This window comes from Mirounga leonina, unplaced genomic scaffold (assembly GCF_011800145.1).
Source record: "Mirounga leonina isolate KUSES-001 unplaced genomic scaffold, KU_Mleo_1.0 Mir_109, whole genome shotgun sequence".
Lineage (NCBI taxonomy): Eukaryota > Metazoa > Chordata > Mammalia > Carnivora > Phocidae > Mirounga > Mirounga leonina.
Genome location: NW_023270244.1, coordinates 5,354,289 through 5,426,377, shown reverse-complemented (window position 1 = coordinate 5,426,377; position 72,089 = coordinate 5,354,289). Strand labels below are relative to the sequence as shown.

Here is a 72,089-nt window from a genome sequence, read left to right as displayed (position 1 = left end):
TGTAATTCTTATCTTGGAGTTAATCCTAAATTTACTTCAAGGAAATAAACATGGGCATTTTCAAGATTTTAGTTATAAAATATTCATGACATCTTAGAAGTAGAATTAAACATGAATTTTTCTCCTCTTTTGCTTATCTACATGTTCTATAAAAATATGCATTACTTTGAAATTTTATTTTTTTTAAGATTTTATTTATTTATTTGACAGAGAAAGAGCACAAGCAGGGGCATCAGGAGAGGGAGAAACAGCTCTCTGCTGAGGACACAGGGCTTGATCCCAGAACCCTGTGATCATGACCCGAGCCCAAGGCAGACACAACCTACTAGCCACCCAGATGCCCCTATTCTGGGATTTTAAAAAGAGGTCTTTAATATTGTGTTATTATCTTTTAAGTATTTTTCTATTTTTTATTTAAACTCAATTAATTAACATATAGTGTATTATAAGTTTCAGAAGCAGAGTTTAGTGATTCATCAGTTGCATATAACACCCAGTTCTCACTCCGTCATGTGCCCTCCTTAATGCCCATCACCCAGTTACCCCATCCCTCCACCCCCACCCCTCCAGCAACCTTCAGTTCGTTTGCTATAGTTAAGAGTCTCTTATGGTTTGCCTCCCTCTCTGTTTTCACCTTATTTTATTTTTTCTTCACTTCCCCTGTGTTCATCTGTTTTGTTTCTTAAATTCCACATAAGAGTGAAATCATATGATAATTGTCTTTTTCTGAGTGAGTTATTTCACTTAACATAATACCCTCTAGTTCCATCCATGTCATTGCAAATGGTAAGATTTCAATTTTTTTGATGGCTGAGTAGTATTCCATTGTATATATATATCACATCTTCTTTATCCATTCATCAGTCGTTGGACATCTGGACTCCTTCCATATTTTGACTATTGTGGACATTGCTGTATAAACATTGGGGTTCAGGTGTCCCCTCTGATCACTATGTTTGTATCCTTTGGGTAAATACCTAATAATATAATTGCTGGGCCATAGGGTAGCTCTATTTTTTATTTTTTGAGGAACCTCCATACTGTTTTCCAGAGTGGCTGCACCAGCTTGCATTCCTACCAACAGTGTAAGGGGGTTCCCCTTTCAAAAATGGACTTAAGTATTATTAACCATCCTTTCATGTTCTACCATTCTATGACTCTGCAGAAAGCAAATATTAGATTTTAGATTATATTAAATCTCAAGCTAATACAAGCCTATTGAAAATATTAGAGATTGACATTTTGAAAGCTATTGGATGTTATAGTCATTATCTTATTGTCCTGTGTTGCTTACAATAAAGACAAGTCACTGATGATGTCCCACCCTACCCTGACTGCTTTTTGACCCTCATCTCTCAAGTTCCACCCCCTTCAAGAAATGTTCCCTGGCCCATGAGTCTGGTTTTTATGGCTGTCTTCTGGACCTCCATAGAATCCAACATACACCTGTATCTTAGCCCTTAACCACACTGGATGTGTTGTCTTACCTGCTTCCTAATTAGACTAAAAGATCTCTGAGGGTTAGAGGCTAATTCCTAATAGACTTTTTATTCTCAGGTCCTAACACAGTATGTTTGTGAATGAAACACTCCTTAAAAATCAGCAGAAGGTGGGCGCCTGGGTGGCTCAGTTGGTTAACTGACTGCCTTCAGCTCAAGTCATGATCCCAGAGTCCCAGGATGGAGTCCCGCATCAGGCTCCTTACTAGATTACCAATTTATTATAAAAGGGTATAATTTAGCAACAGCCAGATGGAAGAGACGCATAGGGCGAGGTACGGGAAAAGAACGAATTTTCCATGCTCTCTCCAAAAACGCCACTGTCTACAAATCTACACGTTCATCAACCTGAAAGCTCTCCAAACACCATCCTTTCGGGTTTTTATGGAGGCTTCATTGTGTAGGCACGATTGATTAAATCATTGGCTATTGGTGATTGAACTTAATCTCCAGCCCCACCCTCTGGTCGGGAGAGACTGGGGCTGAAGGTTCTACCCTCTTTTTTTTTTTTAATTTTTTTCTTTTTCTTTTTTTTTTTTATTCTTATGTTAATCCCCATACATTATATCATTAGTTTTAGATATAGGGTTCCATGATTCATTGTTTGTGCATAACACCCAGTGCTCCATGCAGAACGTGCCCTCCTCAATACCCATCACCAGGATACCCATCACCTCCAACCCCCCTCCCCTCTAGAACCCTCAGTTTGTTTTTCAGAGTCCATTGTCTCTCATGGTTCTCCTACCCCTCCGATTTCCCCTGCTTCATTCCTCCCCTCCTGCTACCTTCTTCTTTTTTTTTTCTTAACATATATTGCATTATTTGTTTCAGAGGTAGAGATCTGAGATTCAACAGTCTTGCACAATTCACAGCTCTTACCAGAGCACATACCCTCCCCAGTGTCTATCACCCAGTCACCCCATCCCTCCCACCCCACCCCCCACTCCAGCAACCCTCAATTTGTTTCCTGCGATTAAGAATTCCTCATATCAGTGAGATCATATGATACATGTTTTTCTCTTTTTGACTTATTTCGCTCAACATAATACCCTCCAGTTCCATCCACGTCATTGCAAATGGTAAGATCTCATTCCTTTTGATGGCTGCATAATATTCCATTGTGTATATATACCACATCTTCTTTATCCATTCATCTGTCGATGGACATCTTGGCTCTTTCCACAGTTTGGCTATTGTGGACATCGCTGCTATAAACATCGGGGTGCACGTACCCTTTCGGATCCCTACTTTTGTATCTTTGGGGTAAATACCCAGTAGTGCAATTGCTGGATCATATGGTAGCTCTATTTTCAACTTTTTGAGGAACCTCCATACTGTTTTCCAGAGTGGCTGCACCAGCTTGCATTCCCACCAACAGTGTAGGAGGGTTCCCCTTTCTCCGCATCCCCGCCAACATCTGTCATTTCCTGACTTGTTAATTTTAGCCATTCTGACTGGTGTGAGGTGGTATCTCATTGAGGTTTTGATTTGGATTTCCCTGATGCCGAGCGATATTGAGCACTTTTTCATGTGTCTGTTGGCCATTTGGATGTCTTCTTTGGAAAAATGTCTGTTCATGTCTTCTGCCCATTTCTTAATTGGATTCTTTGTTCTTTGGGTGTTGAGTTTGATGAGTTCTTTATAGATTTTGGATACTAGCCCTTTATCTGATATGTCATTTGCAAATACCTTCTCCCATTCTGTCGGTTGTCTTTTGGTTTTGTTGACTATTTCCTTTGCTTTGCAAAAGCTTTTTATCTTGATGAAGTCCCAATAGTTCATTCTTGCCCTTGCTTCCCTTGCCTTTGGCGATGTTTCTAGGAAGAAGTTGCTTCGGCTGAGGTCAAAGAGGTTGTTGCCTGTGTTCTCCTTTAGGATTTTGATGGACTCCTGTCTCACATTAAGGTCTTTCAACCATTTGGAGTCTATTTTTGTGTGTGGTGTAAGGAAATGGTCCAGTTTCATTCTTCTGCATGTGGCTATCCAATTTTCCCAACACCATTTGTTGAAGAGACTGTCTTTTTTCCATTGGACATTCTTTCCTGCTTTGTCAAAGATCAGTTGACCATAGAGTTGAGGGTCCATTTCTGGGCTCTCTATTCTGTTCCATTGATCTATGTGTCTGTTTTTGTGCCAGTACCATGCTGTCTTGATGATGACAGCTTTGTAATAGAGCTGGAAGTCCGGAATTGTGATGCCTCCAGCTTTGCCCTTCTTTTTCAACATTCCTCTGGCTATGCGGGGTCTTTTCTGGTTCCATATAAATTTTAGGATTATTTGTTCCATTTCTTTGAAAAAAGTGGAAGGTATTTTGATGGGGATTGCATTGAATGTGTAGATTGCTCTAGGTAGCATTGATATCTTCACAATATTTGTTCTTCCATTCTATGAGCATGGAACGTTTTTCCATTTATTTGTGTCTTCCTTAATTTCTTTCATGAGTATTTTATAGTTTTCTGAGTACAGATCCTTTGTCTCTTTGGTTAGATTGATTCCTAGGTATCTTATGGTTTTGGGTGCAATTGTAAATGGGATCAACTCCTTAATTTCTCTTTCTTCTGTCTTGTTGGTGTATAGGAATGCCACTGACTTCTGTGCATTGATTTTATATCCTGCCACTTTACTGAATTCCTGTATGAGTTCTAGCAGTTTTGGGGTGGAGTCTTTGGGGTTTTCCACATAAAGTATCATATCATCTGCAAAGAGTGAGAGTTTGACTTCTTCTTTGCCAATTTGGATGCCTTTGATTTCTTTTTGTTGTCTGATTGCTGTGGCTAGGACTTCCAATACTATGTTGAATAGCAGTGGTGATAGTGGACATTCCTGCCGCATTCCTGACCTTAGGGGACTAGGGCTCTCAGTTTTTCCCCATTGAGAATGATATTCGCTGTAGGTTTTTCATAGATGGCTTTTATGATATTGAGGTATGTACCCTCTATACCTATACTCTGAAGAGTTTTGATCAAGCAAGGATGCTGTACTTTGTCAAATGCTTTTTCTGCATCTATTGAGAGGATCATATGGTTCTTGTTCTTTCTTTTGTTAATGTATTGTATCACATGGATTGATTTGCGGATGTTGAACCAACCTTGCAGCCCAGGGATAAATCCCACTTGGTCGTGGTGAATAATCCTTTTCATGTACTGTTGGATCCTATTGGCTAATATTTTGGTGAGAATTTTTGCATCCATGTTCATCAGGGATATTGGTCTGTAATTCTCCTTTTTGATGGGGTCTTTGTCTGGTTTTGGGATCAAGGTAATGCTGGCCTCATAAAATGAGTTGGGAAGTTTTTCTTCCATTTCTATTTTTTGAAACAGTTTCAGAAGAATAGGTATTAATTGTTCTTGAAATGTTTGGTAGAATTCCCCTGGGAAGCCATCTGGCCCTGGGCTTTTGTTTTTTGGGAGATTTTTGATGACTGCTTCAATTTCCTTAGTGGTTATAGGTCTGTTCAGGTTTTCTATTTCTTCCTGGTTCAGTTTTGGTAGTTGATACATCTCTAGGAATGCCTCCATTTCTTCCAGGTTATCGAATTTGCTGGCATAGAGTTGCTCATAATATGTTCTTATAATTGTTTGTATTTCTTTGGTGTTGATTGTGATCTCTCCTCTTTCATTCATGATTTTGTTGATTTGGGTCATTTCTCTTTTCTTTTTGATAAGTCTGGCCAGGGCTTTATCAATCTTGTTAATTCTTTCAAAGAACCAGCTCCTAGTTTCATTGATCTGTTCTACTGTTCTTTTAGTTTCTATTTCATTGATTTCTGCTCTGATCTTTATTATTTCTCTTCTCCTGCTGGGTTTAGGCTTTATTTGCTGTTCTTTCTCCAGCTCCTTTAGGTGGAGGGTTAGGTTGTGTACTTGAGACCTTTCTTGTTTCTTGAGAAACGCTTGTATTGCTATATACTTTCCTCTTAGGACTGCCTTGGCTGCATCCCAAAGATTTTGAATGGTTGTGTTTTCATTTTCATTGGTTTCCATGTATTTTTTTAATTCTTTTTTAATTTCCTGGTTGACCCATTCATTCTTCAGTAGGATGCTCTTTAGCCTCCATGTATTTGAGTTCTTTCTGACTTTCCTCTTGTGATTGAGTTCTAGTTTCAAAGCATTGTGGTCTGAAAATAGGCAGGGAATGATCGCAATCTTTTGGTACTGGTTGAGACCTGATTTATGACCTAGGATGTGATCTATTCTGGAGAATGTTCCATGGGGACTAGAGAAGAATGTGTATTCCGTTGCTTTGGGATGGAATGTTCTGAATATGTCTGTGAAGTCCATTTGGTCCAGTGTGTCATTTAAAGTCTTTATTTCCTTGTTGATCTTTTGCTTAGATGATCTGTCCATTTCAGTGAGGGGGGGTGTTAAAGTCCCCCACTATTATTGTATTGTTGTCGATGTGTTTCTTTGCTTTTGTTATTAATTGCCTTATATAATTGGCTGCTCCCATGTTAGGGGCATAGATATTTACAATTGTTAGATCTTCTTGTTGGATAGACCCTTTAAGTAGGATATAATGTCCTTCCTCATCTCTTATTATAGTCTTTGGTTTAAAATCTAATTTGTCTGATATAAGGATTGCCACCCCAGCTTTCTTTTGGTGTCCTTTAGCATAGTAAATGGTTTTCCACCCCCTCACTTTCAATCTGGGGGTGTCTTTGGTTCTAAAATGAGTCTCTTGCAGACAGCATATCGATGGGTCTTGTTTTTTAATCCAGTCTGATAACCTGTGTCTTTTGATTGGGGCATTTAGCCCATTTACATTCAGGGTAACTATTGAAAGATAGGAATTTAGTGCCATTGTATTGCCTGTAAGGTGACTGTTACTGTATATTGTCTGTGTTCCTTTCTGGTCTATGTTGCTTTTAGGGTCTCTCTTTGCTTAGAGGACCCCTTTCAAGATTTCTTGTAGGGCTGGTTTTGTTTTTGCAAATTCCTTTAGTTTTTGTTTGTCCTGGAAGCTTTTTATCTCTCCTTCAATTTTCAATGACAGCCTAGCTGGATATAGCATTCTTGGCTGCATATTTTTCTCATTTAGTGCTCTGAATATATCCTGCCAGTCCTTTCTGGCCTGCCAGGTCTCTGTGGATAGGTCTGTTGCCAATCTAATGTTTCTACCATTGTAGGTTACATATCTCTTCTCCCGAGCTGCTTTCAGGATTTTCTCTTTGTCTATGAGACTCGTAAGTTTTACTATTAGATGTCGGGGTGTTGACCTATTTTTATTGATTTTGAGAGGGGTTCTCTGTGCTTCCTGGATTTTGATGCCTGTTTCCTTCCCCAAATTAGGGAAGTTCTCTGCTATAATTTGCTCCATTATACCTTCTGCCCCTCTCTCTCTTTCTTCTTTTTCTGGGATCCCAATTATTCTAATGTTGTTTCGTCTTATGGTATCGCTTATCTCTCGAATTCTACCCTCGTGATCCAGTAGTTGTTTATCTCTCTTTTTCTCAGCTTCCATCATTTGGTCTTCTATATTACTGATTCTCTCTTCTGCCTCATTTATCCTAGCAGTTAGCACCCCCATTTTTTATTGCACCTCATTTATAGCCTTTTTGATTTCTACTTGGTTAGATTTTAGCTCTTTTACTTCTCCAGAAAGGGTTTCTCTAATAACTTCCATATTTTTTTCAAGCCCAGCTAGTATCTTTAAAGTGATGATTCTGAACTCTAGATCTGACATCGTACTAATGTCCGTATTGAGTAGGTCCCTGGCAGTCGGTACTACCTCTTGTTCTTTTTGTTGAGGTGATTTTTTCCATCTTGTCATTTTGTGCAGAGAAGAATAGATTAATGGGAGAACAAAATGCTAGCAGAGTAACCACGTCTCCAGAAAATATACTCTAAACAAATCAGAAAAGACCTTCCAGAAAGTGGTCGCTTTTCTGCTGAGAGAGTTGTTGCTATTCTTTTCTTCGATCTCCTGTTGAGTTTGTAGGTGTTCAGAATGGTTTGATCCCTATCCAGCTGAATTCCTGAGAGGAGACGAAATCCAGGTCTCCTACTCCTCCGCCATTTTGCTCCGCCCCCCGAAGTTTCTACCCTCTTATCATAGGGTTGGCTCCTTCCGCAGCCGACTCTATCCTTAGAAGCTTTCCAAAAGTCGCCTCATTAACATAACAAAAGACACCTTTCTTCCTCCCATCACAGGAAATTCCAAGGGTTTTAGGAGGTCTCTGCAGGAACAGAGGAAGATCAAATATATTTCATATTATAATTACCATTACCATGAACAACATTGACTGTTTTTAAGTCTTCATGGTCAAGTTTTTAAAGCTCTTCTGAATTTCAGATCGTTTCTAAATGAATTTCGCCTAAATTAAGAGAGAGTTTATTGACATTTCCTGAGCACTCTGCAAATTCTAAAAATGTGTGCAGTCACCATGGTTTTTTACCTGACCATAATATGGCTTAATATTGTTTTGAAAAATTTATCCATATCTGCCCTAGTTGCATTCATTGTGCTAAGAGAAATACCCTGCATGAATTCTCTGTTACCCAAGTTAATTTGGCAAACATCTGTTACAAGAAAATGGTCCAGATGGTTTTTGACATGTAGTGATAATAAATAAGTGGTCCTTTTTACATATTGCATGGTGTTTGCTGTAGCTTTCTATTAAAGGGATGTGGTTTCTTAAAGGGGGGAAAAAATCCAGCTCATGGCCACCCAAGGCACATGGAAACACATGTGACCCATGTGTCTGAATGCCAGACCACTCTCTATAGATTCAAATCGGGTCACATTGCCAGGAATATCTCATATGTTGCTGACCCATGACTTCTTTCTGGTTTCATGACTCTTTATATCAGTATCGCTTACCCCGTGCTTTACTCATATTATCTTAATCTTGTCAACAATCCTGTGGTCAGTATTATCCTATTTCTAAATGAATAGTCCAAAGTTATGAGTAAGTGGTCGAGCATCTGACACCAAGCCCGTGTTCCTAACAGCCACACGCTCTACACACGGGCAGTTTCTGGGCATCGCCTACCAAGCTGCATCCCAGGGGACACACTCCTGGGTGATGTTTATTGTCCAGACCTTCTTCACCTTCAGAGTAGCACAAGGGCACCTTGCCTCCCCTCTGATGCCCAGTGGCAGTCCCCTCCCGTCAGGCGGAGTGGCGCATTTACACCCGCTTGCCAAGCTCTCTGGCCCAGGACAGCTGTACCCGAGTGCTGAGAATGCATCTCTCACCCAGGCCAATGGCCCTCTTTCCCATCCAGATGGCAGCTTACCCCAATATCTCCCAGAGCATCTTCGGAAACCCCATCTCTGCCTAAGATCCCTCTCTCTCAGCACTGGACCGGAGGACTAAGTGTAAGACAGAGAGTCTGCATTCCCCTCCCCAGGGAGGTTTTCATCCTCCTTTTGCCAGAACCCACTAATAACCTGATTACTGCACACCAAGCTGGGGTAAGAGGCAGATAGGCACCAGGATATCACCAGAAATGTAACCAGATAGAGAATTCTGTATTTACCGAAACTCCTGTGAAGCACGGTGTGTGGATGGAGGAAATACGGTATTATGTAACTTAGAGACAGTGAGATCCCACAGGGGTGTGTGAAACTGGTCGCTAAGCTGCCTGTTAGGGAGACGAATCTAGTTAGCCTCTGAGGGTGACCTGTGGAAGGTGACCAAGTTTCGGGCCAGCGTGGAAGTGCTCTTGATACCAGTGAAGAGGCTGAGGGGGCTGTCTCCGTCCCACAGAGTGTCTAACCATTTCCCAAACGAAGAGATCTTGAACAAATACTTAAAGAACACAAGTTTGAAAAGGCACCAACTTGAGAGCCTGGGAATACCATGCAAGCCTGCCCTATAGTTTCCAGCAGTAGGTATGGCCTGGGCTGTGGCCCTAATTCCTACCTTCCATAGAACTCTTTCTAGAAATTGACTCAGCAAGGAGTCTTCTTCTCCCTCTCCCTCTGCCCCTGCCCCCTGCTCATGCCCTCTCTCTCTCAAATAAATAAAATCTTTAAAAAAAAAAAAAAAAAAAAAGGTGATGGAGGGCCAGGAGGGCAAGGCATGCCGCAGAAACAGCTTGCATAAAGGTGTTGCATAAATGGAGATGTCAGGCTAAAGCCCCAGAGGCCAGCTTTGGCCGGCGGGACAATCTAGCCTACCGGCCTGTTTTAGTACAGCTTAGTTTTGCAAACTAAGAATGGCCTTTGCCTTTTTTAACGGTTGAGGTGGAGGGAGAAGATCACAAGAATCCTGTTTTGTGTCCAAGAAGTCTTACGAAATTCGAATTTTAGTGTCCAAAACTCGCAGTGTCCAAAAGCTTTCTGGCACACAGACACACCCATTCATTTCCACATCGTCCGAGGTACAATGGCAGGGTGGAGTGCAGGCAAGAGAGCGTGGCCCCCAAAACCTAAGATATTTATTATCTCATCCTTTATGGAAAAAATTGGTGAACCCCAGGGTCAGAGCAGAAGTTCCTCTCGAGCAGGAGACAGAGAGGAAATTTTACCAGTTCACTGGAGAATAATATAACAAAGAAGTATAAAAAAGTAGATACTTCATAAAGTTAAACTTATTCAATTTAAAGAAGAGCCCTTTATCCTAAGATGACATCTTTCCTGCTTTTTGTTGGACCAAAAAGATGTCCTTTCTGTTATGCAGTGAGAGTGAGTGACAGTTTGGTTCTGTTTAATCTCTTCATTGACACTGGTTGATGCGGATGGAAGAGCAATGTCTTCTCTCCTCTCTCTTGCCTTTTCCTCAGCTTCTTTTTTTGGCATCCGTCTATTCCACCCACCCTTTCTCCTTCTTCCTGGCTCCAACATGGCCCCTCTTCTGCAAAGTTAGTGACCTCAAAAAGAATTCACACTCCACAGAAATAGCAAAGGAGAGATATGACCGGTGATCTGCCACCTGTGTTTAAAGGTAAATGTCTAGTTTCGTGTGATTAAGTCCCAAGCAGTTCCATTGCTTTATAAGCCAGGTTTTCTTCTCAGCAAAAGAAGCGGCTTCCGTATCTCCTCATCCGAGCACGGGCTCAGTACCTCTCCCATGTGGCAGGCACTGAATGAACATCTGTGCTGAGTTTTTAGGAGTTGATTCTGAAAATATCAGTTTTAGGCTGTTGAGTGATCCTAATGAAAGTTTCTGTCAAAGCAGACAGAAAGATTGCCTCCCCAAAATCAAGCCAGATACACATTCCTAGGCAAAATGATAATTCTTAATTACATGTAATTAAAAAAATATATATGTCATAGCTTTCTTAAAAAACTTTCTGGGGCACCTGGGTGGCTCAGTCGTTTAGCATCTGCCTCCAGCTCGGGTCGTGGTCCCAGGGTCCTGGGATCGCGCCCTGCATTGGGCTCCCTGCTCCGCGGGAAGCCTGCTTCTCCCTCTCCCACTCCCCCTGCTTGTGTTCCCTCTCTCACTGTCTCTCTCTCTCTGTCAAATAAATAAATAAAATCTTTAAAACAAACAAACAAACAAACTTTCTATCGGAGTAATATATGGAGAAGTGCCCAGACCTTAGGAGTACAACTCAGTGAACTCTCACAAATTGAACACACCCTGTAACCAACATCCAGGACATTTCCAGCGCCTAGAATCTCTTTGTGCTCCACGCCAGTCACTACCCCCAAAGGGTTAAAAAAACATCCTGACTGCCAACAGCATAGATTAGTTTTGCCTGTTTTTGTGCTTTATGTAAAAGGAATCATGTAGCTTATCCTCTTTGGTGGGAAGCTTCTTTCACGCCCGTGCTGGGGGAGGGGGTGTGGGAAGAGATGGAATGCCCTCACAGGCAACAGTATTTTATCACCCATGCTGCTCCGAACGATAGCACAGGGTGACAGTGAAAAAGCAAAACTGACGGGCACTGGGTGGCTCAGTCGGTTAAGCACCCGACTCTTGGTTTCAGCTCAGGTCGTGATCTCAGGGTCGTGATCACAGGGTCGTGAGACGGAGCCCCACACCGGGCTCTGCACTCAGCTGGGGGTCTGCTGGAGATTCTCTCCCCCTCTCCCTCTGCCCCTCTCCGCCGCCCCCCCACCCCCGGTTCTCTTTCTCTCTAAAAATAAATAAATCTTTAAAAAAAAAACAACACTGATTTTTTGTCAGTTTTAATATTGTTTTTAAATTCTCTACAGACAGTGCACATCCTTATTGTCTACACCTGGGGTGAACCTTCCACCACCCCCTCATATAAGTACACCACTGTTTCACCTACCGTTTCTTCTAGAAGATGTATTTATACAGTTGTGGGGAGATGTAGATGATTCTTTTTCATTGCTGCATACAATCTCATTGAGTGAGATTTCCAATTTACCAATTTCTTTATTTATCTTTTTTTTTTTTTTCCTGAGGAACCCACGCATGCAGGTGTTGCTCCAGAAGCACTTCCTGCCCTCAGGCCTCTTGGACTTCTAGGCCTGTGCGTCTGGGGCACACTCCAGCCCCACAGGCCATCTTCCTGGAGTTAGGGTTGTTAGCCCTGCATTACTCATGCCTAGAGAGAAAGGTCAGTTAAGATAGAGCGCTTGCTGCCCTGTGCTCACGGGATACACAGGGCCTCTGGGAGAGTCATGTCTCCCAGGTGTGTTTCCAGACTCATTTATTTTTGATGGGCATTTAGGTAACTATTATGAACAGTGTGGCTCTGAACACTTTTGTGTGTCTTTTGATGAACATATGGGTGTATTTCTGCTGCATAATAGACCTCCTGGGTCATAGGGTGTACAGATGGTTAGCTTTGATATGCTGCCAAAGAGCTTGCCAAATGGTTGTACCAATTTACCCTCCCACCAGCAGGGCATGAACACCCCTGCTGCACCACATCCTTGCCACCACTTGGCATTTCTGTCTTTTCATTTAGGCGATCCCGGAAAGTGTGTTGTATATATCCAAAATTATGAAATATCGGGGAATACTTAGAATACTGGGGATACCCCTTTCTTCAGAAGGGATCCAAAGGGAAAGGAAAATATCAAATTCATACAGATACAAGAAAACCTAAAAGAGCAACTCTATGTTAAGGGAAAATGACCATCAGAAATAGAGAGACCTATGGAAATCAGTGATGTTAATTTAACAAATATTTATTGAAGACATGTTGTTATATACTGAATTGTTCTCCACCTCCTCCAGCCCCCATATTTCATATGTTTAACATCCAGGCCCAAATATGGTTACACATCACTTCCATGGGCATCAATAAGTTTGAGCCACCAAAACAAAACTAATGATAAAAGGGTAACAAAAGGGGGCGCCTGACTGGCTCAGTCAGTTAAGTGTCTGCCTTTGGCTCCAATCATGATCCCAGGGTCCTGGGACTGAGCCCCACATCGGGCTCCCTGCTCAGCGGGGAGGCCTGCTTCTCCATCTCCCTCTGCCACTCCCCCTGCTTGTGCTCTCTTGCTCTCTGGAAAATAAATAAATAAAATCTTTAAAAATAAATTAATTAAAATTTAAATTTAAAAAAGCTTATAATAAAACTCATTATCATAAAAATTAATAATTGGCTTATAAAATAAGCCTTCCTCTCTGTAAATTGTAGACCCCCATCCCATCTTCATGAAAGTAGAGGGAAAGTAGACATTTTATTTTATTTTTTTAAGATTTATTTATTTAGGGCCGCCTGGGTGGCTCAGTCGTTAAGCGTCTGCATCAGCTCAGGTCATGATCTCAGGGTCCTGGGATCGAGGCCCACATCGGGCTCCCTGCTCAGCCAGGAGCCTGCTTCTCCCTCTCCCACTCCCCCTGCTTGTGTTCCCTCTCTTGCTGTGTCTCTCTCTGTCAAACAAATAAATAAAATCTTTTTTAAAAAATTTTATTTATTTATTTATTTATTTATTTATTTATTTATTTGAGAGAAAGAGAGTGCACACAGAGAAAGAGGGAGAAACAGACTCCCCACTGAGCAGGGAGCCCAGTTGGGGATAGGGCAGGCGCTCCATCCCAGGACCCTGGGATCATGACCTGAGCCGAAGGCAGATCCTTCACCAACTGAGTCACCCAGGCGTCTCTGGAAAGTGGATGTTTTATTCAGAAATATACATACGCCTCAAAATGTAAATACAAACAAAATTCCAGAACCATGAAAAGTAACATCTAATGCTAAGAAAGTTACCCCAAAATTCTACATTCCAAATGTAAATGGATTCCAAAACAAATTAATTTTTTGAAAGAATCTGACAAAACTTGAAAATAAGTATATTAAGCTCAGTAAAGAATGTTTCATCTTTGTAAAGCACGAATTCATGAAACAGGGGCACCTGGGTGGCTCAGTCGGTTAGGCGGCTGCCTTCGGCTCAGGTCGTGATCCCAGGGTCCTGGGATCGAGCTCCACATCGGGCTCCCTGCTCAGTGGGGAGGCCTGCTTCTCCATCTCCCTCTGCCTGCCTCTCTGCCTACTTGTGCTCTCTCTCTATCTCTCTGTCAAATAAATAAATAAAATCTTAAAAAAAAAAAAAAAAGAATTTGTGAAGCAAAAACAAAAAATAAGGAAAAACTTACATGAGAAAGAATGCATTTTAAATCTTCGAAGCAAAAATAGAGTGACTGAAATTAAAAATTCAATAATCAGGAAAACTCTAGCCCAGATACACTAAACAAATTAATGAAATTGGAGATAACGGTAAAAAACTTACCCAGAACACAGCGCAGAGAGACAGGCATAAAAACATGAATGATGAAGGGCACCTGAGTGGCTCAGTTTGTTAAGCATCTGCCTTTGGCTCAGGTCATGATCTCAGGGTCCAGGTATCGAGGCCCATGTTGGTGTCTCTCCTCAGCAAGGAGTCTGCTTCTCCCTCTCACTCTCCCTCTGTGCTCTCTCAGTCAAATTAATAAAGTCTAAAAAAAGGAGACAAGTACCAGGATGGTGATTGCTATCTCATCTGCAATAGTAAAAAAGAGAAAGAAAAGAAAATTTTAAAAATCATGTAAATGACCAATAGAAGAAAGTTTTATTTTATTTTAAAGATTTTTTATTTTTTATTTATTTATTTGAGAGAGAGAGAACACAAAAGGGGGTAGGGTCAGAGGGAGAAGCAGACTCCCTGCTGAGCAGGGAGCCCAACACGGGACTCGATCCCAAGTCCCTGGGATCATGACCTGAGCAGAAGGCAGACACTTAAAGACTGAGCCACCCAGGTGCCCCCAATAGAATAAATTTTTAAAATAAAGTATATCTCATATTAACAAATGAAATACTGTAAAATTATTAAAAGGAAGAATTAGAATTTCAAGTATCCACATAGATCCATCTTAAAAACATGTGGAACAATGTAAGCAATTTGCAGGATGAAATGCATGCTAAAATACCATTTCTATAAGCTTGAAAAATACCTACAATATATTCTTCATAGAGATGTACACATATGGTAGCAGGTATTGCCGCGGTCCAAATGTTTGTGTATCCCCCCAACACCACCACCCCCCCCAGGCCCAGATTCAAATGTTGAAATCCCACTGCCCTATGTGATGGTATTAGAAGGCGGAAGGTAATTAGTTCATGAGGGCAGAGGCTTCATGAATGAGATTAATGCCTTTATACAAGAGGCTCAAGAGAGCTCCTTTGTCCCCTTCCCCCATGTGTGGATACAATGAGAAGTCTGTGACCTGGAACAGGGCCCTCCCTTGACCATGCTGGCACTCTGATCTCAGATTTTCAGCCTCCAGAACCGTAAATAATAAATTTCTGTTGTTTATAAGCCACGCAGTCTGTGGTATTCTGTCATAGCTGCCCAAATGGACCAGGACAAGTATTAAATATATATGGCGTTGAAAAACACCCTCTAGGTAGGCAAGGAGGGGAGTGGAATTCAGGACAAATACACAGGGGATTTCAATTAAATCTGTAAATTTCTACATGTTTTAATCTGAGCAGAATTTAAGATGTTAAAAGGGGTTTTCTCACTGTCTTTGAAATTCAGCTAAGGCCCTGCAGTCAAAGAGACTTCCTAGACACATTTCTGCAGAATTTTATAAAAAATGACCAAGCTGGTCCTTCAAGTATCAGTCCCTGTCAGGTTTTTCCAGCCATTTTAGGAGAAGGCCATACATTCACTTGAATGGGATTTTGGGGGGTTTCGCCACCTTCCATAATCGAATGTTTCTTACCCACTGCCAAGCCGAGAGAGAGCCTCCAAGCAAATCAGTCACAGGGACCAAGAGTGCCTACAAGAGAGTAAACTGCCATCTCGCCTTCTGGCTGGATGTTTACAGAGCCCTCACACTGTGGGCCCTGGTACTACTCGGACACCAAAGACAAGAGCAGAAAGAGGTCTAAGGAAAGCCAATGAGCATCCACAAGGTATTTGTTGGCATCTATACCTGGGGAGCCCGTCTGGAGAATTCCAAACACAGAAGACTGGCTGGAGCAGCACCGTTACGGGGCAGGAGGGCTAACTGGATGGGTAGGCATTTGGCAGGAAAAAGACACATGATGTTTTCCTGTTGACCAAAAGGGCTTGCAGGGAGTAGCTTGGCATAAGCCATCCTGAAGAGACCCTACTACCTCCCAAGAACACTGCTTCCTGAGGTCAGGGGTCCCCAGCAGGAAGAGGCTGTGTAGGGTGAGAGTGGGTCTCAAGAAGCCAATGGAGAACGACTTAAACAGAATGAAGCCCATTCATGGGTTCTCCCAATAACCTACATCTTCACCTGAAGAACCTGTACTTGGATGCTCAGGTTAATGGAGGGAATGAGCTAGATTTAGCCAAGAGAGGACTATACACAATATCAGCTAAATACAAAGATTTTTTTGCTCCTCTTTAATCCACATACTGAACCCCATGCTAGAGCAATTAGAGAGCAAGAAAGAAGCAAAGGAAGCCAAAAAAATTCTTGAAGGGACCCTGATCTCCTTCCTCACAGAGTCAGCAGTAAGAAGAGGTAAAGACATAAGATTGAAGCTGCATTTGAGATTGCACTAGGCTTTTTCATCTCTCGAACAGCCCAATGTGAGCCACGGGATCTATCAGAGATGTCAGTCACCGAGGGAGGAGGAGAGATTGAGCAGTGTGGTTGAAAGCCCTTGGGAAGAACAAGTTCTTTCCCATTTATGTCTCTCAGAGTTTAGCCCTGGGCTAAACTCACTTATAAGGTAGTAACACAAACGGGGCAAAATGTTTCTATTTAGTAAAGCTTGAAGGTGGGTGTTGCAGCCAGGCTTCAAGATGGTCCCCATGATGGCTGCCTCCTGCCTTCACGCCCTGCATAGTCCCCCTCCACATGGTACCAGGCCCAGGGACACCAGTTTGAGTGACCAGTAACATACGGTAGAAGTAAAACATTACTTCTGAAACTAGGTTCTAAAAAAAGACTATGGCATCCCCCTCTCTCCCTCCCTGCCTCCCTCCCACCTTCCCTCCCACCCCCCCTCTCTCCCTCAGGCTTCCTTCTCTCTTGCTCTGGGGGAAGCAAGTCCTACAAAGAGGCCCACATGTCAGGAAACAGTCAGCAAGAAACCAAAACCTGCCAACAAACAAGAGTAAGCTTGGAAGCTGTCCCTCCAGCCCCGGTTAGGCTTTGAGATGACCTGCCACAGCCTGGAGGGAGACACTGGCCCAGAACCACCCAGCGAAGCCACTCTGATTCCTGACCCGCAAAAACGGTGTGAGATAATCAGTGTTTTGCTTTGTAGGTTGCAGCGCTGAGGCAATTTGTTATACAGCCGTGGATAACCAATACAGTGAGCACACCGAAATTTGATCTATTATCTTGACGTTCTTCAGAATGTCTAAACTATCTCATAATAATGTAAATATATATCATGAAGGTTTTCCCCATGTTCAGCATTTTGAAGCTAAAGTAAAGGGCCCTTTTAGGGGTGAGCACGTGGTCTCTAACTTGGATGAAAATCCCTATGGTCCCCTGAGAGCACGCTCATAAAATAAACTGTGCTTTGGAAGTGAGAAATGACGTGAAATGAGTTACTCTGAAATTCAGTTATTAAAATAGTCTACAGAACCCATGGTCTCTGGTAAAGGAATCAAGCAGTACCACCTGGGAGTGCTAGATACTACTAACAGAAGCAAGAGGGACAAGCAACATTACTGTAGTGTTCCTTACTGACACTAGATGGTGATAAAGTTTTATCGTGCAATTAAATTTCAATTACACAGTTTGGCTGGGGTAGAAGTCCTTTAAAGAAAGCCAAGCCAACATTTACTTCATTATTACTTGGTTAGTGCTATTTTTGAATTATAATTTGTGAGTGGAAATTAAAACTGAGTTGCTTGCATTGATTCCTGAACTAAATCCATCTTTGAAAGGAGGTAGTTTGAATAAAGTAAATGTACTTATAAAAATGCACTTTATAAAAATTAATAGCAATTTTAGGGGTGCTTGGGTGGCTCAGTCGTTAAGCATCTGCCTTCGGCTCAGGTCATGGTCTCAGGGTCCTGGGATTGAGCCCCGCATCGGGCTCCCTGCTCAGCGGGAAGCCTGCTTCTCCCTCTCCCACTCCCCCTGCTTGTGTTCCCTCTCTGGCTGTCTCTCTCCATCAAATAAATAAATAAAATCTTTAAAAAATAATAATAATAAAATAAAATAAAAAATAATAGCAATTTTAATAACTGTACTCTTAGCATGCATTCAGTTATTCCTGAGCATACCTGAACTTTGGGATAATTTAGGCAGAGCTGAGTCATGGTTTGCTTTTGAAAGAACAGTACCTCTAAATCAAAGGAGAAAAAAAAAACAAAAAACCAGGAAAGCACTCCAGTAATTACAATACATTTTCATTCCTTTCCTTCAAAATATTTCCTGTTACAGAGGTTGTCTAGCTTAATAATTAAGAGCACAGACCCTGGAACCAGATTGTATAGACTTAAATTCTAGTTCTCCTTTGGATTGTATCTCAGTATCCATCTCATAAATGAGTCACAAAAGAAACAGTATATGTGAAGCACTAAGAGTAATACTTAAAATTTAGAAATTCTGTTTAAATATGAACTATTATTATTTTTCCACATACATTCCCTGTGTCCGAGGTACAAAGTGCTAAGGAAGGCAGCTGGGTGGCTCAGTTGTTAAGCGTCTGCATTCGACTCAGGTCATGATCCCAGGGTCCTGGGCCCCACATCAGGCTCCCTGCTCAGCAGGAGGTCTGCTTCTCCCTCTGCCCCTCCCCACACTAGTGCTCTTTCTCTCTATCTCTCACTCTCTCTCTCACAAAAATAAATAAATAAAATCTTTTTTAAAAAGTGCTATGGAAATGTATAGCAAAAACTGAAGCTTGAAATCTAGGTCAGTTTCCCAACATTACACAATCAGCAGAGTCAAAAAGTCCACGGTTAAAGGAGACAAACATTTGGAATTGCCCTTTACTATTAACAGAGAAGGTATGCTTCCAAAGAAGAGGCGTAAACCAGGACTGGAACACAAACCTTGTAAATCTTGAGCCAATGAACCTTCCACTGCACCACAACAAATAATCCTTATTTATTGACAGGAACTCCTAAAAGACAGGTCTTGGCAATATTGGCTGCTAGTTCACTGACAGATGAAATTTTGAAATATTAACAAACACTTCCATCCAACTGCATTATTTTAGTTATCACCACCCTCTGCCTCATGGGATGTTCTGCCTTACTTGCCTCAGAGAAGGAATGATACAGCAGAATCCAGAAAAAGAAAACATTTATTTTTTAAGTTTTTACCTTAACTCCAGCTAGCTCACATACAGTGTTTGGGTGTACAACATAGTGATTCAGTCCTTCTGTAAGACACCATGTGCTCATCACGACAAGCACGCCCCTTCGTCCCCATCACCTATTTCACCCATCCCCCACCCCTTTCCACTCTGGTAACCAACAGTTAAAACAAAATATTTTTAAAGCTTAGGCCCTGGGGCGCCTGGGTGGCTCAGTTGGTTAAGCGACTGCCTTTGGCTCAGGTCATGATCCTGGAGTCCCGGGATCAAGTCCCGCATGGGGCTCCTTGCTCGGCAGGGAGCCTGCTTCTGCCTCTGACCCTCCCCCCTCTCATGTGCTCTCTCTCTCTCATTCTCTCTGTCTCAAATAAATAAATAAAATCTTTAAAAATAATAATAATAATTTTTCCCTTAACTATTTGAATATCCTGAGGTAAGGTTTCATATAACACAGATAGGGTAAAAACTTGACTTTTCCTCCAGTAATTACTATTTTTCAGGAAAGTAACAAATGAGGTTATTTTGCCCTGCGATTATAAATAGTTTATATATAGTTAAATATAAATTTAAATGTATTTGATATGATTTAATCTAAGAATATTATTTTCATTGTTTCCCAAATAGTCCTATTTTTGGCCAGTAGTAGTCTCTTTGCATTTCTTGTGGGTCGTTTTGAAATAGCCTCACTACGGGGCGCCTGGGTGGCTCAGTCGTTAAGCGTCTGCCTTCGGCTCAGGTCATGATCCTGGGGTCCTGGGATCGAGCCCCACATCAGGCTCCTGGCTCGGCAGGAAGCCTGCTTCTCCCTCTCCCTCTGCCTTTCTCCCTGCTCATGCTCTCTCTCTCTCTGTATCTCTGTGTCTCAAATGAATAAATAAAATCTTTAAAGCTTAGGCCCAGGTATTAAGGCAAAAAGACTTAGAAGGAAACCTGACATGTTAGAACAGAGCTTCCCATATCGTTACTACTCAGAAAGATTCGTCTGATAAGGAGATTTGAAAGAAAGGCAAAGACACCGATGGGCTCCAAAGAAAGGGCTCTAGTCTCAGCCCACTGCTGTCCTAAGCTGAGCCCTCTGATTGGGGCTGGGGGAGGAAAACGCCAGACATATCTAGGGATTCTAGACCAACATATTCTGCTCCCTCTCTAGGTGGAATCTGGAAGCCAAGGGACTCGATATTCCTGGGTCCTGCATGCACAGTAGATGGAAAATCTGTATGCTGTATTTAGGCAGATGGTCCTGCGAGTCCCACAGAGCTCTCAAAGCCACAGACTCGTGTGGTGGCGGCAGAATGATGCCAGAAATGCAAGACAAGCACAGAGGCAGAGTTTCTCATGGTGCAGCCGGTAAGGAAGCATTAGAACATTACTGACATGGAGAGAGCTACAGCCCTGAGAACCGACAGGAAGAGGCTTGCCCATCAGAAGCAAGGGAGAACACAGCAGGAACCACCCCGGAAAGTGGGTGTATCCTTTAAGATATTGGCTCAGCTGCTTTCACAGAGACCAAAAGGACAGAGTCCTAGCAAGACAGAACACTCACTTCTGTCCCATACCAGTTCAGGGTGGTAGTGGTCCAGGACGCTGAAGCTGCCCTGCTCCACCGGGCCAACCAGGAGCCACCCCCCAGGATATTGCCCTCGTGCCCTCCCAGAAACAAAGCCGGCTCATCATCACCCTATCTTCATTCCAGCCTTGGAGAGAGAGAGAAAAAGGAACATGGAAAGCTGAGGGTCAGCAGATGCATGACCCAGAAGTTGACACATCATTTCCATTCACCACCCATCAGCCAGCCCTTAGACACATGTCCATACCCAGCTTTAGGAGACTCGGGAAATGTAGTCACTAGCTGGGCAGCCAGGTACCCAGATAAAAATAAGGTGGTTTTTGACTAAAGAAAGAGAAACGGATATCTGTAGATAAGTGGTGATTTCTGCCACTGTCCATGTCTCATATCCCAGGGGGGATATGTACAGAGGACAAAACTGAACACTGTCAAATGCCTCGATTCTACGTAAATCCATGAATACTTTGAATCTTAGATGCAACCCTGGGTAAGTAGGGGGGGCCTGAAATTTAACAAAATTAAGTTTCTTGCACTCCACAGAATGAAAACATAAAATAGAAATTAAATTCAACTATTGAAAAAATGAAAGATACATTTTAGTACACCTTAGTTTGTAGACTGACATTTATAGCAGCTACTCTTAACTCAGACTACTTAAATAGGCTTGAAAAAATAAAGCTGTAGTTCTCTACAAAACCTTGACAGATTTTGATTTTGCAATTACTGTGATATAGTAACAATTTAATAACAACGAAGACCTTGTTAGATGTGCTTTTAAAACTATTCAAAACAGTTTTGCCAAATTTGTTTATTCATTTTATCTCCAAATTCCTATGCAGTTTATTCCCAAACTTCTTTCCACAGACGGCTGTAACAGGTGTGGGCACATAATCAAGAACAGTCCGTCTGTAAACTGGCCTGTGCATTTCAGATTGCTTTAAACAAAGGCTCTGCCCAAACCGATTATGATGATAAACAAGACAATAAGATTGTCCCTCTTGGACATCTGATCCAGAAGTAGATTGGAGAGAGTATGACAGAACTAATTAGAGAAGCAAAGAAGTCTCAGAATCAGGTCATGGTCTCAAGGTACCATCAGTTAAATGAACGTGTGACGAGAGATAGAAATCACCATCAGTACTTGGGCTGTGAACTCAAAAGCAACTGATATGCTTCCTACATTTTCTCCTTTTCCTTGCAGGTGGGTTGGAGACATGGATCTAGTTCCTGCCCATGAAAGGTGAGTAGTGTCTTGTATCACTTCTGGATCCAGGTCTTGAGACCCAGGGGGAGTCCTTCAGTTCTCCCATTCCTCATGCAGTGACTTTGGAAGCCACATGTTAATAGGGCAACATCACAAGGTGGAGGAGCCCGGGGTCTCTGAGCGGAAGAAAATCTCTACTGACGACAACATTTTGTGTGGGCAAGAAATAAATGTTTGTTGTGTGAAGCCCCTGAGATTTCAGAGCTGGTCTATTGTGGTAGCTAGTGAGTAGTTATCCAGACTAACACAGTAACCAAATGTCTCAGTGTTGCCCATACTATAATTATTCCAGGGCTAATAATTGCACAGTTGCAACTTGTCTTTAAAAAGAACCAGTAAGTCTGGAGCATTTGATTACAGCCAAGGTCTGTCCTGACCATGGCCGTGTCCGTTCTGATTATGCCCTTGCTGTCTCATTTGGTAAATATGTCACATATTGCCCTGCTTATGGGGAAACCCTATCCCCTTGTGTCCTTCAATATATACTGTGAGAACTGAAAAACGTATTTTTAAGTTATGAGCCAGAAACTTTAATGGATCAAATCCGAGAGACTTACTATATACATGAGACAAAAAGAGAAAAAGCTTAAATATAGGGGAAGAAAACGAGACCAACTTAGAAGAAAGAAGAAGAAATAAAGTTTTTATGTCTTGAGTTAGTAAGATCAAGAGGAAACAACTCAAAAGAGAAAATGGTTATCTATCCATGTAAGAGGAAGTGAGTTTACATTTAGGTACCCTTCAGTTATTTCAGTCTATAAAATCATGGCATTCCAAGAAGAGATACCATTTCATCTTGCTTCTTAATAACTTACCTGTGCCTATTTGTTACTTGCACATCACTTGAATACATTTAGAACAATCGTAATGTATTTCATATATATTCCTGAAATTAAAATTTGTGTTTCTTATGCAGACAAAATAGGAAAAGAGGTAATCTAATCACTAACATGAATGTTTTAAAGAATCATATCTCATTTTCATTTGATTCTCTCTCAAGATAAAAAGACTGCCTAATACTTTAGCATGTAGGGAACAAAACTTCTCTCAAATTGCTTTTGTCCTTTCTGGACTTATTGTTGCAATTATTATAGTATTATAGAACACATATGTATCCAAATAATAGAAATATTGACTAAAATGCATATTACCTTATATAAATCTTTACTATTTAATTATATATTGAAATGATATTTCATTTCATATGCTAACGACATAAAAAGCTACCATTGTTACAGAATGCAAAATAGAATTCTGAAGTTTAAATATACATTCCATTTATAACCCGCTTTCCCTACAATGCTAATAACATGAAATCAATTTTTTTAATGCGGACTTAGATAATAAAATTATTTTTAACCAATAAGAGAACAGTTTATTAACTCCCAGGCCAAGAGTTGACTGGGAACCTGAATGTGAGTAAAGCTATTTTCCTGAAACTTACCCTCCCCTGGGACGCTTAACCGACTGAGCCACGCAGGCGCCCCTCCCATAGGGCATTTCTATATTCAAACACCTTTCAGGTCTATTGTACGTTGCTGCAGTTTACAACGCACTATTAAATATAGCAATCCTCTGAATAGCTCTATGAGATAGAGAAGACAAATTCTTATATTCCTAAGGTCCACAAACCCAGCATACTGACCCTCTTCAAGTTGAATTCAGTCCACAGACCTGTATGTCTAATTTATGAGACTCATAAACTTTTTTGTAATTAGCTGCCAATATTTAAAAGTTTCAGACTTTCCCATTTAAAAAAATTTTTTAAATAAAAATTAGAAAACTTGAGGCACTTGGCTGACTCAGCCGGTAGAGTGAGCGACTCTTGATCTCCGGGTTGTTAAGTTTGGGCCCCACGTTGGGTGTAGAGATTACTTAAACATACAATCTTAAAACAGAAACAAAAAGAGCCTTGCTGTCCCAGAGGTCCACATTCCCTGGTGGCAACAAGTGGCTTCAGCTGAGGTGGGTAGAGGCTGCCCCTTTTTTGAGGAATCTTTCTCGCCAATTCACTTCAACCCCCACCTCTCTTTATTACCTCCAAGACTGATAACGGAGTCATTTGCCATTTATCTTGTTCTGCGGGCCTCCTTCTTGCAAAGCGTGGCCCGCCTGGCCCCTGGGGTCTGTGGGAAAAGGAATCAGCCAGGTCACCCCTGTCAGCCCAGGAATGGTGGGGATGCGCGGCTCAGAGCTGAGGCTTGCGGTGCTCGTTGGAAATGCACACAGCTGGCTTTGGAGATAACTTAGAAGGTTAAATATGGAAAAGACCTTCACACATCATCTCAAACTTCTCATTGTACAGAAGAGGAAACTGAGGTCCCAGGGGGCCCCGTGACTTGCGCCACATCACACCGTGAATTTACAGAAAAGCCCAGCTCAGAGCCCAGGTCTTTTAACTCCAGAATGAGTCCCCTGGAGAAACAGAAACAGGAAAAAGAAACAACTGCAGAGAAAGGAAGGAGAGTAGGGACGAGCTCTCCCTCCCCACCTCCCCCAGGCCGTGGCAAGCAGCCAACGGCAGCTCACTGCATATTTAATTTAAACCTTTGTCTGCCCTGGCAAGGACAAAGTACAATCTGTTTTATGTAAAAAGTCTTCCCTGAGGAAAGCCTCGGCCTCCAGCTGCGAAACTGATTGATGTTCCTAAAGGCCCCAGGAACCTCTGCTGGGATCCGACGTTGTGGTTTCCAAAAAAAGAGTTTGTGAAAAAGGAAGCGCTGAAAACAAATTTTTTTCCTTTATTGTGTTTCTCTCAATCTGGGAGAATTAGACTGCAACATGAGGGGGCAACATGCAAATAAAGACTATAATTTAAAATCAGATTTCGGAGTTCCACAGGGGAGGTGCTCAGGAGGCAATCTGCGGGGGGAGGAAGACAGGAGATGTGTCTAGAAGCTTTATATGCACAGCAAGCACTCTGCTTTACTTAGATTGCCCCTTCCAATCAATAAAGATAGCAAGATGTTCTAAAGATGCTTTAGCCACACTTGGCAGGAGACCCACAGCACTGGTGTTTGCATTTGAAATGTGTGTGAAACGTTCGAATAGAGATTAAAATCCATGTTATTTTGAGAATTTTGTGGTATTCCTGATACCCGGTTAAGGAGACCCCTATTTGGGGTGACACTTCTGGCGACACCAAGGCCAGTTTTGAAATCCAGTCCTTGAGTTGCCTCAGAGTGCTCCTGGACGAGTCAGGGTCAGGGGCATCTCCTGCCGGGCTTCTGTTCCATCCCTGACGATCTCAACCCGCACTTGGGGCCCCAAGCACACACAGCACCGAAGTGCTCAGCCCCACCGCGGACAAAACCACTACCAAAGTTCTGAGGCTAAGATTAACCCCCAAGGACTGGCCTTTCCTCCCGGCCCTTAGCCTCACCCAGAGCAGAGGACGTGGCAGTGCGAGAGGTGGACGCGGGTTAGGGTTCAAGTGCCTGCCTTCACCTTGAGGCTCGGTGCGGGGGTGAACTTCAGCTCCAAGCGAGAACAAAGCCACTGCCAGGTCAGGGCTAAGAAGCTGGGGCCGATCTTGGGCTGGTGCCAGGACCCAGAAACCGTTGCCATGAGCCACCAGCTGGCTCGGGTCCCAGGACCATGTGCAGCTGCCGTGCAGGCCAGACGGGGCCTGCAGACTGTCGCCGTGCCAACCACCCCATTAGGCCTCCAGGGCTCTGCTCCTGTCAGTCTCACACCCAGTGGCCCGTGTACCTTGGCATTAGCACGCCTGTAAGTATATTCTGAGGTGGCTGAATAGACCTTCAGAAAAGCCGCATGACCTGCTGGTTCTTACAGTTCTGGACATGATCCTGCTCTAAAAATCCACAGAGGTCAGGATGTATGGTGACAGATCTCTGAAGCTTGTTGGCCTGAAGAAAATGAAAGAATCAACTACATCCCTTAACTCCGTGTGGTCTAAGGTGCCTGTCACTGGGACTTCAACAAGAACAACCCAGGCGCCACTGGCTGTGGAAATAGAAAGCCCACCTCTTACGTCCTAACAGTGAGGGCAGATCAATAAATGGCCATATACACAGCTGTTTCTAGCTGGCTTCCTGCTGTCTTGAGCATTACACTTTAGTAAGAAAGTTAACAGCAATGCAATCATTGCGAAAAGGCCGAAAGGGGGGAAATTTTTATCTTAAACAATATACTATTTCTTTTATATACTAGATCATCTTGGGTATCAGTGGCTATTCTCCAAGGCAGCTGGTCCCACCGACCCTCTGGAAACTCTGTTCCAAAAGATCAAGTTTGGGGCACCTGGGTGGCTCAGTCGTTAAGCGTCTGCCTTCAGCTCAGGTCATGATCCCGGGGTCCTGGGATCGAGCCCCGCATGGGGCTCCCTGCTCTGTGGGAAGCCTGCTTCTCCCTCTCCCACTCCCCCTGCTTGTGTTCCCTCTCTTGCTATCTCTCTCTGTCGAATAAATAAGTAAAATAATATCTTTAAAAAAAAATCAAGCTTCTTCTTTTCCTAATTTTGTTCCCTTCCAAACTCATTAGGCCCTCTCCTGCTTGCAAATTCCTGCATTTTTAACAGGCTGTCCATCTTCAGATTCTCTTCTCATCAAGAATCCTGTACAATTGTTTGGTCAACTTTGGTCTGAAGGCATGCTCCCTAATGAGAATAAAAGTCAAGATCCTACAGTGAGGCCAACAGGATCAGTCCCATGGAGAGTAGCCCAGTAGGGCTTAAGCTATAAAGACAAATAAGACAAGCTCTCTATGCTAGGGAAACTCGTAATCTAGGGGAGGCCATGGATATGTGGCTTAACAAGGTGATAAGTGGAAGCTAGCAGTGTGAACCAAGTGCTATGGGGACTCAGAAGCAGCAGTGAATAATTATGCTGGGTGTGGGGATTAAAGATCTGGGACTGCTTCCCAGAGAGAGTAACAGTTGAGCTGAAACTTAAAGGATAAGCAGGCTTTGATCAGGAGAAAATTTAGTGGGCACAGCGCTCAGCAAGATGCATTCTGGGAAGAGCCATGGCGCAAAAGACTTCCAGACACTGAGAAGTGATGATGTATTAAATGTCGGGAGCGCAGAAGACCCTCTGGTACAGCTGAAGTTTCTGGTATAATGTCAGCGTGACACGAGAGAGACTTAAGAGTTAGGTTAGGCCAGATGATGACAATCTTGGAAAACAAACTCCGGAGACTTTATCCTGAAGGCAGTGGTGAAGCAAGTGAAGGATTTTAAGCAACTGGCTGGCAAAAGAGTTTAGGTTAGTGTAGTGTGGGTGATGAGCAAAATTTTCTAGAAATGACTCTGGGAGGTCACTTGAGGCAGCCTGGGCAGGCCAACAGGAGCAGGGCCTTCCACCTTCTCCCAGTGGGATGGACTCCCTCCAACTCAACTTAGCTTCCTCTATAGGACTGGAGGCTTCTTCTCTGCCCCCTCAAGCCTCAAATCTCCAAAGCTGAAAAACTGGCTTTCCTGGACATCCTGAAAACATTTAACACTATTTAACACCTGGTGCCCCAGTAGTGTTTGTATCCCCACAGATGAGTTGTTCTCTCACTTTCCCTATATGGAAAGCAACAAGGAGATAGAACATAAACCTTCCATATTCCAGTAGATGCCTTTCCTTAGATCGATGAAAGGCTAAGATCACAGACTTCTGCTCTTCCTGCAGACACTTGCTTAGTATTTTTCATCAATAAAGTCTATTTCTAAATCCGTATCAGAGAGTGTTGTGGAATGCTTTCTGACCATGGTGCTTTATGACCACAGTGACTCATGAAGGTACCACCACATTGCACCATAATGGGGTATCCTAGGAATGGAATAAGACATATCTGACCTATTGTCAGATAAGACTGTTTATGTTATAACAGGGGTGCCTGGGTGGCTTAGTCAATTGGGCTTCAGCTCAGGTCATGATTTCAGGGTTGTGAGATCGAGCCCCATGTTAGGCTCTGCACTGAGTGTGGAGTCTGCTTGAGATTCTCTCTCCCTCTCCCTCAGCCCCTCCCCCCACTGCTCGTGCACACGGACACCCTCTCCCTAAAATAAACAAACCTTTAAAAAAATTATTTAAAAAAAGACTCTTTATGTTGTAACAGAGGCTCCAACTAAAACTGGCTTTAAAATTGAAGGGGATTCTTGGTTCTCATAACTGTTGGGTGGACATAGTTGATCAAGTGTTTCAGTGATATCAGTGGTCCATTTCTTTTTAGCTCTCTGCTCCGCCTTCTCTAGTGTCAGCCTCATTTTAAGGCTGACTCTCTAACAGTTGTAGGAAGGCTGCCAGTCACAATCAAGTCTCAAACATTCACATCCAATGGCAAAGAGGGCTTCCACACCAGCATTCCAAGCCAGTGTCCTGAAATCCATCCTAATTGGATAAGCTCATCTCACCTGTCTATGCTCACACCCATCCATGTATTCATTTAACAAATATGTGTTGATGTCTATTACCTGTTAGCCACTGCTCTAGGTCCTGGGCCATTGAAATAACATTGAATAGCTGATTAGGTGTAAGCCAACTGGTACCCACCACTAGGGCTGGGAGTATGCTCAGTTTTCTCCAAAGCATATGGACTGTATAGGGGTGGAAATAAATGCTTGAATAAAGATGTCCATGCTATTAGGAGAGGGGGAGGAGAGAATGGATATTAGTAAGGTGACCAAGAAACTCTTTACAGTCTTGCTACTGAAAGTCTGGTCCATGAACTGGCCTTATCAGCATCGCTTGGGAGCTTACTTTAAATGCAGAATCTCAGGTAGTACCCCAGTTCTACTGGATCAGAATTTGTATTTTAAGAAGATCCCCAGGTGATCCATGTTAACATAAGACTTTGAGAAACACTCATCTACAGGGTAGATAAAAATGTGATGATTGGGGGCACCTGGGTGGCTCAGTCATTAAGTGTCTGCCTTTGCCTCGGGTCATGTTCCCAGGATCCTGGGATCGAGCCCCACATCAGGCTCCCTGCTCCGCGGGGAGCCTGCTTCTCCCTCTCCCACTCCCCCTTGTTTGTGTTCCCTCTCTCACTGTGTCTCTGTCAAATAAATCAATAAAATCTTAAAAAAAAAAAATGTGATGATTGGGGCTGTAGGGTAAAGAAGTTGGAGAACCAGCCAAATGGTCTACATAGCAGACGCAAGTTGGGATGACTACCAGCTCATAACAGTTCTCCCATGGAGAATTGTGCAGCTGTACCCTCTGCCAGAGATGATTCATCCAAAAGGAGATGTACCTGCCAAGGTGGGCCAATTAATGGATCATTCTTCTAGGTCTTCAAAACATGAATAGGGATAAATGGTTATAAAAGGCCACTGAAGAGAGTTGCAGGTTGACAGAACCCTGGCAGGCCCAGAATTACCTAGGCTGGGGATCCTCAAAGTGCTCTGAGGCTTGGTTATTGCCAACTACTCTGATTCATCCATCCCCTAAAATATCCCCCTTTTTAGCTTCAATTAGCCAAAAAGGGTTTTTATTGCTGTCATTGAAACAACCTTAACTTCCATTGCTTTGACTTTCTCAGTATAGACATCTACTGATGATGAGAGTGTTTGGTCTGCCTAAGGGGAAGACCAAAGTTAATCCATTTCCCTACATAGTGTCTGAGATGCATACACTGCTTTTTCTCCTCTGCTTCCAAACTTGACCCCCTACACAGGCCATGTATTGAATTTCATTCACAATTGACAAAAGCATAAAAAGCCATTTTTATCGTATTTTTTAAAAAATTCTACGTATTCTGAAATGCTCGTGGATTTCATAACAAATGTTCCATTTGGGATTTACTTTCTGTATACAAATTAATGTATCTTTCTAGAAAGATCCATGCATGTGTCCTCTTTAATCTCACCATCTATTGTTGACTTTTTTTCAGATGCAGCTGCCTTTTATAAATATATCTACCAAATGACTGAATTGTTGTTATACCAATTTTTCCTCTTTTACATGCAAAATGTTTTCAATCAAATGTTGGCTAATAGCTAGGCTGTTTGGAAATTAACAATCCTAATACATGGGAACAACAATATAGGCATTTAAAGCTTAATTACTTCTTCAGGCTCACTGTGAGAAAATCAAGGCTTTTTTTTATTAGTCTGATTCTGTATTCCTTGGAGTATTGCATCTTATGCTACAATATTCTCATTTTCTTCTTCTTCTTCAAAAAAGAAAACAACCCTAATACAACAAAACAACGAAGAGGTCACATCTCACAAGGAACAAACATGACTTCACATGGGGAAGTGAGTCACCGTGCATCAGACTGGGAACTGAGTCAGGACTAAACTGACTCACATCTTTCTGGGCCAAGAACCAATTCTAGTTATATCATGGTGGAAAATGACTCATTGACTACCTTTATTAGGTCCCCTCAAATCAACTGCAAATTGGAGTAGGTCTTATGAAACTCAGGTGTCTCTGCTTGAGCCATTAGTCTCTGCCGGTGCGCAGAGGATTTGTGTCTATGAACCTCCCTGGCTGTTTGGCCACAAGAACTCAGAAGCCTACTTTTGTCAACAGTGTGTTGCACTTATCTGAGCTGACCACATCGAAACATAAGAGTATGCATAAAAAAAAAAAAAAGAGTATGCATAAACTTTGTAGTCTCTATGCAATAAGCACATTTGTTGATAATCTATCGGTCGACTGAAAATCTGTTATCTTTCGTGTGTTTTTAAAAAAATGTTTGCTGTAGAAAATAATCTGAAAAGGCAACTAACTGTTCAGCACTTTCGTCAATTGAAGGTCAAAGTTCAGCAATAGCTGATAGCACTCTTTTCTGACTTATAGTTACCCCTGCCACTAAACTGAGTAAAACTGATACAGTATTCCAGTTAAAGTAGGAAAGGGAGGGGCACCTGGGTGGTGCAGTCAGTTAAGCGACCAGCCTTTGGTTTCTGCTCATGTTGTGACTTCGTGGTTGTGAGATCCAGCCCTATGTCAGGCTCAGCATGGAGTCCGCTTGAGATCTCTCTCCCTCTCTCTCTGCCCCTCCAGCTCAAGCTCTCTCTTTCTCTCTCTCTCTAAAATAAATAAATAAATCTTTAAAAAAAAAATTGGAAAGGGAGACAGGGAAAATTAGAGCTCCAAAATCATAATTCCCAAAACATCTTCAATAAATACATTAGGAGGAACTATAAGTATTATTAACACCTGGAAGTCTAAAATGGATATTGTTTTTAGAAGAATCCCCTAACTGGCTGATCTGGCCTTAAACATATAGGAATTCCACATACATATCCAGAAGTTTGGACAACACTGCGGCTACTCTCTCGTAGGACAGTTGGCTAGGACAGGACATCTGCTTCTCCCTGGAGAGAGGACTTTTAGAGTGCTCTCCAATCATCTCCAGGTCCCAACGGTCCCCACTAGTCTCTTTTGTCACAACCAGATTCATTTCTCATTACTTGCTTGATCCCTGGTAAGCATTTGAGTTTGCAACCCCTGATAAGTAGATTCCAAATTTTTCTTACTACTAAATAATAAAAAGAAATAGAAAATTTTAAAGGAAGTTAAATATTTTAAAAGCATATTCATATTGCAGCTTGGCCAATCTTCTTTTCAATTTTTCAATCAGATTTTTCTTTATTAAACATGTACTGAGGATCTTGTTTGTGCCAAGACAGTGGGCTGGATGCTTGACATTAAAATGTACGCTAATGTCCTTGCCCTCGAATTGCTTGTGATGTAATTGGACAGGTCATAAAAGCATGTCCTTTATTTAAAATTCTACCTTAAAAAGCATTAACATGAGGCTCCAAGACTTTATATAATTTAACCAAAACCGGAGACACTAGAGCTTATCTTTGTCCATTTAGGGGTCTTTACCTTTCAGTTAAAAACATTGCAGTACTTAATATTTGAGTAGCACTATGCTAAGGGATATAGACTCCTGTAGGGCACAGTCTTTATCCACGAGAAATCTATATTCTATTAGGATTGCAACATTAACCAAGTAATTCAAATATCTGGCAACAAGTGATGATACGTAGGGCTGAGAAGCCACCTTAGCTCTCAGAGATCACTTTCTGGGCGGGTGTGTGGAGAAGGCCCCATCCCACCTCTGAGGTTTGAGCCGCTCTTCTGCAGACATCATCCTTGACTTAATTATTCTAACCTAAACCAAGGCTGTAAGCCAGCTGAAGAAGAGTTGAGGTTTTCCCCAGAAAGCCTACATAATTCTGACTAGTAACCACAGGGAAAGTTTAAGCAAGAAAGAAGTGGTGAGAGTGGGAGGAAGGAGAAAGAGAAATAGAAAGTCCCAAAGAGAAGCTCAGTCAACAGGCAGGCTCTGGATAACCTTCAGATTCTGTAGTCCCTGCCCACTTGGATTCATCAACTGCCATGAAGATTCTGCCAGTAATGGGGGTCAAGAGGATTCAGTTACAGTCAGATGGTGACCTTCGTGTGGAAGTTCTGAGCCTATTCACTCCGTGATCCATTCTCCTCTCCCTTTCCTTCGCGTCCCTGCTCCGCCACACCGCTCTGACCTGCACTGCTGGCAAAGGGGAGCTGATCTCCACAGCTTGTTTTTCCTGAGCTTCCAGTGTCGCTGGCTGCCCTCTGCGATGGGCCAACATCAGCATGAGATTGTGGAGGAGATAGGGGGTGGGGAGAAACATGAGGCCGCCACTTCCTCCACCTTGGATGGCCTCTCAGATGACTGAATGGTCTCCTCTAGGGCTTTAGCTCCTGCAGACAGGTCTGCCAAATTTCCAGCCAAAGCTAGGTGACCCTGGTTCCTGTGTCCTTGCCTATATGTAACTCTGCCTCCCTCACCTCTCTCTCTGTTGATAAGCCTATTTTTCCCAGCTTCCTCATCACCTGTGTTAACAGTTCCTATGTTGAATTTCTTTTCTTGTAAATACTTAAAGCGGTTTCAGATTTCCTTGCTAGATCCTGATATATATCTTTGATATTTTAAAATATATATTAAGTATATATGAAAAAATATCTATTTGATACATTAAAATGGTGACTTGCCAAGTAGTCCAGTTACAATATTCAAGAGTAGAGCACAATTACTAAGTCTTTCCTACCCCCATCCCCCACCTCCCAATATGTAGGCATTACATAAATGACTGTTCAAAGAGAAGGTCTATCTCCCTGAGCTTCAGGAAAAACTGGGCCCCTAGCTGAGTAGGAGCAATTGTAACATAAATCCATTGTCCTGAAAGTGTGTAATAAGCAACCAAGTGCCCCACAGTCACCATATCTTTGGCGCATCACCTATGAGAAATGACGAGTATTGTAACAGGCATGCAGCTCAGCCCACAAACTTGGGTGTGCCAAGAGTTCTTGCAATTCTCAGGTTTATTTAAATAAAGGAGATTTAAAGAGGTAGTGAGAGGAGATAAAAGCAGAAATGTTTCTATTTTTTAAAAAAAGAGGAAGGCAGAGATGAAAATCAGAAAGAGAAGGGGTGAAAGGAGCTAGCTTGTGGGGTCTTGTGGTCTGAACAGCAGTGCACTCAATGCCCAACACGGGACAAGGACAGAGAGGGAATGAAACGTGCTAGTTCCTCCTTAGTTAGGTCACCCTCGTGGCTTCACAATTTAGTCAAAATGCCTGCATTTTGGAAAAGTAGATATTTTTAGACAAAAATTCAAAACTGCATTTCATAGTAAACAAAGAATGATTTGCAAATTGACTTCCTTTTTACAAATCAAAATATAAAGTTTCTCTTCTTTAATATATAAATATATATGTAGGGGCACCTGGGTGGCTCAGTCGGTTAGGCGTCTGCCTTCGGCTCAGGTCATGATCCCAGGGTCCTGGGACGGAGCCCCGCATCAGGTTCCCTGCTCTGCGGGAAGCCTGCTTCTCCCTCTGCCCTTCCCCCTGCTCGTGCTCTCTCTCTCTCTCAAATAAATATATAAAATCTTCAAAAAATAAAAAATAAACACATATATATAGCAAAGGATGGTTTACATACTAAATTTCTTTTATCTCAGCCTACAATTCATGAGCAATTATACAAATTGTACACACATGGAAAACACGTGCACATATAAAATATCGCCACATATTTAAAAATTATACCCATTAAACAATTATATAATCCTAAGTCACTAAACCAAATCTTTTATGTCCTACCTTCCAAAGCCTGGCTATTATTTTTTAGAATATATACACAAACCACCCCCCACCTTTCTCGAGATACTTTTAAACAAATTCACTTTATTAATAGAAACCAGGCTCAGATTTTTTATATTCTATATTCACCTGCGGTTTTTTTTCCACTAAAAATGTAATAAAAACGCAGGCACATGCTGCAAATACTAAATTAGAAAAACAGCTGTGCTTTTTACATTGTCCTGCCCTAGAAAAAAGGCACCCAAGACAATCCCAGCAGCTGGTATCCTCTCCATGGTGTGCTCATTACCACAAGTAAATAAAGTCAGTAAATTACTGGCAGAGCACGGGCGGCTATGATGAGTCTAGGAAATCACCCTTTCATCAAACTCTCTGCACACTGTATATTGCCAAGGCAAAAAGCAAATGATGATGATCAATGGAGGATTAATATTTTAGTCAAAGAGGAATGGAGATGAATGCGTACTATAAATTATTAACCAGCACTTGTACTCTATCCCCTTGGCACAGTGTGAACTGGGCTTCTAAAGAAACAAGATACATATCTTCTACTTACCTAGCAATATTTTCTTCAACCAATGAATAATATTCCTGAAGATGCACATTTCTGAGACATCCAAGCGGGAAATTTATATCTGAATTTCTCTACCTTTCTGTAACAGAATGTGGGCAAAACATAAATATTTCTTTGTTTATATTTTATAAACATATATGTGTGCTATGTTATGTCTATAAATATTACCGTGCTAGAGCAGAGACGCAATCATTGGGCTGGAAAGCAAGACGGATCTGTTCTAGTTCTCCCTTGGCTGTGACCAGCAGGGACACGTTAAGCCTCTCTGAGCCTCAGGGTTTTTTTTAATTTTATTTATTTATTTGTCAGAGAGAGAGCACAAGCAGGGGGAAGCAGCAGCAGCGGGAGAGGGAGAAGCAAGCTCCTCACTGAGCAAGGAGCCTGATGCGGGACTCGATTCCAGGACCCTGGGATCATGACCTGAGCCGAAGAAAGACACTTAACCGATTGAGCCACCCAGGCGTCCCTGGGCCTCAGTTTTCTGAACTGTAAAAGAAAGGGTTGCATCAGAGATGGACCTTTTCAGCTTTAAATTTCATCGAAGGGCTTCATAATAAGCAAATAGTAGGAAGAACTAGGAGATAGTTGTAACCAGAGGTATAGCATAAAAATTAAAAACAAATGTAAAAATTGTTCAGTTATTTAAGCCAACAGAATACATACTGGCCAGGAGAAAATGTGTATGTATATAGAAAATCATATGTACATGCAATCATTTGCATGTATAAGTTGCTCTCCCCTTGATTGAGAAAATAAGTAATTGTCCACCACTAACTGTTCACTGAAATAAAGGAGTTCGATCTCTGCATATCAGTAGCATACCACGAAGGTTGCACAAGAGATTATTAAATACTTAGCATTCGAAATCTAAGAAATAGTAATACTTGAAATATGGAGCGATCATAGACTTGTAATTTCCTGGATATGCAATCCTAGCAAACAAAAGGCAAGGCAGCATTCACTATGTGCTAAGGTGACCCTGAAATGAATAACTTGCAATGAAATGTGACCCAAAATGAATGGCTTGTTCACCAAGAGCCCACCACGGAAGAGAGGGGAATCACTCGCAATAATAAAAATCAGGCTGTGATGAGGAGACTCATAGGAAGGTGTTCATAAGCTAGAGAGAACACAGAGCCAGGGCAGGAGATCATAGGGAGAGAGGTACTTCTGACTCCTGTAAGATTTGTTTCGCACATTAAGAAGCCTCCAAATGACAGCTGTGACGCAGAAATGGGCGTCAGAGTTCAGAGAAGTTTAGGGACCATTTAGTTTTATCCTCCCATTCTATAGATTGGAAAAGTCAAGGTCAGAAAGGGTATGTATTTTGTCTTGTGGTAAGTGTTTGGCAGAGTCAGACTAGAAGCAAATTAAGCCTTCGAACTTCCAGTCAGGCTTGCTTTCTTTCACTGCTTCCCTTCTCTCTGTGTGGGTCCAAAACAAATTCTTCCCTGACTGACTTATGGCAAATGATCCTCCTGGGATGAATAGAATGTACTGTTACCTCTCCCTCCCTGAGAAGTTCCTCCCAAGCCATAAAGTTTTCCCAAGCTGACTAATGCTTTGCTTGGTCAGAATTGTTTTTAAGCCATCATTCTAAATATCATCTCCCAGCTGAGTGATCTGGGAACCAAGCTGTTCGTCCCCACTGACTTTACCATGTTAGTCCCAGAGTGGGAGAGCCAGCACGGCCTGTGTGATGTAGGTCAGTGACTCACAGACAAAGGATCACACGAGGGAACAGAAGCTCTCTGAAGGACTCAGGGTCTGATGTTCGATGGGCTATAAATGTCTCTGTGTCTCAGTTCCCTTATCTGTTTGTTACACAGGGACAAATATTCATTTACGTTTCCAACACTGTGGAGATAAAAAAACAATCATTAATATTTTTTAAAACTCTGACTTCAGAAATACAGATTTGACTCTTCAAGTAGGAAGCACATCTTAAAAATAATCTAGTTTATTTCCTCATTTCACAAGAGAAAAAAAAGGATCAGAAAAAACTTCTCTTTGTTCGATATGAACCAGCTAGATGGTTCTAGAGTTAAGGCTGTAAGCTGGGCCTTTCCACACGCATTGCTCATCCTCTTTAAAGGGCTTCATAAATGGGACAATATAGAACACGGAAAATCGTATATTCATACTGAGTCGTGGTAGACACAAGATGGCAGTCTCCTACACTAGCAGGACAGAGGTTCCCCTCCCCCCCCAACGCACACCAAATTAATTGGGTTTCTCATAAATTATGTGGTAGTTCTTACCATATAATTTCAGATACGGAGACCGGTTGGGAGTCATCTCCTTCAGCCTAACAATTTGAGATGATCAAGCTGTGTCACAATGAAGGAGGAAGCCAGAGGAGGAGGGGCTGATTGTGCTAAAACAGTGCTTCAGAAGACCTCAGGGCCACAGATTACAGAGGGGGCTGCATCCCTCCCTCTCCCAGCTCTCCCACAACTCGGGGAGGTAGTTGCCCTCTCTCTCACCCACTTCCACCCATATCACTCAAACTCCAGATTACTTTCTGGCGATTTAATTCAGGCTCCTAATCATGTGACAAGACCTGGATGAAAATGACACATGTGGAGAAAGAGACCCAAAGCTTCCAGGCTCTAACTCTCCACAGGGAGCGGTCATTACTTGGCACTTGCCCATGGGGACTGCTGTACTCTAAAGCGTTCAACTGGATTCTTCTTGGGAGTAATAAAGTCTACTCTACTAGTCCCCACTATGCTCTGCAGAAAAATGGCTGAAAACAACAGAACTGGAATGGATTCTAGAGGAAACCTCACCCAGAGCTCTGTATTGGGGTGGAGGGGGGGGAGGAGGTTTTAGTACAGGGGGAAGATGGGAAGAGGGCAGGCCGGTGGCTAGCTATTGGCCGAGTTCCTGCGAGGATGAGGCTAGTCCGGGGTGGGAACTTCAACTACTTGCCCGTGCTAGCTTGGACTCAGTGGCCAGAAATGCCTCTCGGACCACTCTTCCCTGGACAAAACAATAGCAGCATTTCAAAATAAGAAAAGAAGGATTCTTCTCAAAGACAGGAGTCATTCCACAGACTTGAAATCAGACCACACTGAAGCCCTGTCTGCAAAAATAATGGTTTTTCCTGACATTTTAAACAGCACAATTTAACGGCTCAATGTTGCATTTGACATTTAAAAAGTCATCCATCTCCAAGAAGCTTATTGGCAGATCTTCTCAGTTCCCAGAATTAGCAAATGTAGTATGCATGTGAACTCATTCTACAAGAGCCCAAAAGACTGTTTGAAAAGGAAGCCCAGAACACTGAGAACTAGCTGTTACCTACAGAGCTCGATCTGCCCCTTGCCCCCAGCCCTGCCAGCGCACCTTCTGTACACCACTCACCCTTCTGCTCATCAGTCTCCCCATAACGATAAGGAAGAAAAATCATAGGCTCCGCCTCGTACACTCTTGCAGTTAAGAAGGTGGCTGTACAAGAGGGGCACCTGGGTGACTCAGCCGGTTAAGCGTCTGACTTGGTTTCGGCTCAGGTCACGATCTCAGGGTCATGAGATCGAGGCCTGAGTGGGGCTCTTCGCTGAGCTGAGCGTGGAGCCTACTTAGGATTCTTTCTCTCCTCTCTCTCTGCCCCTCCTCCCCGCTCACGTGCTTTCTCTCTCTCTCACAAAAAAATAAAAACAAAAATTTTTTAAAAGATGGCTGTGCTAGATACAGTGGAAGAATTCAATTACTCAGTGCACGCAGTGGGAAAACAGGTATTCAAGAGCAGGACTGCCTCATATGGAATTGTGCCTACTCCGCAGATTATAAGCTACATAAACTTGGGCACATTTCTTAACCTCTCTGTGACTTGGTTTTCTCATTTCTGAAATGGGGACAGTAACAGTACCTATCTCCTTGGGTTGTTAAGATGGGTTGGTATTTGTAAAATCCTTAGAACGAGCTGGCAGAAAGGGGCTATATAATTGTTTGTTAGAAAACAATAAATAACATGTATATATTAACTCATTCAGATAATTCGTGTACTGATTCTCACTGAGCGGACACAAACCTAAGCCAGTTGATGGGGTTTTGGGATTTAGGTGAGGTTCAATGGGGTGGAGTCCGGAGCCAACGACTAAGAAAGGATTCTTGAGACGTCTTTGGTGCAAAATGGTGATTTTATTAAAGCACGGGGACAGGACCTATGGACAGAAAGAAAGAGCTGCTGCCCTGGGGTTGTGAGCGGTGGCTGATTATATACTTCGGGGTTGGGGGAGCTAAGGAAAAAGGGAGGTTTCAGAAAGAACTTTCATATGCTAAAGAAGACTCACAGGATACCCACGGCCTTACCATTGTCAAGTTAAGGTTGTTTACCGCTCTAGTAAGGCATTAACATTAAGATAGTTGGGAACTTCCTGGAGGAACATAACATTCTGCCCACTTCAAGTATCTGTTGATGGGCTGCAGGTTATAAAGACATTTAATTGTATCTACATTTCCTTCTGGAAGCTAGGCTATTGATGATAGAATGCTTTGTTCTTGTAGATTGCTAAGATATTTGTAAACTGAGGGAAACTCTATAAGTTAGTTTTTCCTTTAGGGCAGCCAGAAGTGCCTGAGGAATGTAACATATATCCCATGGCGGGGGGGGGGGTCAGCTTCTGCTTTGTCCTCAGCTTGTCTTCTGTTCCCTCATCACAATCAATGTATCACATTTCTCCTGGTCTCTGATTTCTATGGACATGCCACATAGTGCCCATCAGAGCCAATAGGATGATAGGAGTCTATTCTGGAGCTCCTGGCTCTTTCCTATTGAACTTGAGAGGATAGAATCTGAGAGGATACTGAGTCTGGAGCTGTTGCCACCATCTTTCACATATGGAAGAGGGATCTGTCAGAGAACAACAGAGGAAATGGGTTCTGTTGACACTATTTGAGCTGCCGGATTGTGGGATGCTTTAAGCCAAACTTCCCCCTAGATACTTTATTACATGAGCCAACAATTTTTCCTCTTTTTCTTAAATTAGTTTAGGCTAGGTTTTTGGATTTTTTGGGTTTTGTTTTTTTTTTTTTAATCACTTGCAACTGAGATACACCCAGCTGATAAAATTTACAATATATTTTAGGGCCCATAGTAGGTATCATGGCCAAGAAATTATAGCTTCACGAGCATTTAAAATGTCAGGTTCTGACCTAGTAATTTTTGTCAGGTCATTCAACTTTTCCTGGTCTCAGTTTCCTCATCTGAAAAATCCAGAAATTGAGCTAAATTTTTTTATGGATCCTTCTAACTCAAAAATTTTATGACCATGACTTAAAATAAGGTCTTCTTGGCAGCCTTCAAGATTGCTCTTAAATTCATTCTTTCCATTCACTACAAAGCCAAGAAGAATAATCCCAAAAGAATGGTTTGTTTGGTTTTGGGTTGTTCGCATTTTAAGGTGGAAAGTGGAAGGAAGTGGAGAGTCAGTCTAGTGATGACTTACATGAGTTTTCAACAGTTTTGTCTTGTTTCATACATCCTAATTGGAATTACGCACCTACACTCATGTAGGGAAGACACAGGTTAGGTTAAAAAAAAAAACAAAAAACAACCTTTAAGAAAATCTCGTGGGTCCAGAAGCTCACAGAGAGTTATGGCCGTTCTCTGAGAGAGATTGATGTAACCATCACCTTCCATGATATCCATTCCTTTTCCCAGAGGCCAGCACATTCTTTGCTGTCCCAGAATGACTGCGGGATATAGAAGCTTATGTATAAATGAGAGGAAAGGGTAAGGAACTGTGATACTCAATGCAGAGTATATTTTATCGAATAAAAGGGAGTATGATAAACCCTGCTAACTAGAGAACAGTTAGCAATTGAACTCAATTACTCAGAACATAATTGGTGTTTGGAAGAGGGGGAAAAAGGGCCATTTCTGAGCAAGTTAGGTAGATGTCTCCTCATCCAAGAACTAAAGATCATATGCATGATTCATAAGAAAGATCTTTAAACTATCCAACTTAATTTTAGACAAAATTCTAATAAGTTGATATCGTCATTTCCCAGGCCACCACAGATTAGCAACATCCGCTTAATAAGAAAGTGAGAATAGGTACTAGAAATGGACTCAACTGGCAACCAACAGAAAGAGAGGAGGCAGAGAAACGATAAAATGCCAACATGACTTAAAATAAGAACCACCGCAGTCCGAGGTCATTTACTTCCTACTATGTGACAAGTACTATTTTAAGTGCTCTGCAAATATTACCTCACTGAAGTTTTATAATAACCCTCTAAAGTACGAAGAAGTTGAACAACTCGCCCAAGGCCATACAATCCATTATCGGCAGAATCAGGATTCAATCCAGGCAGCCTAGCCCCCGGGGCCCATTCACTCAACCACCACAGTGTTGCACCTGCCACGTTGTACAGCAAGCTTCCTAACTACTCTTCACTATTCATGATGACTGCTGGCAACAAATATAGAGGAGACAATCCACATATCCTGGGCAATAAAGCCAAGAAGTGAAAAATTCAGTGTAAGATATTTTTCTTCCGAAGTCATATACTACTATTACTAATATCATAGCATTGTAATAATAGTATTTTGCCTTTCAAAATAAAAACTTGAGGTAAAATATTAAACCTATCATGTATAGTAATATTATTTAAATACTTAGCTTCGGACTATGGGAATGGAGAATATGATAAAGAATAAGAAATTTTGATCCCTGGTTATCTCTTTCTTTGTGGAACAAATAACTTCTCAGAATTCTCTGGAACGCTTTTGTTCATATTATTATATATATACCACCTCTTTTACCCTGGTATTAAATATCACTCTTAAGCCACTAATTGTAGAGTTGGCTTTATTCAAAGTCTTAGGGTAGCTCTGTGTGTGTGTGTGTGTGTGTGCCAGAGAGAGGGGGGTGGAGGGAAAGGGAAAGAGTTTACATTGTGTGTGGCCAAAGCAAAAACTATTTACTTCTTTAAAAGAAATATCAATAATATTCATGCCAAGACAGCAGCCAAAGGAAGAGGAAGCCCAGAACTGGCCATAGAAGCAAGCCAGAGAAAGTAGAGCCAAAAATAATCTGGCTGAAAGAAGGAAAAACGACAGAAACAATGAAGTTGGTGAGTGTCCAATGCTGAGAATATTTAACCTTTCATTATTATCACATGTGGATGTGCTGTAAGTTTTTTTCAAGACCCAAATTTGACCCACATTCACACATGTGAATTGAGGACCTGAATCTAATATATAAATTCTGGCTGTTTCCTTTCCTAATTTTATCAGTAATTTTGAATTTATATGAGAAGGTTTATACTGCCTATGTTCGTTAGTTGAAATTTATGTTTCATATTGTTCTCAGTCAATATTTTTGGCGTTGATTCTTCAAGCCCCTGATCTTCCTTGAGCAAGTGACTATTACTGAATTGTGTGTGTGCTCAGGATCGAGTTTATTCTGTAGCACCCTAGAATCACTGGTCCGTGCAAGGCTCTTCTCTCTACCATCACACCCTTTCCTTCTTCATCACCATGCCCAATATCAGCCTGGACTGGGAAACCTGATATATTTAACGTTAAGTATCCACTTATCTTTGTAATATCCACTTATAATCCACTTTATAAATATCCATTCACCTTTGTGGGGCACCTGGGTGGCTCAGTCGTTAAGCATCTGCCTTCGGCTCGGGTCACAATCTCAGGGTGCTGGGATCGAGCCCCGCGTCAGGCTCCCTGCTTGGCGGGAAGCCTGCTTCTCCCTCCCCCACTCCCCCTGCTTGTGTTTCCGCTCTCGCTGTGTCTCTCTCTGTCAAATAAATAAATAAATCTTTAAAAAAAATTTAAATTAAAAAAATAAATAAATATCCACTTACCTCTGTAAAACACATACTGTTTTTTGTGTTAAAAATAAATGTTTATAATTTATGTAACTGGCATTATTCTGTAGAAGTGATTGCTCCTATATATTATTTTTACTATATACTATATTTTTAAGATCGATTCACACAGCAATAGGTACATCTAGTTTAGTGTTTGTAATAGCTGATTGATAGCCCATGGTAATCATGCTATCCAAATTACTTATCCATTCTCCGTATACATGGTTCCCTAGGTAACTTCCACAACCAACCCTCTATGAATAATGCTAGCATCAGCATTTTCATAGAGCAGTCTTCTGTAAAAACATTTTTTAAATCATAGACTGTTTCGGAGTTCTAATAATTTTACTTCATCACCAAGGAATGCAGCTGAAGGAGGTACATTGAAAGAGGTTAAGAATTTTGCACCCAAAAGAAAGAACTCATCAGGTTGCAGAAATGTAGTTAGTAGCAAGGACAGTAGCGAGACTAGTTCTGCCAACTCTCAGACTGCACCCTCTGGCATATTTAACCTATGTACAGGGTGTATAAGATACAACTTTTTAAAAATTAAATATTTTTCATCACCCAAGTATTGAAAATGGGTATTGAAGTGGCTTGTTCAGATAAATTCGATATGCTATATCCTCCAAGTCACAAGTTCTGAATATGTGACTATATTCCCCTAACTGATAAAAAGGATAAAATCACAAGCCACGAGGAGCTACATGGGCATTGCTGCACACTGGTCTGTGGCAGGCTGCAGTTATGTAATGTAGTTAAAACTAAAATGTTGGGAAATAACCCAAATTCTACCTCCGACCAGCTGTGTGGTTTGTTATTTTTGTGAAGAAAGCTTCCAAAGGGATGTGAGTCCGGTATCTTTGCGGGAAATATTCTGTGCTTCTGAACTCCACTGCCAGGGAATGGGCTCATTTATCATTTTGCATCTTCTGCACTAGGCCCTCTACAGAGCACTTGAACACAGTCATTTTGGAATCACTGGTGGGAGGCTGGAGTGATAGAATACAAATAGCTCTATCTCCTTGGACAGCTTGCTCTACTTCTATGAGCTTCTGTTTCCTCATCTAAAAACAAGGGAGAGTCTGGCATATAACAGACAATGAATAAAAGGTATCATTTTTCCTTATCCTTATTTTTTAGCTAAAGCCTGTGTGTTCCACTACACTTTATGACAAATGTGCTTTTGTTCTGTTATAATGACATAAAAATGAAATATACATGCCTTTATTCTCTATATTATACTGTGTCCTACAATTAGTGAAATAGTATGCATGATGTGTGCAGATGCAGATTTACCCCGAAGCTGATGAAGCCACCAATGCTGGTTGCTGCTGGGGCTCATGGAGTCTTCGTGGTGAGGAAGGGAAGGCAGACTGTGCTTGCAGACATCACTATATGTGTTTCTGCTAAGTCGCCTAAAGAAATCTCCCAAGAAAGGGACTAGAATCTCGAAATCTTCAGTAATTTGTTTGATAGATTTTCTATTCTAAATAAATATTCCCTTTTATACTCAATTTTATATTTGTAATTTTGTGTCCTTTAAAAAAGCCCGCCCCAAATTAAATGCCTTTAGACTCCACAAAATCTGGATTTGCCCTTGAATGTATGAACAACATTGTAATTAAACAATTTGAGAAATGCATATAGATAAATCTCAATTCACCAGAAGAGTTTTCTGGAGCAGAAGAGGTCCCCTAAGTTGAATCTTTGGGCAAGTCACTCTTTTTTTGTCTGAACCTTACCTTTCTTACCTTAAAACATGCACATTTGACTGGCTCCCTAAGATCCCTTCCAACTCAGATAATCCTGATTTGATACCTGTCTTACCATACTTCCAATATTATTTTCCAATATATCATATTTTAAAGGAAGTCCATAGTGAATACTAATGTTAAAAATTGTTGGGGCGCCTGGGTGGCTCAGTCATTCAGCGTCTGCCTTCGGCTCAGGTCATGATCCCAGGGTCCTGGGATCGAGCCCCACATCGGGCTCCCTGCTTGGCAGGAAGCCTGCTTCTCGCTCTCCCATTCCCCCTGCTTGTGTTCCCTCTCTCACTGTGTCTCTCTCTGTCAAATAAATAAATAAAAATTTAAAAAAAAAATTGTAAGTCTTCAGTACCAAGAATAATTACATCCTCCCTCCAACAAGTATTTATTTTGTTAATGTAAATGAACGAATATAGATCTTAAAATAAAGCACACTCATTACAGCATGTCACTATAGAACTAACTTGCTTTATAAGGGCAGGAACATTTCTTCTGGTGGTTCTAGTTCAAAATAACCAAGATAAAACTACACGCTGATTTTCATTTATATCATTACTCAAAATAATCCATTCTGAAAGAGGAAGAGGTATTTTTACAGTCCCAATGAAACCAACTAAACTTGTAAACCAAGTTGCTTTAGAAAAAAATTAAATAGATGAGCCATTTATGAGAAATCAATGGTAGTTGTTAGATGAGCCATTTATGAGAAATCAATGGTAGTTGTTCTCTTCTGAGCTTAGGTAGTTGACAAGATCTGAGAAGATTTTAAAAGAAAGAAAAAAAAAACATAATCTAGTTTAGTCTTCAGGCACAAGAACCAAAGCTTGGAGCTTGGAGTCATTCTTTCCCGGTGGTGAATTCCACAACATATTGCTCTTTATTGGGCACAGGGGATTGGTTCTTGGAAATCTAGAAAAACAGGTCTGATGGAGTCAGAAGGATGGGAAGGAACCTCATGGAGCCAGTCGAATTTACATGTTTTAAGATGGAAAGGCTGAGGCCCAGACAGAAGTGTGACCTGCCCCAAATCAAATGCCCAGATAAGGCAACACTGAGGCCAGACCCTTGTGACCGCAAGTCTGGTGCAGTTTCTTCCTCACCACCCTGGGTTTGCAGAATCAGCTGAATGCTTTCATACTTCAGTGCCCAGCGGGGAGCTTATGGTACAAAACATGGAGCAATTTTTGCTCTTAATATTAAATCTTATAGTAAATTTACAGTAATTAAGATAATGGGTGTTGGGGACGCCTGGGTGGCTCAGTCAGTTAAGCAGCTGCCTTCGGCCCAGGTCATGATGCCAGGGTCCTGGGATCGAGTCCCACATCGGGCTCCTTGCTCGGCGGGGAGCCTGCTTCTCCCTCTCTCTCCCTCTGCTTGTGCTCTGTCAAATAAATAAAATCTTTAAAAAAAAAAAAAAGATAATGGGTGTTGGTGGAAAGCTAAGTAGAGAGACTTGTGGAACACAGTGGGGTACCTCAAAATTAGGTTCACACACATATGGAATCTTGATGTACGAAAACGGTGGATTTGTAGATTAGAGAGTAAAAATGGCCAATCAAGAGTGCTTGAACAAATGGTTATCCATATGGTAAAAAAAACAAAAACAAAACCTAGATCACTACTTCAAACTATACACACACACTCACATACACACACATTCCAGGCCCATGAAATGTAAAAAAATAAAACTTTAAAATGTTTATTTTTTTATTTTTTTTTAAAGATTTTATTTATTTATTTGACACAGAGAGAGAGATAGCTAGAGAGGGAACACAAGCAGTGGGAGTGGGAGAGGGAGAAGCAGGCCTCCCACAGAGCAGGGAGCCCGATGCGGGGCTTGATCCCAGGACCCTGAGATCATGACCTGAGCTGAAGGCAGACGCCCAATGACTGAGCCACCCAGGCGCCCCAAAACTTTAAAATGTTTAGAAGAAAAATAAGAGAATGTGTTTATGTTATTGAGATAGGGAAGGATTTCTTTTTTTTTTTTAAACATTTTATTTATTTTTGACAGAGAGGGAGAGTGTACAAGCAGGGGAAGCAGCAGGCAGAGTGAGAAGGAGAAGCACGCTCCCTGCTCAGCAGGGAGCCCAACGTGGGGCTCGATCCCAGGACCGTGGGATCATGACCCAAGCCGAAGGCAGACGCTTAACTGTCTGAGCCACCCAGGTGCCCCGGGAAAGATTTCTTAAATCACAAAACACAAACCATAAAGGAAAATATTCAATGATTCAGCCACATTCTAAAAATGCATCAAGGTATATAATATATTTATATGTATATTTATATGGTATATTTATTTGTAAAAATTTATTGAACTATATCTTTATATATGTGTCTCTTATACTTTAATGTTTTTTAAAGATTTTATTTATTTATTTGTCAGAGAGAGAGGCAGAGAGAGACAGAGAGCAAGCACAAGCAGGAGGAACGGCAGGCAGAAGGAGAAGCAGGCTCCCCGCATAGCAGGGAGCCAGATGCAGGACTTGAACCCAGGACCCTGGGATCATGACCTGAGCCACTCAGGCATCCCTACACTTTAATTTTTTTTTTTAAGATTTTATTTATTTATTTATTTGGCAGAGAGAGACACAGCGAGAGAGGGAACACAAGCAGGGGGAGTGGGAGAGGGAGAAGCAGGCTTCCCACCGAGCAGGGAGCCTGATGAGGGGCTCGATCCCAGGACCCTGGGATCATGACGTGGGCTGAAGGCAGACACTTAACCGACTGAGCCACCCAGGCGCCCCCGTTACACTTTAATTTTTTTAAGTTTACCAAAAACAAGACACTATAATAAAAGTGAAGAGGTAGGCCACACTCTGGGTAAAGATATTTAGAATACCTATAATGGGGCGCCTGAGTGGCTCAGTCAGTTAAACGTCTGCCTTCAGCTCGGGTCATGATCCCAGGGTCCTGGGATGGAGCCCGACATCGGGCTCCCTGCTCAGCAGGGAATCTGCTTCTCCCTCTCCCTCTGCCTGCCGCTCTGCCTACTTGTGCTCTCTCTCTCTCTGTGTCAAATAAATAAATAAAGTCTTTAAAAAATAATAATAATACCTATAATCAACAAAGGATTATTATCCAGAATATATAAATTACTTCCTCAAATCCAGGGAAAAAGATGAGTATTTAAATAGAAAAATGTGCAAAAGGTGTGAAAAGGCAAGTCATAGAATAGGAATCCCAAATGGCCAATGAACTTGAAAAGATGTTTAACCTCACTGGTCACCTGAAAATGAAAACCATAATGAGAAAACATTTTATATACATTTAATTAGCAAACTTCAAAAAGTCTGCTAAGACCAAATATTGGTGAGAATATAAAGCACCAGAAACTTGTATATATTGCTGGTGGGAGCAAAACTTGGTAAAAAATTACTTAGGAAGTTTTGGAAATATCCACTAAGTTACACACAAATGCCATAATCCAGCAATTCCTCTCTAAGCAAATACCAAAGAGAAACCCTTTTACACGTTCACTGGAAGACATGCACAAAAATATTCATACAAGCGTTGTTTATAATGACACCCAATAGTAAACAACCTAAAAGTCCAAACAACAAAAGAACAGATTAATAAATTATAGTATAGTCAAGCAATAGAATATAAGCTATGAAAATAAATGAATTAGAGCCAAATGTATCAACATAGATAAATTTCATTAAAATGACATATTAAATGGATAAGAGGAATCTATAGAAGGATGTTTACTGTATGATTCTGGGTCTTAGTCTGGCTTTATTTTCACTGAGAGTTTACTAAAACTCTTTGGGGAGACAGCAAGCTAGGCCAGGAGTGAGTCCTAAGAAACACTGGGCTCACACAATTGGGACATTTGGCAGGGCATAGTATGGGCCAGGTACTGGACATCAGGCAGGAATATGGTCTGTATTTGCTGCTTCTGATCTCACCTTGGTTAACCTTTAGCTCTCAGGAGCAGGTCCAAGCAGAACGTGTATATAGGGGAACAAGTGTCCTCACGTGACCCATACAGGAAGAGAAGAAATGAAACTTTATCTGCACTTGATCCAAGAAAGCATAGTACAGATAAGCATAGGGCCAGACTCACCCAGACATTTTTAGGTCGAAAAGATATTGACATATATGCCTCTGAGTCAACATTGTTCCAATCTGGACTTTAAGCATGATGTACAGTTGTCACTTGGGGAACTCCCTTCACCATCATCCTGGGGAGTCCCTTCATCTTTTCCCTGAGCTGTGCATCCTGGTTTTTGTATCCTATGTCTTCCTCTTTCTTCATTTGTTTATTTATTTTGGTGGGACATATCACCCCACAACTTTCTAAGACATTATTTTTCGGAGAGAAACGTTCTGAGTCTGAAAATGTCTTGCCTTGACACTTCATTAATAGTTTGGCTGGATATAAAATTCTAGTTTAGAAATCATTTCCTTCTGAATTCTGAAGGCCTTTTCCCACAGTCTTCTAGCTTCCAGTAGTGTTGTTCCTTAGTATGAATCTCTTTTAATCCACCATGCTGAGAACTCTTTGGGCCCTCTCAATTTGGAAGGCCCATGCCTTTTGATTCTGGGAAGCATTCTTGTTGATTCTCTCTTCTCCATTTCCTCTCCTACTGCTTTTTTTTTAAATTCAGATTTTGGAAGCTCTATCCCTGGTTCTTTACTTGTCTCATGTTCTCTGTTGGGGTGGCAATGGGGGGCCTTGGGATCTGAATGCTTCTTACCAATCAGTCTTCTTTAGCTAATCCCTGCTTCCCCTTTCTCAACCCCTCTCCCATCCCTCCCACCCCTACCCCGAACCCCAGCCCTGGTGCCACCAATGTTGAGGTTTTTCAGGACTGTGTGGTATAAAGCTAATTGGTTCTCATCTTTTCCCAATATCAGTTTAGGATTTGGCTTTCTCAGGTTTACTGTCAATTCCCACTCATGCATCTATTTTTAAGCTTCTCAAATGCTGTTGCTATGGATTCCCCTTGGCTGTGAAACAAAATACAAACTAAGCCTGGTCATAAAAAGAAGAGACCAACTAGGAAGTGTCTATTACGTGTGATTTGTAGGTAGGTTCTCACTGTTCAGTTTGTGGAGACAGTCATACTCTCTTTGTCATTGTAAGTTTATGCCATCAACTAAAAATTCACGAGGGATTGAAATGATATCAAAGCCACCATCTTTACCCAGCAGTTTATATAATGATGTGATTACCATTTAATTCCTTATATCTTTTATTTATCTTAAGTATCACATAATTAATGAATGAAAAAACAGATACTACACTAAAGTCATTAAGTTTAAAGAAAGGTACCTCTCTGTACATAGATATCTTGAAAATTCCACCTATGTTTGGACAGGGAGAATTACAGAGCTTAAGACCATCAAGTCCAAACCTCTCCCCCTTATTTTCAAGAAGAGCAAACAATGCAGAGAGTTACTGTGATTTGTTCATGCACATTAGCAGCAGAACTAAAATTATTAGTAAAATCTACTCAAAGTTCTTTTGCTAAGTATCCAGAGACCTCAGTCTAGTGTTTTTTACAGTAAACTAAATTGCTTCCCCCAAAATTTAGTTATTCTGTTTAGTGTTTTTTCTACTGAAAACATTGAAATGATTCAAACTTCTTATAGGTTCTACCCATCACATCATAATCAGGAAGAACTAAACTTATATACATTGCTTGAAACAGTCAACCAACTGGATATTTTTATGTGAAAAATCTATTCTTAAATGAGGGATAAAATGGAACAAACTTAATCAGTTTCTCATGGTGATTAATCTGGACTAGCTCAGGCCTTCTCCTTCACATTATCACTTAACTATCTCAGTTTGCCAAGCCCTGGGTGTTTCACTTGGTTTGGGACACTAGATGTTAAGTCACACATTTTCATGATTCCTACAGATGTCTTTAATTTTATATTCAGACTTACATTTGCATTCTCATGGGTGGTGTGTTACAACACCCCTCTGCCTTTCCACATCGCCTTGGGAACACAGCCATCGTGGGGATTCAGGAAGCACACACCCCAGAAAGGATTTAATTGTTGAAGTTCATTCCATTTAAACAAAGTTGGTTCCCTGGCTTTTCTCCTTTGCCAACTAATGTGAACAATGGCTTATAAGGTAATTATGCATTCATTTTAAGACTTCAAGTATTGAGGACTTGGATTTTTCAAAGCAAAGAAAATAATCAGATAGTTTTCATACCCCAGAGTTTTAAAATTCTGCCAAATAACTCCATAAAAATGTCTAATACACACACACACACACACACACACACACACACACTGAGCTACTGGGAAAATATTCTAAATAAATGAATCTTCCAGAATGTTTTCACTTATTATCCTTTTTTTTCCACAGAAAATTTTAAAAATACACTTACTCACTTTCACTTCAAGAATCTGAACAGAATTTGTAAATGCCTGAACAAAAAGCAGAGAAGACAGAGGAAGACTGCACTCCTCAGACACATTTTTAAATTTAACAGCGCAACCCTATCCTCAAATACACCCCATTCTCTATTGATTGTGTTAATGGATCTTAAGTATTGGATAGTTTGAGGTTAAGTGTAATGCTAGAACCTGAAACCAGAATGCAAGATGATTCACAGATCCTTGATTTGTGATTTTAAATGTGGGCATGAGGTAACATTTGGTGGGGCTTTATCTTTACCTGGGCCTGATGTGGGCCCGAACCACCTGCTGTGGTGAGCTGGGGGAATGGCTGGAGAGCAGCCGCCTGCCATTAAATTCATCTGCCTCTCAAAACCATGAGGGCAAAGAGAATGCTGCAAAACTCAGCCTTGTGGTTTCTGTTAGCTCAGTCTCTCCGTTTCAGCCCACTGTCCCTAGTCTCTGTCCTTTTCCTGGGAATGAACAATAATCCTTTCATGAGAGTCTTACGTACATTATGAAAGAAAACAAAAACCAGGGAAAAAGCAAATTTGTATCTCCACAGACTGTGTTCTCCCTTCTCCGGATCTCCATGTTCCTGTGAGGGGTGATATCAGAAAGAATAACTAATAGTTATGAAGCATTTCCTGAATCCTAGGCTCTTTACATAAACTGTCTTATTTAATCTCGGCACACATTACAAAATGGAGACCATTGTTATTCCTATTTTATATATAAGAAAATTAATGCTTCGAGAAATTAAGTAACTTTCCCAAGGTGACTCAGCCAGCAGCTGTGAGCAAGGTTCAAATCCTGACAGCCTGAATCTAGAGACATAATGCTTAACCAATGCCTGACTGAAAAAGAATCACCTCATAGCAGTTGCTAGAACAGCTTCCCCAATATTAGTACCCTACTTTTCACTAAGCTATAAAAATGTTCCCTATCTCACTGCTGGGCACCATGTTAAGACTAATTTGGATCCTCCATGAAAGAATTATCTTGTGAAAAATAACTTTAGTGCTAAATCATAATAAAGAGATGAGTCTTTTTCTTTCTAAATCAACTTGAAGTATAATTTTTATACAATATGTACCACTTTCTGTGTATAGGCTGATGATTTTTTTTTTTAAGATTTTATTTATTTATTTGAGAGAGAATGAGAGACAGAGAGCAGGAGAGGGAGGAGGGTCAGAGGGAGAAGCAGACTCCCTGCTGAGCAGGGAGCCCAATGTGGGACTCGATCCCGGGACTCTAGGATCATGACCCGAGCCGAAGGCAGTCGCTTAACCAACTGAGCCACCCAGGCGCCCCTAGGCTGATGATTTTTGACAAATGTATGTAACCACGTACCCTCACCCAAGTCAAAATATACAATATTTCCATCATCTCAGGAAATTCCCTTGTGCTCTTTTGCAGTCAATTCCCCCAAACCCCCCATAGCCAGTCCCAAGAAACCACTGATCTGTTTTTACCATTATAGATTGATTTTGACTGCATTTGTTTCTGCAGAGAAATGGAATCATATAGTATGTACTCTTCTGTGTCTAACTTTGTTAGTTTTTGAGATCCATCCATTTTTTTGCATGTTTCAATAGTTAATTACTTTTTATTATTGAATAGTATTCCATTGAATGAAGATATACCAAAATTTTTCATCCGTTTACCTGTTGATTAACATTTGGGGTTTATAGTTTGGGTTGTTATGAATAAAGCTGGTAGGAACATTCATGTGTAAGTCTTGGAGTGGAATTTTTTTGGTCATTACAATAAATATGTGAGTGCCCCAATTGCTCCACATCCTTACGAATACTTGGCATTATCAGTCTTTTTATTTTTGATTATTTTTTTTTAAGTAGGCTCCCGGCCCAGTGTGGAGCCCAATGCAGGGCTTGAACTCACGACCCTGAGATCAAGACCTGAGATGAGATCAAGAACTCACGACCCTGAGATCAAGACCTGAGATGAGATCAAGAAATATACCTTTAACCGACTGAGCCACCCAGGTGCCCCTGTCTTTTTAATTTTAGCCATTTTAGCATTTGAAAAGTGAGAACTTGTTATTTAAATTTACATTTTTCTGATGAATAATAATAATAATGTTGAGCGTCTTTTCTCATGCTGATTAGTCAAACTATGTTTTTCTTTTTTTTTTCTTTTCAATGTATACTGCAAACGTAGCAAACACTGATAATATTTTCTTTACAAATTAAAGAAAACCAAAGGAATGTTACCCTTGTACTTTGTATCTCTCTCTGGGAGAGGTTGCCCTGATCTCTCCAGTTATAATCTGCTTTATAAGACCCTGGGATGTGCCTCTAGGTTTGAGCAGCCGCTGTGACTTCCCATGTCTGAAGCCCTGGTATTCCAGCACAAAGTGGACATCCCCCAAATGTCTGAATTAAAATGAATTGATCTATTCTTTAGATGGAGCAGAAGCTGTATTGGGGGGGGGCAGGATGGGACTGTTTTACCAAGGTTTATTTACAAATATCTGTCTTGTCAAAGCACTGTTTTTTTATGTATTATACTGTCTTACATTTCATTATTAACTATTTAATGTCCTTACACACCATGATGACACAGAATAATAGACTATATTTCTTCAAAATTAAATCAGTTACAATCTATTAGCTTCTGGTAGGTTAAAGAAATTCATGGTAGCTTCTGTTGGACTCTCATGTCCCATTTCATAAATCGTTTGACCTTCGGTGACTACTGCAGGGTGGACCAATGTGGGAATGATTATGGCTTACTCCACATCTAGCTTTCCCTTGGCCTTCTAAACTCCCAAATGCTCAATGAGTTCACAGTGCTTCTGGCCTCTCAACTGTAGATCCCTTTCCTATCCAAACTCCTACCTCAAAGCCCATGCAGGAGATGAAATTTAAGGTGACAAATTAATACAAAAATCTTAACTATTATTTTTATCCATCATCCTTACCAGATAGCATTTATTTTTAATGGTAGCAAAGATCTCTTACCCCAAAAGAGTGAAGATTGAAATTCACAGGCCCTGTGGTAGGACAGAATGATGAGTAGGAAAGTTTTTGGACCACCATTTTCTATGATTCTAATATAATGTGAATGCCCTATGACATGCCATGTTCAAACTTTCCACATAACCCCTTGATTTTAAAAGATAGTTATCAACCTTCTGGGAAGCCACATATAAGCTTTGGTTTACTCCATGTGAATATTTCAATAATCTAAAAGGAAGTGCGACAGACAAAATCCCAGAGGTATTTGGTACATCTGCCAAGGAGGGCCAATCGTCATGCCATACCCCAACACTGCATAGAATTTCATGCCATCTGCAATTTTCTAAAGTAACTTAAAGCCAAAGTCCACTTGAAACTGTTAAAGAAAACCTATAGAGAGCTTCTACATAAAACAAAACATAATCCATAACCAATGTTTCTTTTAAATGTCTATTATTATGTCATAAAAGCATATTCTTACGTTAACAACAACAAAGTCTACTGCACAGAATACTAGGATGAGAATCAAGAAACTCAGGGGCCTTTGTCTTACCTCCACACTCACTAACTTTGGAACTCCAGACAAACCACTTTACTCCATGTATGAAATTGGGATTGTAATAAACATTTCTCCCTCCTGAGAATAATAGGAAGATAAATGTCTGCAACAGTGTCTTGAGTTGCAACATAAATCTGAGGCATTATTATTTTTAGTACAGAAAGCTTAGAAATAAATACCATATTGTCCTAACATTTTTGTTATTTTAATTGGTCCAAATTATATGTTTTTTGTGGGATTTTTATTTGGCTCTTTGTGCAAGAGATAGACAAAAAAGAACAAAGTCATGTGAAAACAGAGAAATAAGAAGAGGCAACAAATAAGACAACTTTGATTAACATATTATGCTAAAATTACTGTGAGAAATGAAAGGCGATTCTAAATTAGATAGCTACAAGACATGAAATCCCCTTCCTGAGCTATTTCAAACCAAAGCCCTGTGAGAGAAAATGAAGCTAAACAAAGAACACATGTCATTGTAAAAAACGAAGTAACAGAAAGCTCAAATAGCTAAATGGTTTCCATGATTAGAAATAAAGAAGGAATATTATTGAGTAAGTGGATCCCATTGTCAGGAAAGTATACAGATCTCCCTGAGGGTCAGGATGTTCTCTCTTGATTCTCTTTCAGAGTAAAAGGCTAAGCACCAGAGGTTTCAGCTCCTTGATCTAAATCTGAAATCTCATGGGGCCTGGGCCCGCAGGTATTTAGCCAAGGACTAACCACTGAACCTCAACAACCAGTTTCGTCTTCTATCACCAAGGATAACAGCCTCCGAAAGCAAACAACATCCATCTTCAAATTTCTATCTAGTTGGTGAAAACTCATGTATCACACTTGAGGATTATGAACAGCACCTATTGCTTATTTTCATACTTAAAAATATAAAAAGTTTCCATACTCTTGGTCTGGAAAAGGTAAATGCTAAAAAGATACAAAAGTTAATGAATTATATGGATAAAAAATGATTCTGTCCTTAACTTGCCAGGGTAAGAGAGTCTCTCTTGACACTTGAGCTGGTACACTTACAACAAACAAAAGAAAGTTCTACCTCGAACCGTGGAATTCATATGCAGAAGGTCTCATCCTGCTTACCACAGAAGTAGTATAATTTTCTGGTCCCTTGTCTGAACTTTCAGTTCCTTGAAGGCTGGATCTTGGTCACTGTTCTGCCCCTCACCAGTCAGCACAATGCCAGGCCCAGGGAAGGTACTTCATAAATCTTAGTTCTCTCATATGGCCCTCGCTAGGCCCCCTTTCTCTCAGAGAGTCTGTGGTCTGTGACCCAGATGCATGGCAAGATTGTGCAATCACTTGAAGTTCCAAGAGCTGTTAAAGGAGAGGAGAAGAACAAATAAGCAGCACATACTTCAGTTACTTCTGCTTTATTTGTTTTCTGTTTCCATAACGATAATACTTCACCTCGCATTCCCAATGATATAGAAAATCTGGTAAATAGCATTCCTGAGAGGACGAAAGGTGCAATTTGGAGGGGGCACTTCAGACATTCTTTTCTTAATTTCTGAAGACAACGAAAGTTGGTCTTTAGCTGATGTTTAATGCTATACTACTCTTACTCCAAATAAATAGCTCACATAATTTTCGTTTTCAAGATTTTATTTATTTATTTATTTTTGAGAGAGAGCGCATAAGTGGCATGGAGAGGCAGAGGGAGAAGCAGGCTCCCCACTGGGTACGGAGCCCCATGAGGGCTGGTTCCAGGACCCTGGGATCATGACCTGAGCTGAAGGCAGACACTTAACTGACTGAGCCACCCAGGTGACCTTCAAATAATTTTCATAATAGAGATATTATTCATAATTCCCACACAAGAGCACAACATAGCAAAGACTTAAGTAATTTGGGGAATATCTGAGTCAGTTAAAAACAAAAAACAAACCTATATCTGTATAGCTCAAAATAGCTCAAATATATATTATGTATGTAAACATATATGATGTGGGGAACAAAGGCAGAAGGAAATGTAAATAAAATTAGATCTCCTTATAACCTACATCCCATTGACAAATACTCGAGAGAGGCCGATTATAACATTCCTCCAGGATCTTGAGTCTTCTTTAACATATGAAAATCCTTTTGGAATTTCCCTTATCTTTACTTCCTCCGACCCCAAAGTATATAATCAGTTGTCCCTCACAATCCCGGGGCAGCCGCTCTTTCTGCCCACGGGTCCTGTCCCCATGCTTTAATAAAACCACCATTCTGCACCAAAGATGTGTCAAGAATTCTTTCTTAGCCATCAGTCCCGGACCCCACCAAACCTCACCAAAACGTTCAAAAACTACATCATATACGTGTGTGTGTGTGTGTGTTTATAATCTACACTGAGATTATAATGCCATGGAGAGATAAAACCAACTCTCAGTAGGAGAAATAGTTACAATATCCTAAACTAGTGGTTCTCAAAGAGGGGTCTCTGGTCCAGCAGCAGCACCTGAGAACTCGTTAGCAATGCACCTTCTCAGACCCCACCCCAGACCTACTCATTCAGAAAGTTTGGGGCCGAGACCCAACAATCTGTGTTTCAGCACGCACTTGAATTATCAAATCAACCAGTGTGCACAATGTTATATGTGAATGATATATCAATTAAGACAAAAAGCACGTCCTCCATGTGATTCTGATGCACCCCGCAGTTTGGGAACAACCGCCCTGATCTATACACATCACTATCCTTATTTTACCAACGAGGGAACGTGAACGCATACATAACCCAGCTAACGGAGTCGGGGATAGGAGCCAGAGCTTGTGATTGAATCCTCTGTGCAGCGTTGGAAGAAAAGAATCAACTTAAGAACCAGAAAATTTCTGATTCCTAAAATGGATGCTTTTCTAACTGAGGGAGAAAAAAATAAATTAAAACTTCTTAGGCTTCAGGGATTTCATTCCGCAATATGGGACAGTAATATTGTACTAACCTCCAAGAGCTTTGGATGAGAAAAATAAATCAGATAATGTATGTGATGATGATTTTTGGCCATAAAGAGTCATAACATTTTGGTCATCATTATTTCTACAGCTTTTTGATCTCAGGAGAAAACATACTCTCGCTTGCTAGTCCACATTCCCAAGCCACAAGATATACATAAACTTTTAAACATGATCTACTTGTAATTTTGGTTTTTGCTATAAGTTTTTCCTCCAAGTTGCAAAATTACATGAGCTATAACTCTACTCAAGTCAAAATTACTATGACCCATATTTTTGTATAAAGAGAAGAGGTAATGCTATGCGGTATTTTTCTAGAGAAAAAAATCAAGTGATTTTAATTTTATAAAAAATTTCTCAAAGATTAGATTGGTGCAGCTCTTATGCTTTTTAGCCTACAGAAGTAGCTTTCACAGTAAATTACCATTCTACATTGATTTTATACAACTGGTATTTTTAATGTATCATTTTTGCATGCTAAGTGGCCTTTATATAATAATCTCATAAACTATGTGTTCACTTTTTAAAAGTAACTTTAACTTTGTTATAAGGTATAATAATACCATTGTAAGTACCTGGGAGGGGCACCTGGGTGGCTCAGAGGGTTAAGCATCTGCCTTCGGCTCAGGTCATGATCTCAGGGTCCTGGGATTGAGCTCAGTGGGGATCTTACTTCTCCCTCTCCCTCTACCACTCCCACCCCCAGCTTGTGCTTGCTCTCTCTCTCTCTCTGTGTCAAATAAGTAAATAAAATCTTTTAAAAAAAAAGTGGAAAATGACAAAAATATATTCAAAAAAAATTTTTGAATCTGTATTCTTACCAATCAGTAATAGCTGCATTCTGGTTTTTGTCTTTCAAGAATTTTTTATATGCATACAACACATTCATACATATTTTAACAAAATAGGAGCATCTGATTTGAACATTTATCAGTATATTGTGAAAATATTTCCAGGTAATCATTTCTCCTTTATCAGTTCAAATGGCTCCATTATATTCCATTGGATGAATGGATCGGATGGATGGAATCCTTAACCAATCACTTATTATTGGACAGTTGGATTTTTCTGGTTATTTCACTTTTATAACTGATGGTTCAATGAATACCGCATACTGATTTAATTACCCTCTCAGAATACAGTCTTAGAAGCAGAGTTCCTGGATCAAAGAGAAACGTATTTTGGGGGCTTTTGATTTATATCCCAAATGGCCCTTCTAGAAAGACTGTACTTTCAGCCCCCCTAGTAGTGTGTATTTTCCAACATTCTCCCTTCTGGAAAAAAATCTTTTCCACTCTAACATGTCAAAATGATGTCAAAATATGTCAAAAATAATATCTCATTGTTTTAATTTGCATGTATCTGATTGTTAATGAGATATCTTTTCATATGAGTAGCAGACACTGCCAGACCCTCTCATATCCTTCTGTATCCCCCTCTTTGGCTTCTGGTTGCTTCCTTCAATGCTGAGGGTGTTTCTTTGGTTGTCTAGCATAGGCAAGCTGTGCAGGGCACGTGGGAAGGGCTAGAGAATTAATACCTTTAGGAGCAGCCTCAACCAAGTTGAGAGATAAATACGGCAATTGCACCGCTGAGGTGGGATGACTCTAGGCAATGTTCCACACTCTCTCCCACAGTAGGGAGGGAGACCCTGGGCTGAGCCCCAGTTGCCCAGAAGAGATGGCTTGATGACTCACTCTTTGTTGGCTTCCTTGCCTTTCTTGTGTCCCTTCTCTACTTCCTAATCCGTGTTTTCTAGGATCATCTCCCAAATAAGCTATTTGAACTTCAATCTTCATCTCAGGGTCCTCTTCTGGGCTGGAGGACCCAAACCAAGACAATACGAGCTCCCCGCCCCCACCACCATTTTAGTCAATTACCTTATTATTCAGGCATTTCCCCATTTTCAAAATGGGGAACTCCTATATCACTTAGAAGTTAGATTTACCTATTTTGAAATATTAAGATGGAAGAGATATTTATGAAAGGCAACCTTGAGAGAACACAAATCAGGAGATTAATGAATAATTATAGTTATCACCAAATTGTTTTAGTAAACAAGATTTAAAATGTTACAAAGTATTATTACTAGTAGTGATAGCTATTATATTAAAAGTTAATTACCTCTTTATTTCAGATGTGCCATATTGAGCTGAGATTTTCTTGGAGATATAAATTAAACTAAAATGTAGGAAAAGGGGAAAAACTAGCAAGCTATGGTGAAGAGAATAGTTTAGCCAAGATGTACTAAGTGTGTTAATTGAATGCTACCAGAAAAACTACATCCAACAATGTAAATATGTTCAAAATAGATAGCCATCATCTTTAAAGGGAGATTAGGGCTCCGTGAGAAGTCTGCTGAGAAGGTTTAGATTGGAGAGACATTTTGGGTCAAAGACATTTGCTAGTATCTAAAATCAACATGTTCTTAATTAAAATACCAATCTCCCAAGATGGCTCTGAAACAGTAAACAATGTTAAACTAACCTGGCTCAGAGCCCAGAAAGTCGGAGGAACTTAGGAGTGCATACAACTAGGCAAACAAAACAAAACAAAAAACTTTCAAAAGCAGAACTAACCATTTGTAATTGGGGGAAAAGGGCAGGAGAGGCGGGTACGTAAACAAAACAAAAGAAAATTGTCAGTTTGTATCTTGCTCTGGGCCAGAAATCAGACACAATGCTCCAGCAAAACCTGTTCAGAGACCATTCTTCCAGCTGCACAATTTAAACTAAGCCTTTGCAAAGGTAAAACAAGGACAATCTAGTCAACCTAACTGCTTTGTATGGACAATGAAAGTTTCTAAGGAGGACACATGAATATAAATCCGTTAAGAGTTACACTTAAAAGCCTCCTAAGGGTTATGACTGCCCTGAACTTTCATGTTACCTCCAGAGGAGTGAAATGGAAAAAAAAAAAAAAAAAGTTTGACTCGGTCATTTTAACATATTTTATCAGGACAGTTTGAATTTTTTTTTTTTTTGAACTTATAAGATACATTAAGGCTATGTGTCTACAGAATAGCAAATGCTCCTAGAAGAGATTTAGACAGACAATTCTGTCCAGATTAAAGTCAGTGCAGATGAATGGCTCTTGGAACTCAAATTGGGATGTTTGAGTTATACAAAAAGACAAATGCCCAACAATCCATCAGCTCATGCTAGTCAGATTCCAAAGAGCTCACCGTGTAATCGGTAAGGAGGAGATTCCCCTGAACATCTTTGTTTCAAACTAAATATTTATTTACTTAAACACATTTATTAGGTGCTCATCTAAACATTATTGGTAATAAAGACAAGTTATTACATTGCCCAATGGACTGAATTCTCCAACATAGTCAGCAGCCACCAACCAAATAAGCAAGAGTGGAGGTGGCCTTGGGTAAACTCCATCAAAGCACAATACCACTCCATGTTAGTCAGAATAGACTTGGTTTTCTGTAATAACAAGCCACCCCCAAATCTTGGTGGATTAACCCAACACAAGGTTATTACTTGCTCATACTACTTGCTCCCTGTGAATCAGCAAAAACTCTTACACAAAGTATCTAAAGGACTCGGGCAGATTAAGTTTCCACCAGCTTATAGCTGCGCCTTTGGGAACACAAGACCCGAAAGAGGTGGTGGAAGGAAAGGGATAGACTCAAGAATCCCACAGTTGTCACTTCTGCTCCTGTTTCATTAGCCAGAATTAATGCCATAGCTCCTCCTAACACAAGGGGGTGGAGAAGTTCTGTGTCAGTAGTGCCTGGAAAAGGAAGAGAACTGGATATTAGAGTAATTTCCACCACACACTCAATGACCTGGAACTTTGGCTGATTTCCTAGTGCAATGTAAGGACAGAAGCAAACATTGAGAGGCAAAGCTAAGGACGCATAACAAAAGGCTGAATCATGGCTCAGAGGAGATTCAGAGAGCCGTAGCAAAGACAGAACGAAGCATCAAAATCCTGAGAGTGTCTTTAAATGGCAAAGGCCAACCTGTCATAAAGTTTTTTAATTGACTTTATTTTGACACAGAGGAACATTTTTCTCAGGGCATCTTAATATGTCACTTGATATCTGACATTACTCCATCTGCATTCTGAAAGCAGTTCTCTGCATCATCAGGAACAGATATGTCTGAGGGGCTTCACGGAAATACAGATTCCTAGGACCCACCCAAAATCTTACAGATTTAAAATCTCTGAAGATTGTAGGTCCAGGAATTTGCTTTTAAACAAGTATCTCCTTGGCAATTCTAACACATTCTAAACTTTGAGAATCTGTTTTAGACTTCTGCCAAGATCCAGATCAGGTCTGAGATCGGGGTTGGGTTTAGGCTCTGGGAAAATACCTCCACTTATTTGAGTCACCAGGTCGAGTCTGCTCTGGTACCAGAGGCATTTGGTAAGGTCAAGACTATTCATTTAGTCTAAAGGGGGGACTTCCCCGGGTGTGGAAAATTTGAGAGCATGGAAAGTAGCTTGATTTTTGAGATTCTGCTGAATTTGGTTTGGGAAAGACTGGTTGAACACAGAGTAACTTTAAGGATAACAGAATTTGTAGGTAGGTTTGCCAGTGGATTGACAATGATGGGGATGGAGAAGAGCCCAGAGTTTCTGTTGAGGTTTTGGAAATGGTCAGGTGGAGGAGATGAGGGCCTTGGGATTTTCCAGGCCCATGTTGCAAGTGCTGCTCCTTAAAGAGGCTGTCCTGGGCAGGCAGGGGATAGACACCCGGTGAATCCCATGCTCTCTTTGCTGACGCTGGGGGGAGGGGTGCAAACTGCTGTCATGGTTATTAGAAACTGTGAGGCAATAGAAAAAATATATATTGATCTCTGCCCCCAGCTCTTGGCACAGATTCTTAAATCCCTTGGAATTTCCTGGGTGATAGCAGTGTCCTTTGTTCTAATGAGGTGACTCTTGGTGGGCTCCCAGATGGAGCCAACTGGTCACTGGAAAGACCAAGTCATGATTAGAAGCTTAGAATTTTCCTCTTTACCCCCCATTCTCCAGAGATGGGAGGGGGGCTGAAAATGGAGTTAATGATCTATCATGCCTACATGATGAAGACTTCACAAAAATTCTAAATATGTGGGTTTTGGAGAACTTCCAGGTTGGTGAACATGTAGATGAGCTGAGAGAGTGGCATAGCCCATGAGGGCATGGAGAGTCTGCATCTTGCCCTAAACCATCTCTTCTGTCAGGATATCCATCTGTATCCCTTATCATGTCCTTTTATAATAAGTTGGTAAACAGTAAGTAAAATGTTCTCATGGATTTTGTGAGCTGTTCTAGCATATTAATCAAATCTGAAGAGGGGGTCATGGGAACCTCCAATTTATAGCCAATTGGTCAGAAACACAGGTGACAACGTGGACTTGCGGCTGGCATCTGAAGAGGGGGGCAGACTAGTGAGACTGAGCCCTTCATTTGTGGGATCTGATGCTATCTCCAGGTCGACAGTGTCATAATAGAGTTCAAGTGTAGGACACCCAGCTGATGTTGCAGAATTGCTTGCTGTAGGGAAAAAACCCTACACATCTGTTGCCAGAAATGTGGTTAAGTGTGATAGTAGCATGAGGGTAAAGGAGAAGCATAGGATGAGAACTGGGTTTTTTCCAACACAGAAACTTTTTTAAAATAAAGAGAAAAATACACGTCAGGTAATTGTAAAATAGAGCTATTTACACTTAACAGGAGGGAGTAGTGAAAGCAAAATGGGCATACCAGAAATTTTTAAAGCTTCCACAAACTATGATTAATGGGGAGCCATGGGTTAAAATTCCCTGCTGTGAAATTTGAGAGGAAATTTTGATATCTCCTCTCAAACAGAATGCAACTAGGAATCTTGGGTTGAAAAATAAGAATATGAAACAAAGGAGTCTGATGTGTATGTATATGGAGGAGGGTATCTCCAAAATGTAAAGTGTCTTATAAAAAATTGTTTACTATCCCAGAAGAAATTATTTTGCTCGAATGGAAGTATTTATTACCTGAGGAATGGACAAGCCCTCTGAAACTCTTGGAACCTATGATCAGGAAGTGAGCTCTCTTTGGAAGAATAACATCATGACCTGCATGATGTGGTCTGGGAGTGGAGAAGTTCAGAGCATTATGTGAGAAGAGACAAGGTACTGAGCACAGTGGCCCTTGGCAAATAAAATGAAAGAATGGTATACCAAATACCTACAAACAATGTTATAATGTTATGGTAATTAATATGCACCCCCAATGCTTAACAATAAAAAGTTCTCCGTGGTTTAACAATAAAAACTTTTCTTTCTTTCTTCCTTCCTTCCTTCCTTCCCTTGTTTTGTTCTGTTTCAGTTTTACAGAGATATAATTGACAAAATTGTAAGATATTTAAAGTGTACATCATGGTGATTTGATACAGTATACATTGTGAAAGAATCCCACCATCTAATTAAAAGATTTTTCTGTCTCACTTCCCCACCCAATACAGATTGGGTTGCCTTCCTTAGAGGCTGTCCTCCAGACAGTGACTGAGAGATCTGGGTCACTTCTGCATTATGGCTCTGCTACCCCTTAGCGCCTCCATGGACTCCTCTGCTTGATCATCACTCAGCCATCAAGTAAAGAGAGACAGCAAGGAAGATCATTCAGGACTATAAAACATACAATTGTTTTATAAACAAGTCTGGAAGTGGTCTACATTATTTGCCTCCACATCCCATTGGCCAGACCTAGTCAAATAACACAAACCTAACTGCAGGCAAGACTGGAACATGAGTCTTCTTGTGTATCCAGGAGGAGGAAAAGGATCGGGAGCATCTAGCCAATCTCTGCCACGCAATGCCTACTAACAGTAGTCCATATTCTGCAATCTGTAATCTGCCTCTGTTTTAATTAAAAATCATAAAACTTCCTACAGTGGTTTAAGCACATTTTACAGTGTAGCTCCCAAAATATATTATTTTTATTATGTTAGTCACCCTACAGTACTTTACTAGTTTTTTCAAAATATATTATTAAAAACTGCAAAAAATATTTGAATGTCATTATTGGAATAGCTGATTCTCACTAAAACTTTTAGAAATGAAGGACTCTCTGGTAGTATGTGAACTGGTTTTTTTTTTTTTTTTCGTTTTTAAAGATTTTATTTATTTATTTATTTATTTATTTATTTATTTGACAGAGAGAGACACAGCGAGAGAGTAAACACAAGCAGGGGGAGTGGGAGAGGGAGAAGGCTTCCTGCTGAGCAGGGAGCCCAATGCGGGGCTCGATCCCAGGACCCTGGGATCATGACCCAAGCCGAAGGCAGACGCTTAATGATTGAGCCACCCAGGCGCCCCAGTATGTGAATTGTTAAAAAAAGCTATTCAAAGTTCAGAATGCTTAAATTTAGCAATTCCATCCTGGACTTTGAAGGGTAGCTAAGCTCTCACTCTTATAATATGTCTTGTGAGCCCATTTTTGAAAAAGCTATATGATAGAGAACAATGTGAAGAATGTTTGGGCTATAAATTCCAAAACTTATTAATGAACTTCTAATGCATCATTTACAATCTAAGATCCATTCTAATACTGTATCTTTCTGCACACCTATGGCAGACCCAGTAGAAAATCTATTGACCAATGACAGCTAGTTTTGAGCATTTCTGAGGTACCTCCTCCACATACATACTTTTTTATTTCCTCATTGCACTTTTTATCTTCATATTCTTACTTTTCAACCCAAGATTTATAACCTGCATTTTGTTTAAATATTAGCACCTCTTCTCAATGTTCTAGACCAAGGAATTTCAAACCTGTGATTCCCCATTGATTTTTGTGAGTTGTGGAAGTTTCAAAACTTTCTGATGTGTCCATCTGGCATTCGACTCTCTCCCTCCCTGTTTCTCTTCCCTTCTATAGAATATGTAATAGCTCTGCTTTATAATTACCCTGCATGTAACTTTCTCTTTGTTTAAAAATTTTTTTCCAATAGCCATGACAACATTTTAAAGCTTACTCTAAGGAAGACTATCTAAACATGAAACAGATGAATAAGTGTATCTTGGGCAAAATAACTTACAGATATGACAAAGAAAATTAGAGTAGACATATGTTTGTGGTTCAGAAAGCATGTCTGTCCAAATGTATGGGAGAGGATTTGTATAGATAAAAAAAAAATGGCTGTACAGAAGGGTATTGTCTAATTGTTACATAAGCAACTGAGAATTCTGGGATGACACCCAACCTCTTTGGCTGACGAAGTAGCTTCAACTAGATGCCTGAAATTGGAAACAAATGATGCCAGGTGGGTAAAAGAGAAAGTTGATTCCATCTACTTTACCATGTCATTTATTTCTGGGACAAGACAGACATGCATATATATATACATGGATCAGCATCAAATGATCATCGTGTTTCATTTGTTTGCAAAGCTGTCTACAGATATTGGCATTGAAAACAGCTCAAAATTTAAGCAAAAGCAGCCTTTTATGAAGAAAATTAATGTAAACCATAGGTTAAAATCAGCGTAGAAAGCATTATTACCATATTTCAAATAACTAACGGTAAGGAAAACTATGAAAAGAAAAAAGAAGTTATAGGGGCACCTGGGTGGCTCAAGTTGTTTAGTGTCTGCCTTTGGCTGAGGTCATGATCCCAGGGTCCTGGGATAGAGTCCCGCATCCTCCCTCTCCCTCTGCCTGCCGCTCTGCCTACTTGTGCTTTCTATCTCTCTGTCAAATAAATAAATAAAATCTTTAAAAAAAGAAAGAAAAGAAAAAAGAAAAAAGAAGTTATAGAGAACCCCAACCATGAGATCTACTATTAAAATAAAAAATAGTCCTACTATTTTGAGTCAATAGTGTTACTTATTAAACTTTGGTCAATAATGTCTTTTCATATAATCCACCTTTTTTTTCCTCTATGAAGATTTTTTTTTAATTTTATATTTGTCATGTAATCCAGTGTGTTAATAGTTATTTAAAAGCTGATTAAAATAGACTTACTTTATGCCCCATCTTTATACAAATGGTGGAGCCTCCTCAGCTGGAACTGCTGCCGATAAGTCATAGTGTAGACCTTGATCTCTGACCACTTTTGGAGAGTAACCAAATCAAGACAGAAAAATCTAATTTTGCCAAAGACCACATAGGAAGTTCTTGGCAAAGTCAGATGAGAAAACAGAGTTCATGAACTCCAAGGGCGGACATTTTTAACCACTGCTTTTGTTCCTTGTTTTGGGAACCCCTTTCCAAAAAAACGTAGAAAATTCTGGAATTTTGCTTGTTTTTTTTCCATGATCAGTTTAATAGGATGGTGCAAAGAGCTCTGCACTAAGAGTCAGAGACTTAGACTCTTTAAAAACAAAACAAAACAAAACAACCTTTGTTTAATGGAACATTTAAATGAATCCTTTGACCCATCACTTAGTTTTGAGAATCTTAAACTCATAGTTTATCTTATTTCACCTAAATCCCATTGAATTCCTTCCTTCCATAAAATTTTGAAGCAAAACCAAGACACATCATTTCATCCATAAATATTTCGGTATGTATCTCTAAAAGATGTGTCTTAAAAAAGTAACCACAATACTGTTACCATACCTAAAACATTTGATAATAATAATTTAATGCCATCAAATACACAGTGTTTAAAATTCCAACTGTCTCAAAATACAGTAATTTTTAACAGTTTGTTTGCATCAAGATCCAAATAAATTCCACTCATTGTGATTCACTACATGTTACTTAGGTCTTTTAAAAAATTTCTAGGCTTTCCTTCCATCTTTTTTCAGATTTGTAACTTATTTGGTGAAGAAGGAAACCAGTTCATTTCTCCAGTAGACAGAGGTTGGATTTTGCTGACTGCAACCTTGTGGTATTGTTTAACATGTTCTTTCTTTTTTAAATCAGTGGTTGAATCCAACAGGTTTGAAAAGACTCAGATTGCGTTGGCTTTGGTAAGAGTATTTAAGGAATGGGGTATGTTTCCATCAGGAGGCACTAATATCTATGTAACTCTTGTTTTACCATGTTAGCAGTCATTGGTGCTCAATGTATAGATTGCATAATGAGGGTATCATAATTCTATTAGTCCTTCATTTCTTAGGCAGAATACGAAGAAATTTTCCCTCATCTACTATACAGCTCCCCAGAAGTACAGTTCATAAAGCAAAGGCAGGATAAATTCTTAATTCTTTTTATTATGTTTTCAAAATAGTACATTGGGCTACTAGTGTCCTACAATGATGATTAACTGGTTATTGTTATTTGTTACTGTCATTATGAACTCATAGGAGTTCATAGTCCAGTGGCGGAAACAGATGTACACAGATAATTACAATGTAACATGATTTGGTACTATAGAAAAAGTAAGTAAATGCATCTATGGGCATCTAGAGGTGAGAGTATCTAACTACTTTATTGGGTATGATAAAAGCCTCAGAAAGGAGACAATGCTTGAGTTGAACACTGAGGGATGAAGGTCACCAGGCAAAGAAAATCAAGAATTTGGCCACCTCTGCTAATAGTTCCAAGCTTTTTATCTTGTACAACTAATAGAGTTGTGGGAAATAGACGAAATTCACTAAGTCAGGATATAAAAGGGATAAGCAGGAGGAATCATGTGATGGGATGGGAACTATAGGAATGTAAAAAGAATTCAGTTTTTATGTGTTGAGTTTGTGACGCCTATGGGATATCCAGGTAGAAATGTTTGGCAGACATCTGGAAATAATGGTCTAAATCACAGGTAAACCTTGCTTGTCTGGACAGGTCAATTTAAGATAGCCCAACATGTAATACTGAAGTCCTGCAAGTGGCATGGGATCCCTTAGGAGGGTAGAACAAGAAGAGAAGGCACAGAAGAATCTACCTTGATATTTAAGGGATCTGAAGAGGAAGGGAAATCTACAAGGAATACTGAGGAGCAGAGAAGTAAGAAATGGTATGACACCCAAAGGAGGGGAGAATTTCAGAATACACAGAGAGGTCTAGGAAAACACCAACTGAAACATAGCCACTAGTGACTTCATCAAAGCCTGTTTCAGGGCGCCTGGGTGGCTCAGTTGGTTAAGCGGCTGCCTTCAGCTCAGGTCATGATCCTGGAGTCCCGGGATCGAGTCCCGCATCGGGCTCCCTGCTCAGCAGGGAGTCTGCTTCTCCCTCTGACCCTCCTCCCTCTCATGCTCTCTGTCTCTCATTCTCTCTCTCTCAAATAAATAAGTAAAATCTTTAAAAAAAAAAAGCCTCTTTCAGTTGGTTGGTGAGGACAAGGAGCTACACTTCAGTGGACACAAACTGAATGAGAGGTGCCGAAATAGAGACAGAAGCAAAATTACTTTCTTCAAAAAGTTTGGTAGAGTCTGGCCGTATGAAAACTCATCATTATAGATTGTGTCCCATATGTAGCATAAAATCAACCAACCAATAAATATTAATCGTGAGCTGATAATATGTATGCCATTGTGCCAAAGTACTACTAGTATAAAAAATGTATTCTTGACACAGCCCTTGCTACAAAAGAGACAATTGTGAAGGAGAAAGTATGCAAATTTATAAATGCATGTTTAAAAAGAAAGCTTTTCAGAAACCCTAAGAAATCAGATTAAATAAGTATTTTAAAATATGTTGATCTCTATGATACCTAAAACTGTACAAAGAATGCACACAGGATTCTAAAAAAAACCCTAAAACAAGGAAAATGTATGCTGTTTAAAAAGGGAATATAAAATCCTGATGCATAGAACAAAAGCCATTCTACAAATCCGTATATTTAGGAGTCTTTTGATTAGGAACATAGCACGAGATTCTTGTATTTATTCATTAAAAGATCAGCTTCAATCACATTGCCTTACCTGCCACAGGTAGGCTGTGCATATGGATTCAGTACAGTGTCTGTGAAGTATTACAATAAACACATTCCTTATTAACAGTCCAACAAAGTCAGCAGTGGTTATTGAAATGCAACATTCCATGCGGAGGCCCCCTCCTCAGCCTTTTCTCCCCTGTCCATTGACTTGCAATGAAGACTTTTCATATTTAACAAAAGGACCCTTGTAGTTCTTTTTTAAGATTTATTTATTTATTTATTCATGAGAGACAGAGAGAGAGAGAGAGAGAGAGAGAGAAAGGCAGAGGGAGAAGCAGGCTCCCTGCTCAGCAGGGAGCCCGACGCGGGACTCGATCCCAGGACCCCGGGATCATGACCTGAACCGAAGGCAGACGCTTAACCATCTGAGCCACCCAGGCGCCCCGGGACCCTCGGGACCCTCGTAGTTCTAGAAGTGGTTTTTCACCAGCCTGCTTTTGGTCAGCTTGCTAATTACAGCCTACTTCAGATTTAAGAGGAGAATAGAACTGACCATGAACTTTGGGTTACCTGAGGGCTCCCTTTCAGCAGCATCCTGAGCTCTGAGGGGTCTTGGCTCTTGCTGCCCTCGTATGGCAGCACTTTGAAATCAGGAACCAGGTCTCAACACAAGCAAATTTTTTGGCAACACAGAGCCAAAAAAATATACATCAACATAAAAGGAGTCACAGTTGGAGGGGACCACCTCCTTCCCTAAAAAGGACACGTTTCCATTTACTTTTAATTCTATCATCCACAGTAGGGTTACAAATAAGAGGTCAAGGATGACAAACAAGCGGAAAGATCATCCATAACACTGGATCCATCTGTCTTTTCCTCTCCTTCTTCAGACTCAGTCCTGGCCTTGAGTTTTGTAGGGTAGACATAATGGACGCTGGGCCGTGCTCCCAATGAAAAGATTCTCCATGTGTTTTGGCAGGTGGTTCGCACCTGGAAGAAGGTTAGGGAAATATTTTCCCTGCTCCCTGTTTGCTAGAGAAAAGAGACCTCACTGGATGGTTCTGAGATTGGATCGTACAGTTCTGCAGTCTGACTAAACTGGGCCTTTTTGGTCAGCAGAACGGGCCCTTGAATAAGCCTTTCAAATATCTTGGTGCAAGGAACTTCAGTTTCATCTGTGGATTATATAATGACCTTCTTTCCTCTAGCTCCTGAGACCAGATGGCTAAGTAAATAAATAAATTACAACCAAGTCTGTTTCTATGTTATGACTGGAATTTGAGATAATTCCTTTAATCAGCCATCCAAGGAGTTGAGTCTTCTTTGTGTCCTGACCTAGAAGTGGAATCTTTCACCATGACTTTCAGAGTCCTTTGGTGATAAGAGATTTTTCAGTATCAGTGAATATAAAATCAAGTTTTATTACTGAATTTTCTGGGGATGAGTTAATGAAAACCTCTGGGTCCCATTTTCACTGTGGAAATAGCTGCTGACCTTTAAGAACTGTTGAAGAATTGGGGAGGAAAATATAAAATTATATCATTGTTTTATTTTTTTTATTTTTTAAAAGATTCCATTTATTTATTTGACAGAGAGAGAGAGCACAAGTAGACAGAGAGGGAGAAGCAGGCTCCCTGCTGAGCAGGGAGCCCGATGTGGGGCTCAATCCCAGGACCCTGGGATCATGACCTGAGCCGAAGGCAGCTGCTTAAACAACTGAGCCACCCAGGCACCCCTAAAATTATATCATTGTTTTAGTCTTAAAACAGAGATTTCAAAAATAAGCCAACTTATTAGAATTCAAAAGGGAACTTCAAACCTCAAATTCTCAACCCACTTTTTTTTCAGACAGCCAGATGCTTCTCTTCCTTTCACATTAAGAAATATCAAGTACTTAGATAGGGAGCTGCTCTACTCCTATCAAAGATTCAAAGATGACATAGCCATAAAACAAACCATAATGGCTGACTTGAAATTGCTGATAAAAAAAAAAATCCTATGAGCCCAAATCATACTATTAGAATAAGGAAATATTGTTTTTGTATTAACAATGGATGGTCCATTAAACCCCTGGATTACTGAATTAATTAGCTCTTGAGAACGCAGTTGAACAATAATCAGAAACCTTAGTGCAAAATACACAGTGACTTATTGTATATCAGTAGTTGTAAACTCCAGCTCTATTAAAATCACAGGAGAGGGGACATTTCAAAAATATTGACTCGCAGGCCCCACTCCAGAGATTCTGATATAATTGGTCTATGAGAGCTCTCAGATCACATTTTTTCAAAACTACTCCCACCCCCCCATCCCTATCCAGGTGTCTCTAATGTGCAATCAGGTTAAAAGCTCCTGATCTAGATTGTCTAGCTTTTTATGATACTGAACTTTTAAAAAAGATTTTATTTATTTATTTGTCAGAGAGAGAGCAAGCACAAGCAGGGGGAGGGGCAGAGGGAGAAACAGGCTCCCTGAGCAATGCCCGGGGCGGTGTGTGTGGGGGGGCGTGCTGGATCCCAGGACCCTGACATCATGACCTGAGCCCAAGGCAGATGCTTAACTGACTGAACCAGCCCGGCATCCCTATGATACTTAACTTTTATTTATAATTGATACAAGCAATAAAGAGTGACAGGTATACTTATAAAATATTTCTGTTATGGGGTGCCTGGGTGGCTTAGTCGGTTAAGCATCCGCCTGAGTCTCCTTCTCCCTCTGCCCTTGCCCCTGCTTGTGCTCTCTCTGTCTCTCTCTCTCTCTATCAAATAAATAAATAAAATCTTCTAAAAAATGCTGCTATGATAATTTATTCTAAATCACTGTTCTCTGAACTTAATGGTTTAGAAAATCATAATTACTAAGCAAACATAAAATAGCATCTACTTAGTGTCTATAGCAAGTAAAAAATATAGTTATGTGTATGGATGAGGTACAAGATGACTTTTTTATTTTTCAGTAAAATTGTTGGTAAAACCCTGGAATGAAATCATAGAGTTTTCTATTTCTCTACTACACTGAGGATAGAAGTTAAGTAAATTCCCAGGTTCATCTCATTTATGATAGATGCTGGCTAGAACCCATATCCCTAGATTCTAGTCCTAATGTTCTTTCAAATATTTCCCTGATTTTATTTTTTAAACATAAAGGTTACTTTTTGGGAGTAATAAAAGACACCACAACCAATTACTTGAAGCTTATATAAACATTAGAGACAGTTTATAGAACATTTGTCAAGTATATGGACTCTGGGATGAGATAAACCATGGTCTAAGTCTGACTTTAAGGTGT

At 40.7% G+C, this 72,089-nt stretch overlaps 1 long non-coding RNA gene across 2 annotated transcripts; it reads right to left on the bottom strand.

Annotated features, from left to right (window-relative positions):
* Positions 1-12,842: 12,842 nt before the first annotated feature.
* Positions 12,843-37,238, bottom strand: LOC118020170. 2 transcript variants are annotated; one of them, XR_004681826.1, is made up of 7 exons: positions 36,849-37,238; positions 36,246-36,444; positions 34,570-34,666; positions 23,990-24,813; positions 14,109-14,357; positions 13,975-14,019; positions 12,843-12,880 (listed from the first exon to the last, which is right to left on the bottom strand). It is a non-coding gene; the product is annotated as an uncharacterized LOC118020170 (long non-coding RNA). The 2 variants fall into 2 exon arrangements; XR_004681825.1 differs by lacking the exons at positions 12,843-12,880; positions 23,990-24,813 and having other exon boundaries at positions 13,933-14,357.
* Between the last annotated feature and the right edge of the window lie 34,851 nt (positions 37,239-72,089).